This window comes from Solanum dulcamara, chromosome 3 (genome assembly GCF_947179165.1).
Source record: "Solanum dulcamara chromosome 3, daSolDulc1.2, whole genome shotgun sequence".
Classification (NCBI taxonomy): domain Eukaryota; kingdom Viridiplantae; phylum Streptophyta; class Magnoliopsida; order Solanales; family Solanaceae; genus Solanum; species Solanum dulcamara.
The window spans coordinates 52,958,343-53,030,431 of record NC_077239.1 but is presented as its reverse complement, the minus strand read 5'-3'; the positions used below and the strand labels follow the sequence as shown (position 1 = coordinate 53,030,431).

The following is a 72,089-nucleotide window of genomic DNA, read 5'->3' as shown; positions in this document are numbered from 1 at the left end:
GGGATAGTCCCGACTTAAGTTGGAAAACACCCCAGAAATGGTTTTTTTCTGCAAAAACAGTTTCTAGAGCTACAGGAGATGACCTATAGCGATTTTTATCGATTTCCCACAAATTTCCCTACTTAAGGTAAAAATTTTACTCCTTAAACTCATCATTTGATTCCTAGATCCTATAAACTTTGATTAGTAATCATTGGGGTAGCGTTTGAACTAAAACTAATTATGGGAAATAGCCCTAGGGTGGGGTTAGGATCATGGGTTTTAGCCTTGGGTAAGAATTTAGTTATAATTCTTGTGAATTAGGCTATTTTATTAATCCATGTATATATGTGACTTGTTTTAGACCAAGAACTACCAAAAAGAACCCAAAAAGGGAAAGCTCTTGCACTTTAAGGTTGTTGAAGCTCGAATTCAAGGTAGGTGATGGTTTAGTTTTTCGTATGTGTTTCATATACTTGTTAAATTACTTTATGATATGCATATGTGTATATGAGTAGGGAAACATGCTAGATTATATGTGAAATGATCACTTGTTGGCCTGTTGTGTGAAGAACCTATTCTTGGTGATAAAAATATTGAATATTGAATGTGATTGTGGTTGTTTGCATGAATGGGATCGGGTGTCACATTCTAACATATATTTGGATAGGGTGTCATATTCCGACACATATTTAGATCGAGTGTCACCTTCCGACATAGACCTTAGATCGGGTGTCACATTCTGATACAAAGTTGAGTGTTTGTAGGTCCCATGAAAGGACCTGTGTAAAGTTATAGCATGTTAAAGTTATAAAACTGTGATCTTGCTGAATATTGTTAGAGATAAGGTTGGTTAACTTATTTTTGTATGTGTGCTTGTCATGTTGAGTTTACTTGTCAATGATCCGCTTATTGGCTAACTACGTGATCCTACTACTTCATCGTTGATTTTGTGTACTGATAATACACTTGCGCTGTCTTTTGCTGAGTACAGGGCATATTCAATCGGTTATGAAGAAACCTCGCCTAGAGGAGTAGAGATCTTGTTCCAGTCCAAGGGTGAGATATTCAATCATGCTATCGTGGACTTTCTCATCTATTCTAGTCCTTCTTTTGGGACTTAGATGTTCAGACATTTTGTTAACTCTTAATGACATCTTTTGGGAATTGCATTTCCCTTTCTAGACTTGTTTATTGTTAGAGTTTTGGTACGATGACTTTCAGTTCATAGGATATTTTTACTTCCACAATGTTTGGGGTTTATAACTAGATGGTTTCTAAGTTTACGGGAACTCAGTTGTTGTTTCTTGATTTAAACCTGCTTCCACATCTTTAAACTTTTGCATACATTGAAATTTTTGTTAGTTAGGCTTAAATGATGGTTCTCCCACTAGAGGGTTCTAGTGAGTGCATGTCTCAGAGGGTCGGGGTCTTGACAGTTGGACATACCACTGAAATTGCATCAACTTAAAGCATAAAATTTAGGACTTAATTGATCAAAGAGTTTTCACTCTTTGAACTCACTCCTAATATCAATAGTAACCACTTGCCAAATCATGGAAGGGAGATCATTAACATGAACGAAGTCGAAGAAGATTGGTGTGAGAATAAAGCTATAATTCTAGCCAATACTAACAATCTTGTGAAAGTTGTAGCCTCGCTGAGCATAAGTGAAAAACCCAAATTTGTGGTTATGGAAGCTCATCAAGCTTTTGATTTAGTGCCAAAAGAGGATCAGAACAAAAAGTAAGTTGATTGTGCTCTAACGAAACCTTTGTCTCACTTATACCAGTCTTTTTCAGCATAAAAGCGTGACTATGATGATGGTTTAGGGAAAGGAATCGAGAATATTTTTGAAAAAAGTGATGTTGTGCTTAAAGTGTTGATCGAGACGTCAGACATACGAGATTTCAAGCTGGAGGGGCCTCTTTAATAGATAAAAATGAAATTTATGTTATTTAAAAAATTGGTAGTAGTCCGAATAAGGCCTAAGACCCACCCTTAATGTCATTTTTACCTTATAACACTTTAATTTCCTTCGTAATATTTTCAAAAAAAGCAAATTGGTCCATGGCCATGTCCAAAGTTTGTTAATTGCGAAAATTTATTTTAGTTGCATTAATTTTTCTATCTAACAGTCTTTATTTATGATTTCAGTAAAAATAATCTAAAATTTGTCAATATCATGTCATGTTAAAAGCTAAATGATCAAAATGAAGCAAAGGATGAGTTTGAAGAATATAATGAGATGGTACCAAAACACTTCTCCAAAGAATTGGAGCAGGTCGAGAGTGAGGAAAAGCCGAATCTAGAAGAGACTAAAATAGTGAATTTGGAAAATGAAGAATGTGTCAAAGAAATCAGAATCAGTGTCCATCTGATAGAAGGTCAGAAAAGAGAATTCATAAGTTTATTCAGACAATACATTGATACATTTGTCTGATAATATACCTCTCACAAGTTGTCAATCAACTCAGATGTTGTCAAGAGATGCTACGTTTGAAAATTCAATATTTTCTTTTATTTCATTCCATATAATTGCATCATTTGCTTGTAATCGTTTCTATGCTTATTTGTTTTTAATCATCCTCTTTGTAATGAACTACATCTGACCTGAATTCTCAAGAATGAGATACATAGGCAGCTTATGTCGGCTTCGATCACACCTTTATCTATTTTCAATACTTCTTTTTTGTAATGAACTATGTTTGACTTGAATTCTCAAGAATGAGATACGTAGGTGGCCTATGTCGGCTTCGGTCACCCATTTATTTGTTTTCAATACTTCTTTTTTGTATTTAACTACATTTGACCTAAATTCTAAAGAATGAGATACGAGGCTACCTATGTTGGCTTCGGTCACCCCTTTATCTATTTCCAATACTTCTTTTTTGTATTTGAACTACGTTTGAACTGAATTCTAAAGAATGAGATACGTAGACAGCCTATGTCAGCCTTAGTCATTTTCTTATCAAAATTTTCTATTTCTTATTTACCTCCCGAGAGGAGAACAATGTGTGACCTGATTTTTGCCTTAATAGGATATGTAGGCGCCACAACGGCTAGGTAATATCTCCCATAAGCTTTTTATTTAAAATGAAAATTGGATAAATTTTTGAGAGAGATTCAAAATTTTCAAAGATCTTTCTCCAGCAAGTCGAGATTCAAAGTACATCAAGAATCGCATCTGGGACAGAATTTTTTAGGAAGGTCTCAAAAAATCTTCAACTCTTCTTTCAATAAGTTTGAGATTCACCAAGACAACTGACTGGACAAAACTTTTTGAGGATGACCTCAAAAATTTCATCTAGCATCATCTGAAGATTCGAAGACAGTTTCAAATATAGGCATGATAAGAAGTTTGAACTTTAAATGATCCCCAGGATCGTTAGAAGTTCAAAAGTCAATGTCAAATTTTTGACACAATAGAATTTTGAATCGACAGCAAAGAGCTTCAGAAAGGTCATATTAGAATACCTCATTTTAAAGGAACCTGCAAATATTTCAATGAGCTACCGGATGTGCAAGAGCTTCGCACCAAGGACGTTCATCCAAGTTATGCGTGACATGACATTTGGTAGTGGCCTTTTTTTAATTTCTTTCTAAATGTCATTGTTTCTTAAAAGATTTTACCATATCAAAATATTCTGTGTAAAATATAATTGCCTTGTATCTATTAAGAAGCGGAGATCGAAGCAATCAACAAGAGATAGAAAGACAAAGAGCAAACAACCAAAGGAATCACCACAGATCAGTTTGTTTAAAACTAAAAAAAATTCTATAGATGCAGGTTTACAAGGATGCCATAAAATCATCCTATCTTTCTGTTCATCAAATACGGGGAAGTCAAAAGAGCAAAAACCTCTCCAAAACTGATTATTTTTCTATAAAAGGAGGAAAGTCGTTGAGGCTCATCAGATGATAAAGAAAAACTGCAATATAAGAGCAACAATGCCTCGTTCAAATCTCCAATAAATCATGAGCTGCAACAACACAAAGTGTTCGAAAATAAGGACGATATTTGTATATCGGTGTCAAAGTGATCAGGCACTTTGTACATATTCTCAAGAATTCTTCCTTAATATTTTTTGACTCAGTGGCTAGTTAGAGTGACATTGTGTCTACTAATTATTTTCTTTTAAGTATAGAAACAAGTAAAATAGCCACTTTCAATATAAACTAGCATAGACAATGATGTCGAAATGTATTTTCCAACGTCGAGGACGTTTGAAGGATAGTCATAAGTCACATCAATATTGAATGCAGTAATGTGCATTGCACGGAGGGAGATTCATGTCATAATGTCAAAGAAGATAATACCGCTACCCAGAGGGTCATTCATATTGTATTATCAAATGAGATCATATCATTGTCGAGGGGGACATCATTTTTATATCAATGTCGAGGGGAACATCATCTTCATTTCATTGTCGAGGTGGACATCATTTTCATATCAATGCCTAGGGGACATCATTTTCATATCAATGTCGAGGGGGACATCATCTTTATTTTATTGACGATGGGGACATCATTTTCATATCAATGTCGAGGGAGACATCATCTTTATTTCATTGTCGCAGAGGACATTGTTTTCATATCAGTGCCTAAGGAGACATCATCTTCATTTCATTGCCAAGGGGGACATTATCTTCATTGCCCAGAGGGACATCTTCTTAATCACCCAGAGGGACATCATCTTTGCTACTTAGTGGGACATCGTCTTTACCACCTAGAGGGATATCGTCTTTACTACCCATAGGGACATCGTCTTAACTACCCAAAGGGATATCAACTTTACTACCTAGAGAGATATCATCTTTATTACCCAGAGGAACATCATAATCACCCAAAGGGATATCGTATTTACTACCCAGAGGGACATCGTCTTTACCACCCAGAGAAAATCATCTTTATTACCTAGAGAGACAACATATTTACTACCTAGATGGACATCAGCTTTACTACCCAAAGGGACATCATTTTTACTACTCAGAAGCACATCATCTTCATCACCCAAAGGGACATAGTCTTCAAACTATTATAAGAAAGGCATAAGAAAAACATCATCACCAAGAGTGATATCATCTCCATACTATTGCAATAAAGGCATCAACACAACATCACCACCAAAAGTGATATCATCTCCATACTATTGCAAAAAAGTCATCAGCATAACATCATTACCAAGAGCAATATCATCTCCATATCACTGCAATCAGCATAACGTCATCGTCGAGGGGGCATCAACATAATGCACCACATTAACATATTGCACCATATCCATATAGCAATATAAGCTTTATTTTCTCTATGTCAAACTGAAGGAAGCTGTCGTCGAAGGTTCAAAGAGATGAATACGTGCCGACATAGTAACGATACTACCTCTCCATTTGAATTATATTTTATACTAATAAGTTTTGTCTCAATCCTTGTCGAGAGCATCCAATAGAATGAATTCTCAAACAAACCACATGTGCGGACGATATCAAAAAGGATGCAATACAACATGGAAATTTTTCTTAGTAGTGAACTGGGACATAGTCCGTAGAGGAATATAAAACTCTTTGGATACAAGTTGAGGAATGATTTCTACCACAATCAAACCACACCCCTATCATAAGGAATGTAGATATTTCTTCGGGTCTATTAATTTCAGTTTCGCATTCGAAAAACTTTAACTTTTATCGGAGGTAACTTTCCAATCCAAGTGACAATGCACCGAGAGCTGTGGAAATTATGTCCGTGTAAATTCTTAATTATGAGTGTAAAGTGCACCACATTCATGGCTAAGAGGATGCAAGCCTCTTTTTCATACTTGATTATTTGTCACTCCTCCCAACCGAAGGTTATCTTAGCATAAGAGATTTTATTTTCAACCAATTGAGCTGAACTATGGGTAGTCTAATTTCCATGTCTAAGGATATGTAGGCGTGCTCTATGTTGAAACTCAATTGTGCTCCAACAAACCTCTCCTTATTCTATTCCCAAGATTTCTAGTATCCCGTAATTTGACTCCGAGATGGCTTTTGAATTCTTTAAATTTGTGCGCCAAATCAAGCGTCTTGAACTACAAATGACTTAAATTCTCGTGTAACTTGAGATATGTAGGAAACTCGATACCAGGGTCCAACCATAATTCACAAAGTCCGTACCAACTCATATTTCAGAAAGATGAAAATGTGGTCGGTCAAAATAGGATCTGTCAATTTTTTTTGTCCATTATCTCTTTGATTGATCCTATACAAAGAAAGGGACAATTGTTGATACCATATTTTGACCCTCCGCAACGTAAATTAGTTATTGAGCTTTTCAATTTTAAACAATTTGAAGTAATTATTTTAAAAATTCAAAGAAAATACCATTCTCTTATCCCCTAATCAGTCCAACACCACATTTTCCTACCCAATTTCCTTAACTACCCAGCAACATATATACTAACCTACCCACTTTCCAATTGACAACACTAGAACCTACACACCACAAACAACTAACACCTATACACTCAACATATATATCAGTCCTAACCGACCCAAGTCCTTTAATTACCCAGCAACACACCAATACATAAATACAATACATACTCCTTCACCCAACCGATCCATTTTCTAATTTTCTACAACGAAGCCCATTCTATATTACGCACAACTGCATATCCCACTCCATTCCAAGTGTATTCACATCGCGTACTCAGACACATACACAAATATATATATATATATATATATATATATATATACGAATATACCTATGCATCTGCTTTCTCAAACGTTCCCCAATAATAGTACATCGAGGAAAATGGTGTTCGTCCTTGGCTCGCTCGATTTGAGTTGAGAAAGTTTCTTCGAATTTTGGCCATCAACCTCACCTTGAATCTGTCCATTTTTGTTGAGAATTTAGGGGGATTTTGATATCAATTCAGCATATTCCTCATCCTAGGAAGAATTTTCAAATTTCACATTAATCCTAATCCCAAACCCCCAAAATTGGATTCAATTTCCCCCTCTTTTTCCCCCATTTTCGACCCCAAAATCCCTTCTATAAAACCCTCCCATTTTAGTCTTTATTAAGGGTTGGAGATACAAAGGATAAAGAGAAAAAAAAGACAAAAAGTACCTAGAGGAAATACACATCTTAGAAAGGGAAAACTAAAGAAAAAACTATTGTTCTTAAGGCGTGAATTTGAGGTTCAGAGTCCGGCTTCTGATTTCATTTTTGTTCATCTTTATGGTTGAGCCGTGGCGTGAAAGCTTCACTATTTAGCTCATCGTTCTCAATTCGCGTCTTCGGAAGAGGTAACAATCTCATTTTTTCTTCTCGCCTTCTTTTCGGATGATGTACTCTTCAAGGCTATTTGTTGTTCTTTTGATCTCTTTGGAATGTAATGGTTACCTGGTATGATTTGTATGGTGTTTATTTGTTTGAACGAGGCAATAGAAACTCACTTTGTTGAGACGTAATTGTAATAGTTCAGTTATTTTGTTAGTTGCTAGGAACAAATTTGTTTGCTTTTTTTGTTTGATGACATTGTCCAACATATGCTCTTCTTTGATAATTCGTCAAACCCATCTAATGTTTGGTTTTCTTTAAGGGATAGTCTTCTTATCTTTCTATCCTATTTAACTCGAGGTTTACATTATATGTCACATAATTAGTGCTAAACATTTATCTCGATAATAACATAAATGTGGATTCGTATCAGCTGTGAATAGGACCTCTTTTATAGAAATCTGGTGGTTTATGTTTGATCCTTTTTTGTTAATTTTTGCCATCAAGCATGGGCCTTATTTGAGCAAAATCTTGGTTGTTTAGCATCTATAAATGAAATCTCCTCTTATCTTTTAAGTTTAATCAGATAGTGTTTATTTGGGGCTTGGTTTCATGTCAATTGTACCTTAGGTCAGGTTTTTTTTGTTAATTTATATGAGTGTCTTGGTTTATGTATCACTTGAATGCATTAGAGTATCATTTATTTCATAAATAATGCATCTTTTGCTCTTTAGAAATTAATCAACTAGTTTTCATGAATTAAAAAGTTTTATTTTTTCGATTTTGATTGTTTAAATGGTAGACCAGTGGTTCACCTGCAGAAGAGTTGCCAAAGGCTTAAAGAATTTTACTTTATATTCTAGTTCTTGATTATATACTTTTGACCTGATTCAATTTCTTAATCATAAACTAATCTAAGTTTTCTCCTCCTTCATTTCATTTCCATATGTTGATAATAATGAGTCTACATGTGTTGACTTAAATAGTCTGCTGGAAGTATATCCTTTGACCCCTTCAATTTCATTTTCTTTCTTATGATTAGTTATAGCCTTTGAGATTTTCTTGGTATCCATTAACTATTTTATGAATAAATGATTAACTTTTATGTTAGTTCCGAGTGGCATCTTGAAATGAAGGTTGAATTTAGTTATTGTAGTAGCTTAAGCTAGTTTTACTACTTTAGCATGATATCTGTTTTCAAAACATTAATATCAAGTCGTTTACTTGCTAGAGATCAATACTTGATAGTCATTGGCATGTAAAATATTCCATCTGTTTACTTGATTTCTCTATTTACTTAGAATAAATGTAGTGAGTGTTGCTTGCTTTTCTTTTCAAAATTACATGCTCACTATTTATCAATGATACTTTGCTATTTTATTAATTTTATTCTTTTCGTCTTCTCGCATGAACTATCCGAGTCCATGATGGACTTTTCTCCCTTGTTTGCGTCTTTTGTCCAATCTCTTCTATCGAGTCAACCTTTTCAAAGACAGAATTGGAGTTATACAGGTCTTGGGAGCTAAAATGGGAATTGAATATACTAGTATATAGTGATATACAAATATTACAGGTGGAGACAATTGATGTATACACTGATATACACAAGATACACAACAGGGGTATACATGGGAATTGGGACTAAGGCCCAAAACGCAGGTGGTCTAATAGCTTAGTCCAAGCGTATACAAAATTAGGTGGCCCAACAACTTGGTCTGGGCATATAGAAACTAAGTGTTGGGCCAAATTTTCATGTGTTATTTATATTAGATTCGGGTTATAATGATTTGTTTTTTTACGTTATTTATACTTGTTTAGATATTAATTGTAGTTTGGTTTAATTTGTTAAATTCTCCTAAAATCGAAAATATTTTTTGTGTGATTAATTTATCCTTTTAAAATAATTTTACTTAAATGATGTCCTTTATTTGGTCATTTTGACTAAAAGTCCTCCTTTCAAATTATTTCAAAGTGTTTTCAAATAATTAATTTTTCAAATGAACTTAAATGTCTTTCCTTTAAATTATTTTTAGCCAAATAATTTAAATCATTTTAGCCAAATGATAACCGCATGTTAGAGCCTATTTTAAGTGTTAAAACCTTCTTAAAATGGTAATAGGAACCACTTACTTAGTTTTATCTAAATTTTTATGACTTAATCGTCTTTAAAAATTAAAATTTTCTTAATTTCTTTAAAAAATTAAGTGGCAACCGATGTTAAATTATTTTTCTAAATCAATTTTTTAAACCGTCGTTTTCCAACATAACACCTACAAAAACTACAAACTAACTTGAGTGCTCGAAAAAAATGAGAACTCATCATTTGTTGGCCGGAAGATGCGATCCAACTGACTAGGATTCTGACAGTAATCACCTGAATCTACGTTATATGAAAAATGTAGGCAAAAGAATCATACAATTAGTACTTTGAATGAACTGAGTATGTAAAATATGCATAATAATCTGTAAAGGGGGACATGATTAATCTTGAGATACTATACTGAATAGGAAATTGAAATAGATGAACTAATGCAATGACCAAGATTAAATATGCAACTGGTAGATACTGAAACTGAAATTACTTTATGCAAGATCAAAGCAATAATATGAAAGATTGAACTGTGAGAGATACCATTAATCGACATAAACCACATGAGCTATAACATGAAGTTCAGTATACTGCTCCCACACCGAAAAGAGAGTGTCCTACTTGCCAAGTGAAGGACCATAATCTTAAGCTTAGGTGGATCCATTAGCTAATTTTGTCCGGTCGAGACATTCTACGGGGGCATGTAGTTCTTAGAATTGGGTAATAGCCACTAGTCCAACTTGGTGCTAAGTAGTAAACTCCCAATGGAAGGCATGCATAATCATATCATATTCATACTCATAGTTTTTAAAAAAATAAAAATATAGTAATACCAAATCGTTCCTGAAGACTCATAACTATAAGAATTTTGTTTTGAACTTGGTAACTTTGACTCGTAACTATAAGAATAGCTTCTTTAAAATATCATGATTTCATAACATAATAAATTCGAAGGGACGCTTAATTGAAAGCATTTAAATCATGATAATCATATAAACTAAATGATACTTTATCTAAAAGCATCCTTAATTCATGAAAATCTGAGTTCATAAAGCTTTCATGTGAAAATAGCATAATTGTGATCATGCAAATATTTTCATGTCATGCGTTCATAAAAATATCAGTGAAATCTTTGAATTAAAATCAATCCATACATGATAAGACCAAACATGAAGGTGAAACTACAATTCAATAAGAACCCATAAGAAATCATGAAACCCTAGAGTTGGAAAAGGTCATAGATTGAAAACTTGAGGTTGCCTTGGTACTCAATGGGTGAAGAAGATACCATTGATGAAGTTCCCACATACCTTGGGAAAAAAAACTTGATAGAATCGCTGAACTTGAAGCAAAATATAAGTTTTTGAACTCTTTCATAAAATAATGCACTTGAAATTAAAGATAATAATATTTTCTTGAAATACTTCTTGAAAATAATGCACTTGAAGTAAAATATATTTTCTAAAAACTCTTCTAAAATAATGGACTTAGAACTAAAGAAAATGATATTTTCTTGAAATACTTCTTCAAAGTAATGCAGTTGAAGTAAAATATACTTTCTAGAAACTCTTCTAAAATAATGCACTTGAAATTAAAGATAATAATACTTTCTTGAAAATAATGCACTTGAAGTAAAATATACTTTTTGTAACTTTTCTAAAATAATCCAATTAGAGAAAAATATACTTTCTTGAAACTCTTTTAATATAATGCATTTAAAGTAAAATATAATTTCTTGAAACTCTTCTAAAATAATGCAATTAAAATAAAATATACTTTCTTGAAATTCTTTTAAAATAATGCAATTAAAGTAGATTATACTTTCTTGAAACTCTTCTAAAATAATGCAATTAAAGTAAATTATACTTTCTTGAAATTCTTTTAAAATAATGCAATTAAAGCAAAATATACTTTCTTGAAGCTGTTCTATAATAATGCAAATAAAGAAAAATATACTTTCTTGAAATTCTTTTAAAATAATGCATTTAAAGCAAAATATACTTTCTTAAAACACTTTTAAAATAATGTAACCAAAGCAAAACATACTTTTTTGAAATACTTCTTGAAATTCTTGAGCTTACTTCATGAAAATAATGCATATGAAATAATAAGAATAAATTTTCAAATAAATTTGGCTAAAAAGGTATTCATGTGGTATAATAAGCATGAACCATGAATCAAAGAACATCAATGATGTGAAGTACCATAATTTCGATAATGAAATCAAGAATCAACAATAGAAAGTAAAGAGAATTCAAAAATTTTGAATCAAGGGTAAAACACTAACTTTGACATTAATAATAAAAATTGTAGACGTGGGCAGTGAGGAAGAACTAAGTTCCTCACATTGATAATCTTACATACCTTAAACGCTCCATGGATCTTGAAGAAGAACCCTAACTTGAAGAAAAACGATCAAAAAATTATTTCTTAAGATTCTTGAATTAGTTTCTTGAAAGCCGTATAACTAATGATTAAGATTTCTATTAATGATTCATGATTATAAGAAGGAATTTGAGTTGGAAAGATAGAAATCCTTGGAGAAGAACTTATCTTGAAGAAGAATCTTGAAAAAGATTTGAAAGAACCTTGCTTAGAAGTCTTATGCTTGATTTTCTATAGAATTTTGTCTTGGGTTTGAGAGAAGAAAAGGAGGAATTAAAAGTTGGAAATCTGATTGTTTAGAACTTTATAGGAGTTTAAAAAATCCATTTTAGGGTTTTCCTTGGAGTATAAGGAAAAAAACGACCTTTTTTAGTATTTTCCGTCGGCCAAAGTGTAATTGCACTGCATCATGTTACTAAAATGATCATAATTCTTTACTCTGAACTCCAAATGACGCAAACTTAGTGGCGTTGGAAAGAAGACTCACAAATCTTTAATTTGATATGTTATGGACCACATAACTCTTAATATTCTAAGAGATATGGTGTTTGAAGTTGATCTAAATACAATCTTATATCAAAACTCAATCGATAAGGAAACTTTCAACTCAACTTTGTGTCAGATTCTTATGACCTTAATTCATCTCCAAATACAATAAATAATTGTCCTTAACATCTATGCACAATTAAGAATCACTTTGTATGATCTTATACACATGAAGAATGATTCAGATCTTAGCTTAGAGATTTTCAAGGTGTCACATAGCATAAAAAATTATTAAGCAACAGACAACTGATTTGATGTACCCGAGGAAGTCAAGTAGCACACTGACTCATGAAAAGAGAAAGAGCACAAACTGAAAAAATAAAAGGCTATCTAAAGTTTTGCTTCTCTGTAATAATAATTTTGATAAAGTAATTTTACATCTTCACAATTAAATAGATGTACGTTTGAATTACAATGATAATTTCAAGAAGAATTTATACCATGTGCATTTATAAGGTTGCAAATATTATGTTTTAGGGCTGTCGTTGTTAACCAAAATAAACAACAAAATTTTGGTGCAATGAAATATTGAGAAGAAAATGGCTATATCAAAATCATAGCAGTAAAATATTAAATCAAACACCAAGGAAGAATTGTTAATTTTAGAGTTGAAACATTTTCATAATTTTCTTAAACATTTATTGTCACGATCCGATTTCTCAGGCCGCGATGACACCTGCTAACACTCACCAGCAGATAAGCCTAACTCTTAACCCGTAGCCAAGAACCAGAGGCAATGGGCTATCAAGCGGAAGATAAACAACTAAAGCGGAAAGTAAGGAATAGTGAGAAGAAATAGAACAACTGAAACAAATAGAAGAAACCACCCCAAGACCTGGTATCAGTCAGTAATCGAGCATCTAAATCAAGACAGAAGTACAAGGCTCTTACAAATACAATATGAGTACATACAGTCTTTGAAAGCAAGTAAAGACTAGTCCTAATCCGACATGGATGGTAATCGGCAACTCCGAACCCAGGAGCTCACCAAATCTCTGATTCAGAAGCTGCTCTGCACCAGTCCAAATCAACTGTGATAACCCATGCTATGATCTGCAGAGGGCAAAAGTTTAGTATAAGTACCAAATGAATAGTACTCAGTAGGCATAAGCCGACTGAGCTCCACAGATAAAACAAGTATAAATAACATATAATCAGGTAAATACTACACAAGTAACTAATCAGGAATTATCACAATAATGACAGGAAATAAGACAAGGAAACTGGAGACATAGATAAAAGAGCAAAGTCAAAGAACGCACCTGAAACGCAATCCAACAACCTATTAACAAGAAGAAGGCATCATAGGAGTCTACTAAACAAGGATACAATACCAACGGGCAATGCTAACCATGTAATCACCGAAGAACTAATCCGACTGAACCTAGCAAAAAGTACCAACCACAATCCAACCCAAATACCTCATGGAGCAACTACAAATACAACCAAATGTAAGTACAAGTAAGATCAAATAATAATCGAGTGGACGTTATACCCCCGAAAGCTACAAATAATGAAAAAATATACCTCCGTCCACCATAAACTGGGGGACCATACCATACAAGTATATTGGTGATAGGCGATACTAATGAATATAAGTCGATAGTAAAACCCATAGTATCGTCTATAACCAGAGCCTTTAACCCAAAATGTCGTTTGTAATCAGGGCCTTTAACCCAAAATTTATAGACCCACCCAGCCCTCCGCCTGCCAAGTGAGACCCATGCAGCTCCCTTATCTAGTACAAGTACTCACGGCCAAAGTGACCCATGGGGAGTGCAGAAGTACGTATACATTGCCTAGGCCCGAACCAGGTCTTATATAAGTCATCTTCGTCGATGGTACTAGAGGAATGTCTAGCCAGATCAGGTAGAAAGTTCGATGATGCACTAGTTATTAGTGAACCAGCAACCTCAAATCGTGAGCACCCTGAAAAGGGGCTGCCCAGCCAGCCAGTAAACTCCAGGGGCATCAACCCAGCTAGCAAGAGTAAACTCGGGGGCATCGATAAGTCAAGAAAGGGCATCGCCGCATCGAATATCCAAGTAAAACTGAGCACATCCCAGATGCTTCTAATACCTCAAGTAGAAAAAAGAGTACATCCTCAATGTCTCATAAGTTTCAAAACCAGTGACCAAGTAATTCAGGTGGTACGACTCCCGTTAAAAACCAGTTTAAAAGTAGTAAAAGCGTGAGAAAGCCTTCTAAAAATAGTAGTGAAAATCCATAAAGAATCTGGGCTCGTACCACAAAATGAGTGAATATGCTCAATCAATGCAAGCATGCCATCACCAGTATTCAAACAAGGTACACACAGTCTAAACAATACATTAAGTCATAACATACTAACAAGGCAAAAGAACTAACCTGAGGTCCAATCGCTCCTCGAATACGGCTTCGGGCCCAACAATGAATAATATATAAGCAAATATCATAAGCCTAACGCTAACCAAAAGTGAACCATCGAGATATGACTCAGAATCAGATAAGGGGAGAAACATCTCTAGGAACGACGCCTTACCCAAAACTATGCCATCTCATCTCCCAATGAGCACAACTAAGCCAAACCTACGACTGCAACGAGCCTCAACGGTCTCCAGTACTAGCACTAAGTTACACCAGCCATCACAAGCCCTATCGGAAGCTATACCTAACTATAAGGGCATTGTAATACAAACTAGAACATCTAAGGCTCAATCCCAGCCTAAGGCCATCAATATCGATCCTAAGAAGGATAATTTCATCCAACCATAATGCAATCGAAACCACAAGCCTAAAATAAGGATCTTAAGAGACTACGCTAGTCTAAGGTCCAATCAGAGTCATGAAAATGAGATAAAAGGAGGAAGGCCCTAAAACCGGCCAATACTAGCCTGAATCTTATGCAATAGATACTAGACAATATCTAAAAGAACTCAGTCAAAAAGAGAAGATTGTAGCCTACCTAGAAGCCGAACAAGCACGCTCTGAATCCATCAGAATGAAGCTCTCGACCTCTGAATCACCTCCAATCGTCGCCTCACTAACAAAATATTGATCATCTCATCAATACGGACCAACCATATTTTTTAAAGACGGACCCAAAATCGGGTCTAAAATGAATTGTACGACCCGCGATGGAAATGCCAAAATCAACTCCGTAAAAAGGTTATAAGCATAAAAAGAAACTTGTACCCCAAAATAGGGTACAATTCAAAACTCGAAATGGAAGAAATTGATGTATGCAAAAGAGTTCTTCAATAATGGAAAGAAAAAATCAAGAAAGAGGGACAACATAAAGAAAAAATCAAGAAAGAGGGACAACAACTAAAACTGAGAAATTGCCTCAAACGAAGGTCCTAGAGTTAAAACCAATCATACCACGATGATCCTAAAAAAAACCACAACTTGGAGCTTTGAATCACCCAATTCGTACCTATATTGACCAAGATATGATTTTCAAAAATTTCCTCAAATTCCAATCCAAAAATGGACAATGCAGCAACTAAAATTGAAAAACTCACCCCAACGAAGCTCCTCAGTCACTTTTCGATCCTACCAACATGTTCCTCATGAAAAAAATCCCACAATTTAGATCAAATAACCACTTAATTTGAACCTGAAATGCCCTAGAAATCAACTTCCCAAGTTTCCAAAAAGATCAGCTCAAAAACCATCCGAACCAGTAGAAAAAATGCAAAATTTACCTCAAATGGAGTACCCACAATCAATTTTGACACTATCACTGTGTTCTGCTCGAAAAGCCACGCAAGATAGTCTTTTGAATAACTCAATTTGGACTTGAAATCCTCAAAAAATCATATTTTGAAAATGAAGATTGAATGCTGATTTTTTATTTTAAATAAAAACGGTTCTCACAAAAAGTCAAAATATGGTCATTAAAACCTCAAAATCTGGTCCCTAAAAGGGTTGCAACAAATTTCAGCTTTTTCCATATTTTAAAGTCTTCGAACGGACTCTCGAGATTCATTCGGAATCCGATAAAAAATAAACAAGATATGCTAACCCACTAAATTCGACGTTCTGGACTCAACAGCGCACTTGAAATTTTTCATCCGAGCTCATCTTGACAAAAAGAGGGTTCGACACCCAAGCACCATTTTGAGCCAAAATCCATAAGAAGGCTCGAAATGAGACTAAAAGTCTCGGAAACCGCACGAAAGGTCGTTTTAGACCAAAACCGACATTTCAGAACTAATCGTGCTGACTGAATTTCGATCCAAGCGCATTTTTCCAGACCTTAGGCCAAATTTCAAAGGCTAAAGCGCCAAATGGCCTCAAACTCACACCAAATACCTCGATGCTCGCACCAACCATGCTACCAGCCTAATTTGGCCATTCCAGAGCTGTTTGGAATCATCAAAATTTTGTTCTGAGATCATATTCCTATAGTTTTCACCGAAGTCAACCGTTCAAACTCCAAGAACTCTAAAATAGGGAATCAGACATAAAACCCCGACGAACAACCAGATGACGAGCTGTTAGTGCCAACAAGTCATTTTGGATAGAACGCTACATGAAAGCTCTAAATGCTGACAAGATTGAAAGACAAAGAAAATGACCTGGAGAGTCATTACATTTATGGAGTATTTTGGATAGAAAAATAGAAACTAAATATTCTCAAAACATAAAATTATATAAAAAGTTGAACATATAAGGATAAAGAAAGCAGAGAACGTATCTTAGAAATGCAAAGTTTCACAAAGTGGCCTTCATTTTAGAGAAGAAGGAAACACTCTCTTGAATATAGAAAAGGTAAAGAACATCTAAATGTGGAACAATATTTTTTGAATTTTATAAAGTCATTGAGTATTCTAAAGATGTTAATATCATGACCTATGGGTAAAGGGTTTTCGATTTATTAATGCCATATCTTGCGGTCATATCATGCAAGGCAGCGGGGAGATTGACGATGATGTCACACATCGTATTGGGGTAGGGTGGATGAAATGGAGGCTCGCTTCCGGAGTGCTATGTGACAAGAATGTGCCACAAAAACTTAAGGGCAAGTTCTACAAAGTGGTGGTTAGACCGGCTATGCTGTATGGGGCGGAGTGTTGGCCAGTTAAGACTTCTCACATTCAAAAGATAAAAGTTGTTGAGATGAGAATGTTGAGATGGATGTGTGGGCACACCAGGAGCGACATGATTAGAAATGAGGCTATTCGGGACAAGATAGGAGTGGCCTCGGTGGAAGACAAGATGCGGGAAATGCGACTGAGATGGTATGGACATGTGAAGAGGAGAGACACAGATGCCCCAGTGCGGAGGTGTGAGAGGCTGGCCATGGATGGTTACAGAAGAGGTAGGGGTAGGCCGAAGAAGTATTGGGGAGAGGTGATTAGACAGGACATGGCGCAGTTACAGCTTACGGAGGACATGACCTTAGATAGGAGGGTGTGGAGGACCCACATTAGGGTAGAAGGCTAGTTCATAGTCTCGTTATTCTTCTCTATTCATAGGTGTAGTAGTGCATTACGATCTCTTGCGCTTTGACTTCTGATTTCTGTTATTTCTGTTATTATTTATTACTTTCTATGCTTTGATTACTCAATTTTACCTGTGACGCTTTCATTATTTATTTAATCGTTATTTGTAATTAGTATTTATTTATTTGTATTTATTTGTTATCTATTCGTTATTTGTTTGTTGTTTTTCTCATAAAGCTTTTAATTTTCTATTCTTATCTAACATTTTTTATGCATTTATGCTTTTACTGAGCCGAGGGTCTCCAGGAAACAACCGTCCTACCTTGGTAGGAGTAAGGTCTGCGTACATTCTACCCTCCCCAGACCCCATGTTGTGGGATTTCACTGGGTTGTTGTTGTTGTTGTATATCTTGCGGTCATAGTGATCAACAAACCCTTAAAGTAATTTTTCGCACCATCAAGATATCCTCCGAGTTGAAGGCATTCGAAAAAACAGAAGAAGCTTACAACAAATTTGGCGAAGTAAATAACATAATCATAATAAAAACTGAGGAGGTGAAGAAAATAGGAGCTAGCGTCATAGTAAATAGAGGAACCAAAAAGAAACATAGAAGAATTAACAGAGGAACCTAAGGAGAAAGTAAAAGACATAGAAAAGCAACAAAAGAAAATAAATCGCAATCAGATGAGGGATAGTTGATTTTCGAATGGAGGAAGAATACATATTGTGAGAGGAAATGCTTGCTATTGAAGCACTGATTTTTGGGAAACAACAAAAATTATAAAATTGCAATTTTAAAAAGTCGTGAAAAAAATTAAATGTACTTGCTGAATGGTGAGGGGCGCCATATAGGCAAATTTAAGATACTCTTCCATATAAATAGTATAAATTTTGAATTTCTTGAATTCAAAATTAAAAATTCGCTTAGTAATTTAAGGGTCGTTTGGTTTGGATACAAGTTATGATGAAATTAGTTATGATGAAATTAGTTATGATGAAATAAGTTATGCTAAAATTAGTTATGCTAGGAGTAGTTTTTATTACTTGTTTGGTTTGTCATATTCAAAATTATATTCATTGCAGAAATCTAAGAATAAATTGTTTGTTTACAAAAATACCCTTTGCCTTATTTAGTTTTTTTTTACATTTACTTAGCAAACTTTAGTTATTCATTTTAAAAATAAAATTTTTATTTTATTTAACTAAAATATTTTTGTGTATGCATTTCCATAATTATGTCGTGTATTTTTAAAATTAAACTTTTATCTTATTTAACTTAATAATAAAACTTCCATCTTATTTAACTTTAAATAAAATTTTTTTATTTTATTTAACTTAAAAATAAAACTTTCATCTCATTTAGCTTATAAACAAAACTTTCATTTTAAATTTATTAAAGTAAAATGAATTTTATTATTAAAATTATCTTCACTTCAAAGTTATTTACATTTTAATTGATATACAAAATATTATTTTTAAGTGAGTAATAAACTATTTAATTAAAATATGTAATTTACTAGTGAAGTGAACATTTTAAGAGAAATCAAAATATAAATAAACATAAGAATTAAACAAATAAATTCAACTTATAATATATTAATAAATAGAAATTGTATTTATACAATGTAATTTTTTAATAGAAAAATATATTATCATAAAAACAACGATTAATTAAGATTCTAAATGTTATTATAAATATTGTTAAAAATTATGTTAATATACATGAATGGAAAAAGTGATGTATAAAAGAGAGTTTGAAGAGGTTATTTTTGTTATTTAACATACTTTATATCAAGATAAGTTATCCTAAAATTACTATTTCATTCTCAAAAAGAAATAACTTATCGCAATACTAATTATTAATTCTGATATAAGTTATTCTATTCTTTATAACCAAATACAAAAATTAAAAAACACTAAAAATTATGCTGATATTAACTTATCTCATCTAACTTCTTTACGGATAATATCCTATTTGGATTGATTTACTTTTAAGCAATTTATAAGTTGAAAACTGTTTATAAGTTAAAAAAAATGTAGGTGCAGACCAATTTTTTTTTTTTGACTTATAAGCTGTTTTCAACTTATAAACTGTTTAAAATAAGTTCATTCAAATAAACCCAACTATTTATTGAAACTTATTTTAAACACAAAATAACTTTAAGTTAGCTAACCAAATACTAAAAAAAAAAAAATTAAAAATAATTTATAAGCCAATCGAGATGAATTTTAAGTTTTCTGCTTCCCCGTATCCCCGACACAGAGAGGATTTGGGAAAGAAAAAATCTCGTATCTCAAGAGTCAAGATCGTAGCTATCTAATCAAAGGGCCAATAACCAAAAAGCACATTCCAAACAATTACCAAATTACCCACGCGGAGTTACCCTATTCTCTTCCCGCCTTTTGGTCTCTTGTTGACACTTCCAGAACCGAATCGAAACGAAAAGCAAAAACACAAGTCGCCGATTAACTGATGTGCGGAAGAGCTCGGTGTTCTCTCAGGCCCGATGATTTTCTTCGGGCTTTTCACCTCAACGGTCGCCGCGTCCGTCACGTTGACATGAACCGGTAACCTCTTTCTTCTTCAGTTACTATTTTTTTTTCTTTCAAATTAAACCGTTTAATGTTCAGTAGCTATTAGGTTTTGAAGAGACGTTGATGCTTTTGAACAAAAAATTCGAAAATGAAATTGTGTGAGCTTGTTTTTAGGTATCGGCCGTCGTATAATGTGTCGCCGGGGTTCAGTGTACCAGTGGTAAGGAGAGAAGATGAGCCCAACGATGAAGGCGCTGTTCTTCATTGCATGAAATGGGGTCTAGTTCCCAGCTTCACTAAGAAAACTGAAAAGCCTGACCATTACAAGATGGTAAATGGAAATTTGCCCACTGATTGTGCACTTATTTCATTTCGAGAGTTGTTTTGATATTGTCGAGCATTTTACTATTATAAATTCAGACTTTATTGTTTATCAACTAAGTCCACAAGAAACGGACAGTGGCTTTGATAGATAGAACTGACTACAGATCTAATGAGTTATAGGGGTCAATTGGTACAAAGAGAAGATGATATTATGAGGAAAATTATTAATGTATATTGAGATTATGATTTGGTTCATTGTGATAAAATAGGATATATTATATAAAAATTTATCTTGTTTTTGGTTGGCTAAGTGGATTAAGTTGTGTTCTCATTATTGCCTTTGTAGAATACTTTGTCACACTATAAGATGTGATATCTAATCCTTATATTACTGCATTATCACTCTAAATTTATTCAGGAAGTAGAACATAAAGTTTAGTTACTTTAAAAATTCTTTCAAAATATTTGGAAACATACTAAAATAAAGGTCTATATATAATAAAGTAAATAAAATATAAATTTATGAAACTAAGAACTTAAGTTTTACTGAATGAAATACTGGTTAATGTATTTGTACCTTTAATTACTTTGAAAGTTAAATCTGCTTTGCCCGCATCACTGCATACAACTTTTTATTTTTTCACTGAAATACCTAAACCTGATGAGTTCAGAATAACAAACTTGTTAATTTTCAATCAGTTTTTTTTTTTTAAAAATTTGTTTGACCTGCTCCACCCTGTTTATGATTTGTCTTAGTTTAATGTTTTGGTGGGCTGCCTCATCATTAATGGAAGTAGAAGGTAGTAGAGGGAAAGACTATAGGTAGGACTGAGAGCCTACACTTTGGCGTAGGATGGAGTTGTAATTGCTAGGCTATAATTCTTAGCCCATAAGGTATTCAATTTCTAGTACCCCAATTGACAGTACCACCCTTTTTGAGATATTGAATAATGTTGGTATGGTGTTTAACAACATGAAACCTAAATCAAAGTACCAAACAGCGGATTATTTAATGTCATGTCTGATATGATATGGTATCTGCACCAAAGCCCCCTTAATCAGTTCTATATTTTAATTTTTGTTCGTTGAAGACTTTCCAGGGCATAAAGATACCACATCCTCCTAGCTTTTCAAACATGATTTCAAATAAACTCTTGAACTTATTTTAGCTGCAGGCACAGAACTCTCGCGTTTGCTTACAGTTCATACTACCTGTGTGTACTTCTATTGACAATATATTGATCTTATGTTTAAAAGAATGATTTTTATCTTTGATGACGTCTAAATTTTCCATCTAAACTTTTTTCAACACTTTCTGGTGATTTTTAGGCTGCTCATTTTGCTCTCCTAGGACTCCAGTCACCTGACTGAAGATTTGTGTTTATTGATATTTAGATTGTTTTTTTCCTAGTTATCTTTTGTTTAAAATTGTATTTTTACTATAAATATATGTTTGTTCAACAATCTATCAAGCGTAGAGTGATATAAAATTTTGGTGACAAATATCTTATAATTTCCTAATCTATAACTTCTATTTTAGCTGTGGAATCAGTCAATATTGCTTTGTTGAACTACTGTATGAGTGACAGTTTAAATACTCCATCAATATCTTCATTTGCTTCTAGTACCTGTGGGGTGGTGGGAGTGGGTTTGGGAAGAGAAATAGAAAAAGAATAGATATTACCTGGTGTAGTCTGTTTAATTTTATTAAGAATTGATATAATTCTTTTGGGGGAAGAGGATATAAGAGCTAGACAATAACCATTTACAATACAATGCCATTTTCTCACTTAGATTTGATCACATAATGCGTTACTCATATGGATTGAACATCTTTCTGCCTTGGCCACACAAAACAGTATATGACCATGGTTGTTTGCAGTTTAATGCTCGGTCTGAGTCAATAAAGGAGAAGGCTTCATTTCGCCGCCTTGTCCCAAAGAATAGGTGCCTGGTTGCAGTTGAGGGGTAGGTTTTTTCTTCAGCTGTACAAGTGTATGAGAGTATCCATTTCTATGTCCAATCTGCTTTTGTCTGTTTCGTTTCACAAAGCTGACATGTCAAACTGAGATTTTTCTTGATAATGGTCATGCCATCAATAACTTCCAGTGAATGGAGCTTACCTAATTGCGCTTCCTTCCTGAAAAAGAAAAGACAATACTGAGTAGAATTATTAAAAATCAGAGCACATTTTAAGTCACCAGTTTCAAAAAAATTACAGCACATTTTGAAGAAGCCAAAGCTTCTCTCATGTACATTTCTCATTTGTTGTCAGAATAGCAGAATTTGTCTCAATTGCAATATCAATGATTCTCAGTGATGCAATTTTCTTCAGATTTTATGAGTGGAAAAAGGATGGGTCAAAAAAGCAACCTTATTACATACATTTTAAGGATGCCCGGCCCCTGGTGTTTGCTGCCCTTTTTGACTCTTGGAAGAATCATGAAGGTGAATAACCATATTTTTTAGGGCGACGAATAGCAGTCACAATTATTAACATCATTCTCATTCATGATCTGTTTATTTTTAATTTTCTTACTGACCAAAATTGATTCTGGAACAACTTTGAATATCTTGGTTATGACTCGTCTTTAGTCCTTCTCTTATTTTAAATGTGAGCTAGATTACGATCGGCAGATTTTATATTAATTATGTACTTACCTTTTGGATTTGAAATACTGCACTTGTGAAGTATAGGATATTGCTACAACCTGATGTGTTATTTTGTACTTTAGTTAGAAAATTACTTCCATTGGACAACTTGTATACTGCCATTGAGATTTGTTCCGTCTCGTAATACAGGAGAGGTTCTATATACATTTACTATATTGACAACTTCGGCGTCCTCATCTTTAGAATGGCTCCATGGTTAGTTTTCTTTTATTGACTGTTGGTAGAATTCCTTTGTTCTTGGTGTACATTTACACTCTAATACTTGGCTTCATAGAATTATTGTTACAATACCAAGAGTGTGTCTTGATATTGCTCCAATTTCAATTATTTGATCTTATAATTCTTATTTCAAATTATAATTCTCTGGTTTGGTTGAGAGCCAGACAAAGTGTACAGCTGTTTGTGTAAAACTAATTCATATTTCCATACATACTTTCATTACATGTTCCTTAAGAGTAGATCATCTAGTCAGTTGGTCCGCCGGAATCTAGGGAAAATTTACCTTTGAAATGGATTAAGTATGTCTTTCTCTAAAGTTAATGAGAATACATGGTGCCTTGAATCTGTGAACTTCCCTTCCAAAAGTACTAGTAATCAGCAAGTCATTTCAAGGAAAAGAAAGTCGACGAGCTTTGCGCTTTTATGTCATGGAGGGAATCATCTTATTCATGTTGCAATGTAGCAGTTAGCGTTTTGAAGTTTTTGCACGGATTGCTCCTATATCGGGGTGGTCTTTAAATTTTGCCCTCAACTATGATGGTCTTAAATTTTGCCCTTACCACTCATTTTATGAAAATCTGAACTTTTGCCTCGGCTGGCATAAGTTTTGTCGGAATTAAGTTATCCGACATAAGTTGTGTAGTACCTGATTCACTCGGCATAAGTTGTGTAGTACCTAATTTGCTCGGCATAAGTTTAGAGAATTTTTGCCTCTATCGGCATAAGCTTTATAGGAACTAAGTTATGCCTTTTATGGTATAACTTGTGGATTCTGAAACTGAGGCATAGACATGAGGTTTGTAAAAATTAAGCGACACAACTTGTTATACCTTTGAATACATAACTTGTGAGTTCCGAACTGAACATATACCTTCGTAGGAATTAAGCAGCATAATCAAAGGCATAGCTTCTTTTATATAATGATACGAAAATATAAACTTATGCGGAACAATTTTTGTATTTTTCGGTGTTAGATGTATTTTCGACCACTGGCTTTGTTACTTAAAGTACTGAGGGGAAAAAGTTAAAGACCACAAATTTGAGGGGTAAACACCACCCTGAGACAAGGGCATTCGTGCAAATGACCCTAGCGTTTCCCCCTCTGAAATTTTTGGGCCTGACATCATTGACTTTACTGGGATGCTAGACACCTAAAAGCACCAACTTGAACTACCTGGGCATATTGACTCATTGTTGACAAAATGATTTTACACATTGGTAACATGTGAATAGACAAGAACAATCATGCATATATGTAGGGGATGGCATATTGATAAGCATCAGGTTACTTGAAACAAAAACAAGAATATAATGTGGAAGCGAGAAGTACTAAGATTAAAGAATACAAAAATAAAGATGGGTGAAATTCGAGAAATAAATGCCCAAATCTGAAAAATAATTGCTAAAAATCCTAATTGATTGTAATAGACCTAGTTAACGGATTAGGGTTAATCATGTTTACTAATAGATTCAATTCAAGAAACATAGATCAAAGTGATTCACACCCCTAATTGAATAATTAAAGACAAACTAATTACCTTCTTCAGTTAACTGTATAAGATCTATGGATATCAATAAAAGAATTAATCTTAATATTTAAAAGAAATCATTATTGTAAGGTTGTAAGATAAATACCTAGTAGTCAATACACAAATGTGTAAAGAAAAGAACTCCCAATAAGATCCATAGATATCAAGCAAAGAATTAATCTTAATTTTTTTAAAAAATCATTATTGCAAGGTTGTAGGATAAATACCTAGTAGTCAACACACAAATGGGTAAAGAAAAGAACTCCCACTAATATTTATAATAATGTTGTGTCAAAAGAACAAAATTCACCTCTATATATATAGGAGAGATTTCGATCATCTTAGCATGTGATTCAAATTTTACTTTTATGATAGTACTTAAATAGTAAAACTTAACTAGAAAAAAAGTAAATAATAATGTCACACTTCCCAAACTACCTAACAAAAAATAAGGAAAAAGTGACAATTTTGGCATCAAAAGAGACTGCTTCCCGATGTTTCTATGGTTGTACCATAATAAATATTTTAAAATGCTCTCTGACAAAATCTCGAGGTAAGTTTCAAATCTCCCTCCTTTGCCACTCCTTTCTCCTCCTTGGTCGCCGGAATACTGTTTCTGGCATGACCATCGATTTTCTCTTTCTTCTCGACCATCTCTGACCCCTCCAGCCTTCTTATTTTTCTCTCTTTGAAACCATCCCAGAGATACTAGCCGGCCACCGAAAACTCAGTTTCCGACCAGACCCATATATTTTTCTCACTATAAAACATTTCCTGACCACTAGTTGCCCTTCTCTTCTTTATTCTCTCAAGATTATCACCTTTCGTGAAAATCTTTTCTTCAACATGGGGGAAAACATAATTTACTTTAACTCAGGCTTTAAGTCCTTTGACATTACCAGATGGTTCTCTGGTAACAGAGTGTGGTATGAGTGGGTTGAGAGAAATAGGAAGATGATGACAAGAACAATGATGAGCAACTGATGTCTAGAATGGTTCAGTTTCATTCTCTACGAGGCCTTAAGTAATAAGGATAGCAGACCTAGAAGCTTATCCTACAACTATTGCAACATCGAAGAAACTGGTTGGAGTCTATACATAGAGGTTCAAGGGAGTACTCATCTGCACACACAGAAAATTTCAAAACCTCTCAAGTCTAGATGGGTCTAGTCAACATGTGGGGGAGCCAGAGAGAATAGTTGGAAGAGGGCCTAGTGTAGGCACACGTGAGAAGCACATGAGTATTTTTAATGAAGATCTGAATTTTGCCCAACAGATTGGGCCTATTTTGGAGGGCTCTGTGAATAAAGACTTTGGGCCTGATGCAGCGGCCCAAGTAATTCTAAATAACTTCAAAGGAAAAAAGGCCTACTCTGAGACATTCGATCATTTTGTTGAAGCCATGTTCTTTGATACTAAGATAGAACGTACACATGAAGAGACAGAGATGGTTAATTCCTCATCTTGGTATCAAGCCATTGCAAATATAGTCGAAGTAGTTCATGGGGGTTCTTCTTTGCTACGCTTTTCTCCACAGAGAACATGCAAGAGGATAAATTTGAAGAGAATTTAAACGAAGGGGGGAATTTAGTGGTGATCAAAAAGCAGAACACGGTTAGTATTTCAGATAACTTGGAGGTGGAAGAGATGGTACCTCTACTTGTACAACAGGATCAAGACATGGGTGAGGGAAAGAGAGAAAACTCTGTTTGGGTTCAACAAAATTTAGTCAAACCGAGCAAACTATTGGGGGTTGATTTCCAAGGGCATGAGGAAAAAACTTTAGAGATTCTCTTACGGGTTGATAACAACAAGCATGCAAGAAAGTTGGAGACAGATAGTGTGTGTAAGAAAGGAAGGTTCAATGGTGCGCAAGAACTCAAAAGCTTAGTTTCTTTTGATGTTAAATATAAAAGTAGTGGGTTTTATTGCTACAATGAAATGACGGATTTGTCAGTTTTATTGCTATTCAAGGGAAAAACAAATCTGTAATTATTACCCCGGAAACTTCATACAAAGAGGGGCGGAGTAATATTGCACACAAAATAGCCAAGTTCATCTACGAGCATACAATCCAGCTAATCGAGCACTTCCTATAGGGAGGCAGTCCACAGTGGTAGGTGGATGACGGAGTCCACGAAGAAAGCGAAAGTACATGTGAAGGATGCTCACATAGAAGTTACAAACGGAGCACCGCTGCTAGAGAAAGATCTTCTCAATAGATGCATTGTTTGGAGACCCCATCTTTAAATGATGTAAGAAGATGGGCTTGCAACACTTGGAAATCAGCCGAAGGAACCAGTGTTTTTGCTATGAACGACGACCTATTTCTATTTGAACTTCCATCAAGAGTAGCGGCAGTACATGTCATGTTGGGGAAATGGGTATGGTAAAAGATGAACCTAACCCTTGACTAGTGGAAGTCGACCATCGGATGCTGGCCAGACGAAGTAAAGAGAGATTGAGTATGGATAAGAGTCATTGGACTACCCTTGAGACTATGGTCCCAGAAAATCTTCAAACAAATCGGCGACCAATGTGGCGGCTTTATCGAAACAGAGGAAGAAACAAATCTCAAGAAATATATTCACTGGGCTCCTATAAAAGTGAAGTGTGACGGGGAAAAGGTTCCGCAGAAGGTGAAGATTTCCAGCAACGGCTACGTCTTCAAAGCACTGAGTTGGTGCGAGGCACCGATGACCGTAAAAAAATTGGTAAAGAGGAGAGAGGAGAGAGGATGGAGACTTTGGACCGCTGGGTAATGAAGTCTTAATACCCAGTACAGTGGAGAAACTAGCAATTTATACATCACAACACGTGGGCACATTGGCAACTGGAGAAATTTTGACCTGGGAGTCACGTGACCAGACACGTGTATGAAACTGGAAACGGAAAGGGCCACTTTATGCAGTAGCGGACCACATAAGTGAGTAGACAAGTCAAGGCCCAAAAAAAGCTTTAGGCCCAACAAAGCCTAAACACAAAGAAAACAGTCAAGAAGCCCAAAGACTGGACGTAGTAATTATTGAGATAATGGCAAACCTCACTCATACCAACACTCAAAACAAATTCAAAAACCTGGACAATCTGGAGGTGGAGAGAGATTCTATGCCTCGCGAGCATGAGGATGCAAAACAGGAGGAGGGAGAGAACACAGCCACTGTAGCTGAAGCTACAAACATGGAGAAAACAGTTAATGGACGTAACACAATTGACTGGTCAGAACGATAGCAACACAGATGTACCGATGATGATTCAACTGCCAATTGAAGACAGTGTTAAATCAATAAGCCATCTACTCTGGATCAAGCAACACATACTCAAATTGAGTACAGAATTCGGGATAGATTTTAGAGGATGTGAGGAGAAAACAGAGGAGCTTTTCATGAAAATCGATAACAACAAGCAAGGAAACAAGGGGGAAGGGTGAATCCACAACAAGTAAAAATAAAGGAGCAAATGAACTAACAGGCCTACAATTGGATACAAAGTTCATGAGCTTTGGTACTAGAAGTAGAGGGGGATACTTGGCCATAGAACAATGATGAAGCTAAACATAGTGTCATGGAACATAAGGGGAATGAAATGTGCTAGAAAGAGGAAAGTGATTAAGAATATTATGAAGAACTGGAAGGCAAATGTGGTTTGCTTTCAGGAAACAAAAGTGGAAGGGGAAATCGCAAGTATCGTTAAGGAAGTATGGGGAGTAAATGGGTGAATTATGCTCAGTTAGAAGCCAGTGGAACCAGGGGAGGTATTGTTATTATGTGGGACAAAAGGGAGTGGGAAGGAGAAATCAGTAGTTTGGGGAAGTACTTTGTCACTTATAGTTTCACAAGGATATGTCAAGATTTTAGCTGGCACCTCACAGGCGTCTTTGCTCCAAATGATAGAGAAGAAAGAGAAGAGACTTGGTGGGAAATTGGTGCTTCCAGGGGGTTGATTTCAGGTAATTGGGTCCTTTGTGGGGATTTCAACATTGTGAGGTACCCATCAGAGAAGAAAAATTGCAACAAAATCAACAAAGGAATGACATACTTCTCAGACTTCATAAAAGACATGGAGTTAGTTGATCTTGAATTATCTGGGGAAATACACCTGGAAGAAAGGAGACAGACATAAAACAACAGCTAGATTGGTCAGAATCTTGTTCTCTGAAGAGTAGGAAACAAATTTCAGAGATACAAGGCAGAATATACTTCACAGAGTGACCTTTGATCATTCTCCCATAATGCTACAATGTGGTGATTGGAAAAACACAATCATACTTTAAATTTGAGAACTGGTTGTTGGACATAGAGGGTTTCAATGACAAAGTAAAAGAGTGGTGAAATTCTTTCAACTTCAGAGAGAAACCTGATTATTTGTTGGTTGCAAAGCTAAAAGCACTAAAAGAGAAGCTAAAAGAATGGAGTAAAACTGCACAAGGGAACTTTGGAGCACAAAAGCAAAATGGTTTTAAACAACTAGCTTAATTAGAGGAGATACAGGAGCACAGAGCCCTGGGGACATAAGAGATAACCTCTAGAATAACATTAAACATGGAGTTTGAAAACAGAGCTAACAGGGAGCAAATAGCTTGGAGGCAAAGATCCAGGGCAATGTGGTTAGAGCAAGGGGATAGAAGCACTACTTTCATCCACAGAACTGCAAATGCACACAGGAGAATGAATACAATTTCAAACCTGAAGGTGAGAGGAGAAAATCTTAATAGACCAGATGAGATACAAAAGGAGATAGTAACTTATTATGAGGAACTATACTCTGAGTCAGAAGACTGGAGACCCAATCTGGAGATGAGAAACTGCCCTTTGATTCATGAAGAAGAGAACAATTTACTTCTGGCACCTTTTGAGCAACATGAAATACTAGAGGGCATAAGAGCATGTGCAGGGGACAAAGAACCAGGGCCAGATGGTTACTACATGGCTTTCTTTAGCCAGTGTTGGGACACCATTAAACCTGATCTGGTGGCTACAGTGCAGAATTTTCATAAGGCATAAATGTTTGAGAAGAGCATTGATGCCACCTTTGTGTCTTTAATTCCTAAGAAAGTGGGAGCTGTGGAATTGATAGACTTTAGACCTATTAGTCTAATAGGTGGGGTTTATAAGATCATAGCTAAACATTTGGCAGAAAGGCTGAAGAAGGTGTTACACAAACTTGTAGATAGACAACAAATGTCATTCATAAAAGGTAGACAAATAATGGATGCAGTGCTGATAGCAAATGAATGTGTAGAATCCAGACAGAGAAGCTAGTGCCCTGGAATTCTATGCAAGCTTGATATACAGGAGGCCTATGACCACTTACACTGGAACTTCTTACTACTTATGATGCAAAGGATGGGTTTTGGAGCCAAGTGGATCAGATGGGTGAAATTCTGCATAATCACAATCAAATTCTCTGTTTTAGTCGATAGAACTCCCAGTGGCTTTTTTCTATCCCAGAGGGGACTGAGACAGGGTGATCCCCTGCCACCCTACTTATTCATATTAGCCATGGAAGGCTTGAGTAATCTGATTCAGACAACAAAGGTGAAGGGTTTGGAAAGGGGCTTTCAGGTGGACAACAATGCACTAAATGGCTTGGAGATCACTCATCTGCAATATGCAGATGATACTCTTATTTTTTGTGAAGCAGTGAGAGAGCAAATGTTGATTCTAAGAGTAATATTCATCGTCTTTGAAGAAGTATCTTGATTGCACATCAATGGGGGAAAGAGTTTCATTTATCCCATTAATGAAGTGGCTGAGGTGGATAGTTTGGCAGAAGTCTTGGGCGGTAGAGTAGGGGAGCTACGAACTATATACCTAGGTATGCCATTGGGGGCTTAGAGCAAATGAAAAAGGATTTGGAATGGTGTGATAGAAAAGTGTGAGAAGAAGTTAACCAACTGGAAGAGCCAATACTTGTCTAGGGGAGGTAGACTAACTATGGTTAACAGTGTACTTGATGCAATACCTGCTTATATGATGTCTGTGTTCCCAGCACTAGACAATGTCATAAAGAGGATAGATGCTTTGAGAAGAAACTTCTTGTGGCAGGGAAATGAAGACAAAAAGAATTTCTATTTAGTCAAGTGCTATCAAGAACTTGAAAAGGACAAACAAAAACCTTATGTTAAAATGGTGGTGGAAGTTTATGACAGAAGAGAATATGCTATGTAAAGAGGTGGGCAGGGCAAAATAAGAAAGGGAGAATAGGTGGATGACAAAGATGGTGACTACACCATATGGATGTGGTATCTGGAGATCAGTAAGAAATCTTTGGCCTCTGCTTCTCTCCAGAATTAGATTACATGTGGGTTATGGCATGAAGGTGTTATTCTGGGAGGAAAAATGGATAGCCCAAATACCCCTGAAACAGTTATTTCCAGACTTGTATGCACTAAGCCTCAACAGTGTCTAGAATGTGGACAGGACAAGGGTGGAACTTGCATCTTAGGAGGAACTTAAATGATTGGGAGATGGGAAATACAAAGGCTTTTCATGACACAATGGCGCAATTTAGTAATCTAATTGTTTTGGAAGACAAGGTTGTTTGGAAGATTGGCAGCAAAGGGGTCTTCAATGTCAATTCAGCTTACAAAGACCTTAATCATTCAAATGACAAGATGGAGCATTGGCCATGGCAAATGATCTAAAGAACTAAAATCGCGTTCAAGGTAAATTGCTTCACATGGTTACTAGCAAAGGAAGCAGTGTTGACACAAGAAAATATGAGGAAGAGGAAGTTCCAACTATGCTCAAGGTGCTACTTATGTGAGGAACAGGCTGAGACAGTCAACCCCTTCTTTTTGCATTGCAAATGGGCAGATCAATTATGGAGAATATTCAGCAGTCTTAGGAAGATCACTTGGATGAAACCAAGAAACATAGCACAACTTCTAAATTGCTGGATTAATGTGGGCAATACTACAGTAAAGGAAGAGAGATGGAAGATTGTCCCAGCTTGCATATGGTGGACAGTGGAAAAAAAGGAATCAAAGGTGCTTTGAGGGCAAGAAGAACAATTTACAGATTTTTAAGATGAATTGTCTAGCTCTTTTTTATTTTTGGTGTAAACAGGAAGTATTAGTACAAACAGAAGATCTTTTTGATGTTTAAGACTATTTGACAAAAAGCATCAATAGAGTATGTTAGATTGTAATGCATTTTGGAAGGGGGACTACATTGATGTAGTATACTTGTGGCTATACAGATGAAAAAGTTATCATTTCAAAAAAAATAATATAAAAGTAGTGGGAATAGAAATAAGGGGAGGAAGATGCTATCTTTGGACCTATGCAGTTCAAACTAGTTTCCTGGAATGCAAGGGAGTTGAACGCTAGATATAAAAGGAGGATTGTACAGAGTATGGTGGTGGACTGGACTGCTGGCATCATTTGCCTCCAGGAAACTAAATTGGAGGGGGACATTTCTGATATTGTTAAACAAATTTTGGGTGGTAGATGGATAAAATTTGCCCAATTAGAGGCTAGTGGCACTCGAGGGGGTATCCTAATGCTTTGCGATAGTAGAGTATGGAAGGGGTAGATTCTAGAGATAGGATCCTACACTTTTAACTTGCAAATTTGAAGCTCTGTTTCAGTCTTTTGCCTGCCACTTGACCGGAGTATATGCTCCTAATTGGTATGTTGAAAGGAGGGTGTGGGAAGAATTGGCTGATGTTAGAGGTCTAGTGGAAGGTCCATGGGCTGTTTGTGGAGATTTTAACACCACTGGATTCATATCAGAGAAAAGGAATGCCATGAGGAGAAATAGGGGGATGGTGGAGTTTTCAGACATTAGAGATGATCTTAAGTTGATAGATCTACCATTACAAGATGGGAGTTACACTTGGTTCGAAGGGGATACTCCAGATGCAGCCTCTAGAATTGATACAATTATGATTTCAGAAGAGTGGGATACTAGCTTCAGTGATATAGAACAAAGTACTCTACAAAGATTGGCATCTGATCATGTTCCTGTTTAATTACACAGGGGTAGTTGGATCAAGAAAAGAGATACTTCAAATTCGAAAGTTGGTGGTTGAGCACCACAGGTTTCAAAGATAGAGTTCAAGATTGGTGGAGCTCCTCCTCCTTTTCTGGGAAGCCTGTCTATATCCTTGCCTGCAAGTTGATAGCTCTTAAAGGTAAATTGAAAGAGTGGAGCAGGTCTGTTGAAGGGAATTTGAGAATGCGTAGACAAAGTTTACTTGAGAAAATGGCATGATTAGATGACAATCTGGAAGATAGACCATTATCATAAGCAGAATATGGGGAAAGGGCTGCTATGAATCTACGGTTGGAGGAGCTGATCAACAGGGAAGAAATATCATGGAGACAGAAGTGTAGAGCTCTGTAGCTGAAAGAAGGTGACAGAAATACCAAGTTCTTCCACAAAATTGCCAATGCCCATAAAAGATTCAATAATATTGATCAATTGATGATACAAGAGGAAGTTTTAGAAGATCTAGTCAGAATAGAAGAAGCCATCATTGAGTTCTATCAGAATCTATACATTGAAAGTTCTCAATGGTGGCCTTTGTCCAATTTTGAGCAATGATGAGAAAGAGAACTTCCAAAGGAGGTTTGATGAAGAGGAAGTACTCAGGTTCCTGAAACTATGTGCTACTGATAAGGCTCCTGGCCCAGATGGTTACACAATGGGCTTCTTTAGCAGTTATTGGGAAGTAGTGAAACAGGACATTATGGAGGCATTCCACAATTTTCACTAGCATAGTTTCTTTGGAAAAAGTTTTAATGCTACTTTCATTGCTCTCATTCCCAAGAAGAAAGGAGCCAAAGAGCTTACAGACTTCAAGCCCATCAACTTAATTTGTAGTGTATAAATTGTTCTCCAAAGTTCTCACAGAAAGGTTGAAAGGGGTGATTTCAAAACTAGTCAATGAACAACAAGTGACATTTATCAAGGGTAGACAATTCATGGATGTTGTGCTTGTGGCTAATGAAGTAGTGGACTCTTGGCAAAAAGAGAAGAAACCTGGGATCCTTTGCAAATTGGACATATAAAAAGCGTATGACCACGTAAATTGAGCTTCCTACTCAACCTTCTGGAAAAGATGGGTTTTGGACACAAATGGTTTAAATAGATAAAGTTCTGCATATCTACAGTTAGTTTCTCTGTCCTTATAGATGGTGCTCCAGCAGGTTTTTTCAAAGCTCAAAGAGGTCTTAGGTAAGGGGATCCTTTGTCCCCCTTCCTGTTTGTGATTGCTATGGAAGGACTTAACAGTATGATTAAAACAACCAAGACAAATGGATGGATAAGGGGATTTGATGTAGCTAGGTCTAATTCTGAGAGCCTAGAGGTGTCCCACTTGCAATATGCTGATGACACTAATCTTTTGTGATGCAAATAAGGACCAGTTAAGACATCTTAGAGTTATTCTGGTACTCTTTGACAGTCTCAGGACTACATATCAATTGGAGGAAAAGTATGTTATATCCTATAAATGAAGTGACTAGTATGGAGACACTTCCTGCTATATTGGGAGGAGAGGTGGGGGGTCTTCCTACTGTGTACCTGGGAATGCCTCTGGGGGCCAAATCAAAATCAACAGATATATGGAACAATGTTTTATAAAGGTGTGAGAAGAAATTGGCTAGATCGAAGTCACAGTATCCGTCAGTGTTGTGAAAAAGCGCTGAAGCGCTCGCTTTAAGCGTGAAGCGAAGCGATTTCGGAAAAGCGAGCGCTTCATCTAAAAGTGAGAAAAAAGCGGCGCTAGGTTTTTTTTTTTAAAAAAAAACTGTATAACTTCTGTGACTTCTCCAAGCTGCTCTTTCAGTGTGACTTCTTCAATTCGACAGTCCAACTTCGACATTTCAACGTCAACCAAGTTAGTTTTTCTTCTTCTCTTCTTCTCTTCTTCTCTTTCTATTTCTATTTTTATTTTCATTCAGCGCAACACTGCTCTCAACTGTTGCGATCTTCTTCTCTTCTTTTCTTCTTCTCTTTTTCTCTTCTTCTCTTCTTCTTTTTCTATTTCTACGCAACTGCTGTCTGCGAAGAATTATTTTTTTCAACTTTTATTCAGCAGTTTGGCCTTTTTTTTAAGATAAAGCATATGCTCTGTTTTTTTCCAAAGTGGCTGCTTTATTATTTTTTTAAAATTTTGCTGCAGCTGCTCTTTTAATTTTACTGCAACTGCTCTGTTATTGTTTTGACAATTTGACTTGTGTGACTGAATTATTATTCTATTTTTTCTTTGTAGTAAGTTGTATTTTTTTAATGGCACAAAAAATGGATCCAACTTGGGCATATGGAATTGCCATGGGAAGTAAAACAAAAATCAAATGTGTTTTTTGTGATATAACATATAATGGCGGAATATTTCGTCACAAGAAGCATCTTATTGGTGGTTATAAAGATGTTAAAGTGTGTTCAAAGGTCCCGAATAGTGTGAAGGAAGAAATAAAAGAGTATTTTACGGAAAAAAATGAATTTAAAACTCAAATGAATCCTGAAGCATCCATGGTGAATCTTGTTGATGATGATGAAATGGATGATGAAGTTGAAGTGAATATGCCAATGGGGCCTCCCTCAAAAACAAAAAAAAAACCTTCAACTAGTGAAAGTGGGTCATCCACTGCTAGCAATGTCAAAGGTCCTCTTAATTTCTATTTCTCGCAAAAACCAAATGAAAAGAGAAAAGGTGGACCTATTGATCTAGAGGCTTCTAGCAAGATTTTACAGGATCGTGCTGTATCTGCTTTTGCTAGGTGGATGTATGATGCAGGTTTGCCTTTCAATTGTGTTTACACCGAAAATTTTGGTGAATTCATTGAGGCAGTAGGCCAATATGGCCCTGGAATGAAGCCCCCCACCTATCATGAGGTAAGAGTTCCTTGTTTAAAAAAAGAGGTGGAAAAGACAAACAAAATTGTAGAAGATCATAAGGTTCAATGGAAAACGTATGGTTGTTCCATTATGATGGATAAATGGACAACAAGGAATGGGAAAATGATCATCAATGTTTTGGTGAATTCTCCAAAAGGAAGTGTGATCCTTGAATCTCATGATGCTAGTGACTCTTCTACTGACTCTAATAAGATGTTTAACTTGTTTGAGAAGACTATCTTGAAAATAGGCAAGGAAAATGTGGTACAAGTTGTGACTGATAATGCAAGTGAGAACAAAAAGCGGGTGACATGTGGAAGGGAGTGTTCCCGCATATTTTCTGGACTCCTTGTGCTGCTCACTGTATCAACTTGATGTTTGGTGACATTTTCAAAGAGGCCCCATATTCTACAGGTGAACTTGAGTCTTGATATTTAATATTCTTTTTTAATCTTCATGTTAGTTTTCTTACTTATTAACTATTAAATTTTTTTGAATAGTTTTTGGTAAGGCTGTTAAGATACATTCTTATATCAGTCAAAGGGCACTGTTGTTGAATATGATGAGGAGATACACAAAGCAAAGAAACTTGGTAAAACCTGCTAAGACAAGATTCGCAACAACTTTTTTGACATTGCATAGTTTTTATATGCAAAAGAAAAATCTAAGAACCTTGTTTATGTCCATTGAATGGAATGAAAGTATCTATGCAAAGGAAACTCTTGGGAAAGAAGTTGCGAGACATATCATTAGTCCATATTTTTGGAATGTCACTGTTCAAGCACTTAAAGTTGGTGGTCCTTTAGTTAATGTACTTCGTATGGTGGATGGGGAGAAAAAACTACCAATGGGCTACATTTATGAAGCCATGGATAGGGCAAAAGAAAGTATTGAAAAGCCATTCAATTATGATCAAAGGAAATATATGAATGTTTTCAAAATCATTGATGCAAGGTGGACGGATCAACTTCATCAACCTTTACATGCATCAGGACATATTTTGAACCCGGGGCTCTATTATAAAAGTAATGAGATGAAGACTTTAACTGAAAAAGTGTGGTTGGGATATCATGCATGTGTTGAGAGGATGATCCTAGATAAAAAACTTTGCAAGACAAAATAGGGGATGAGCTTGGTGTGTACATGAAAGCTGATGGGCTACTTGGAATTGAGTCGACCATTAGAGCTAGAACCTTAAGGTCACCAGGTGAGCATTTCAACATTTAACTGTTTGAGCTTTAACTTTTAAGTTATTACATATTAACTTTTAAAATAATTCTTCTACAGTTGAATGGTGGATGCAATATGGTCATAATGTCCCAAACTTGCAACAATTTGCTATTAGAGTGCAAAGTTTAACTTGTAGCTCATCCGGTTGCGAGAGAAATTGGAGCGTGTATGAACATGTGAGAACCTATATTATGTTATTACTAAATTAAATGATATCTTAATTGTCCAAAGTCCTCCCATTAATTACTTTCTACGAATTCTATGCAGATTCATACTAAAAAGAGAAACAGGCTTGAGTTAAAACGCCTGAATGATCTAGTGTTCATCAAATATAATAGAACATTGGTGCGTCGCTACAATGCTCGCAATACCATTGATCCAATTTTGTTGGATAATATTGATGATGCAAATGAATGGTTAACTGGAGCACCCCAAAATCATGAAGATGAAGAAGTATATGAAGGAGAAGGTCTCACTTATGGTGATGTTGCTACGGCTAGTGGTGTGGAGGAGAATATTTATGGTTTTAGGGCGAGTACTTTAAGGGGCAAGGAAAAAAGAGTAGCTACAGGTTCAAGTTCATGTTCAAATAGAAGTAGAACTCTTGTTGATGAGTCCTCCGATGAGGAAGAAGATGAGGACCAAGTAGAAGTAGAACCCTTGTTGATGGCACTTCAAGAGTTTGAGGATCTTGTTGAAGAATAGGATTTTTCTCTCTTTGTGATTTGGTTATGCATTTGCTTTATATGTTGTTACTTATGAGGATTATTGACTATCTAGTTACTTTTTAATCTAATTCTTTTGAGTTCTTGATTATTTATCTATGCATATTTTATATTTTATATTTTTATACTAAATAACGTTTTTTCTGAAAAAAGCATGCGCTTCGCTTCACGCTTTTCGCTTCTGTGAAGCGAGCCCCCGTCGTTTTTTTCCGCTTCTCGCTTCTCAAAACACTGGTATCCGTCTTTGGGGGGCAGACTTACTCTCATAAACTCTACTCTTGATGCTCTTCCAACATACATGATGTCCTTGTTCCCTATTCCTGCAGGTGTTATCAGTAGGTTGGCTAGCATCAGGAGAGATTTCTTGTGGGATGGCAACTTTGAAAGAAAGAAGTACCATTTGGTCAAGTGGAAAGCAGTTGTGTGTAAAAAGACGGGAGGTGTGGGGATTAAGAATTTGAAAGTTCACAGTAAAGTCCTTCTGATGAAATGGTTATGGAAGTATGCCACAGAACAAAACCAGTTGTGGGGAAGAGTTATCCAGGTGGACAACTGGATGACCAGGGAGGTCACCACTCCGTATGGGGTAAGCCTATGGAAATCTGTCAAGAGTATTGTGGATTGAAATGTAAGCACACTCCAAGATAAAAGTGTCTTAACGGGAATAAGACTAGCTTCTGGAATGATAAATGGCATGAAGTTGGCATTTTGTAAGTGGTCTTGATAGCTACAACCTAACTAATCATCATCTCAAAACAGTGGCAGAGATGTGGTCAGCCCAAGGATGGAATATCAGTTTTAGAAGACAGATGAATGACTGGGAAATCAACAGAGTTGCTGACACTTTGAACCAGTTCTCAGGTCTCCAAACAGAAGAGGATACTCTATAGTGGCAAGGTAATAGTAAAGGGGTATACAAGGTTATTGTTGCTTCTCATCAATTGAATAAGTCCAACTACCAGATTCTTAACTGGCCATGGAAACTGATATGGAAAGTCAAAATTCCACATAAAGTCTCATGTTTTGTATGGCTATTAGCAAGAGGAGGTGTGCTTACACTTGATAATCTAAGAGGGGAATTCCCATGTGTTCAAGATATTTTTTCTTTTAAGGAGACTGCTGAAATGCGTGTAGTACTTAGCTCACTCCTCACCATAATTCTTGGGCTCATCTTCCACGATAAGCATAGTCTTGATCTCCCATTGAAGCTCAACAGCATTGTCTTGCATCTTCTTAGCTTCCAAAACTTTATCCAAGTACTTTTAATGGATGTATGCAACCATGGATGCTATTACATACACGACTCCTGTGCAAGGAGTTTGTCTCGATCCGATTCAAGACAAGTTCTATCTCGTCTATTCTATTGTCTGACAAAGTAAAAACGAAATCTATATCTCAAAGTCATATAAGGGATATATGGAAAGATAATTTTTCGCTACCGGGATGTTTGTTCTTTCTTGCTGACTTACATAGTATTTTTGGGTTAGAAATTGGAGAATTATTTAAATTGAAAATAATTCTTCAATTTGATTTCGAATATGACTTGTTGCAACTTCCTTTGATCAACTTGTGAAGAAACATAATTGTCACATGCCAATAATTTTTCTCATTTGTCTTATCTGATTGTCTGACTTTTGAGACCTAGCAGATTGATTCGAAACCAGATTCTATTTGCTATATTTCTACTTTGAATTACACCAAAATTTTCTTTTAGACAGGATGCCTGTCATTCTTGGAAACATGGATGCTGCTGATATGTGGTTGAGTGGTTCTCCATCATCCAACATTGACACACTATTGAAACCATATGAAGAGTCAGATTTGGTGATATTTCTAAACAATCAATCTTTAGGAAAAGAAAAGAGTGTTGTGGACTTGACATGTAGTTTGCCTTAAACGTTATCTTCGTTGCAGGCTTGGTACCCTGTGACACCTGCAATGGGTAAGGCTTCTTTTGATGGACCAGAGTGCATCAAAAAGGTACTGATTGCTTTATTTTATTTTTTTTCATAAATTTCATCTTGTGAGCCAACCCTATATCAGCTAAAGGCTAATGCTAAATATATTTGTCAAACCCTGTATGTATGCAAGAGAACATAGTGCTTGGATAGCCCCCAGGCCTTTTGATTCGATGGCAAAAGTAGTACAATCTGAGATCTGTGGTAGGTGGTACGTCATGAGTCCAAATCCTATCTTGTGAGACATTATCCACTAAGTTTCGTAATTGGGAAATATGAGATTTCTGCTTGGACAAATCTATAATGCTTGTCACAGATTTGACTTCCCACAATTTCAACTCACCAGCATCTTCAAACTCATCTGTGCATGAGTTTTCCTTGTATAATACCCAGTTGCTAGCTCTCAGTTAACTTTTCTTTTAAAGCTTTTTATCTTTGATGCATTCTGCTTTTTATCTTCAAACTCATTTACAAGTTTTCTTCTGATTATTGTTCCAGATGGCTTATCTATTACATGATGCATTCTCTTTTCTTCCTATGTATTTGTCTGCTGATGATAGTCTAAAGAGAGACCACCTCCAATGCATATTAATGCACTCAAATGTTCTAAAGCACAGATTAAAGGTGATAGATGTATAATGGGTATGTGTCTTTCCAGATCTAATTCATTTGTGTAAAGAACAGATGAAAGTAGGTCATAAGGATCTATGATGAGCATGTGTCTTGTTCAGATGGTTGATCACTATACATCCATTCCGTTTTGGCTTGAGACACTTAATTATGCCCTCTCACCCCTCTTTTTGCCCTACTTGATGCAAAGCTTGGATAATATTCCAGGCTATTTCCTTGTTTATAGTTCATTAACTTTAGGAGATATGGAGTTGATGATCAATTATTAAGCGTCTATTGTTTACACTTAAAACTGTAGTTGCAGCTCAAGACTAATGAGACTAGATCAATATCACAATTTTTCTCAAAGAAAGGAGACAAAGACCAGCAAGGGCAGAAGTCTCATATCAAAGTTGCAGAGGAAGAGATTTTGCATACTGATCAGACGGAGAGCTTGAAACAGGAACCTGAATCAGACCACGTGGGTCATCTGTGTTCCCCGGTCCGACCGGAGAGTTTTACTTCTACTATGGCCGCAGACATAAAAGTTGAGCAAGACTATGACTTGTTAGGTAGTAATCAGTCATTGACTGGTCCAACCAGAAATCCACCTGAAAAAGTAGGTACTCTTGCTAGTGATAATGTTAACAGCTTGAAGGAGGAGGATTCTGAGGATATTAAACCAAATGTTTTTGCTCTGCCTCAGGAGGAAAGTGTGGATTCTATAACCAAGCGATATTATGAGGAGCTCTCAGGAAATGTAATGCTGCTTCCCAAGGGGGTCAACACGCACGTAAGACCATCAAAAAAGAAAGCTATAGGTGGTGGTGACAAACAGCCGACTCTATTTTCTTACTTTGGAAAAGGCTAGTCACGTGAAGAACAATGGTTAGACAAGTTCTGTATAATAGTGAAGTTGGTATTTTTGTTGCTTAAAAAACAAAATGTTGGAAGCATAGGGTTTTGTTTGAGGATCAGCTCTCATCCTTGGCTTGTAGGCATGTTTTGCAGATTTGTACTGATAAAATTTTCTTTGAACGAAGGAAAAAGCCGGGATTTCACTTCAGGATGTTTTGATGGTAATGAAGTGCTTGTTTAGTATATTTAGGTCAATGCTATTGTCTCAGTGGGACTTGATTTTTAGAATTTTGTTGGCTGCCTCCTTTATGTATTACCCTCTAGAATGCTGGGATCAATTTATCTTTCCTGAAGCTTGCTGATCTTTGTGGTATACATCCTGCTGTATACGTTGATTTCTCCCATGTTTTGTATATCCACATTTTTTTTACTATGTGGTAGTACGGTGCAGAATCTATCGACCAAAGGGATTACATACACAGTTATTGACTGCTCTTAGTTGTATCAGTCTTAGGCTCTCAGCTATTGCAATCTGGTAGCCAAGAACCATTTGAAGCAATAGAAAAGTAAACCTAGTAAGTTTAACAATTACTAATAGTATAGCACAAAGGTTACGTTTTTGGTCACAATATCCAAAATTGAACAGATCCTATTAAGAAACCAAAATCATTGAGAAGTGCTGTCAGCAACCTCACCATAGAGAACTTTGCCAAGTCAAGGACTCACCAATTAGTAGTCATTAGAGCATCTGAAATCTTTAAGGCTTATTGGAACATTGTGTAGATTAAGAAAGTACACTGAAGTTTAAAATTGATCACCAAACACATGCAAAGATGAATAGTAGAGAATTCTAGAATATTCATTTCATATTCATATAGAAAACTTGCAGAGAAGTGCAAGGAAATTTTACAATGAATTTCTCTTACTAACCGACCTAAACAAAAAATATCTTTCAACACACTTCCTTGCTAACCGTTTGGATTACGACCAATCATATCATAGCTTAACTAACAGTGACAGCTAGCCAATCTCCTTGTTATATTCTCTCCCCTTCAAGCTAGGTGATATGAATACGTTCTTCATCCCTAGCTTGGATGTTGAAGCCTACCTAGACTTTTAGTAAGAACATCAGTAGGTTCCTCAGAAGAACTGTATGATCACAAGATTAGGACCTTCTTTTTGATAAAATGGCAATCAATGTTAATGTGCTTTGTTCTCTCAGGAAACACAATATTAACAACAATTTAAATAGTTGCTTTGCTTTCACAATGGAAAAGAACATGTAAGGTCAAATGTATGTCCAATGTTTTGAACAAGCCAATCATCTAAGTAATTTCTGCCACAGTGGAGGCAAGACTTCTATACTCTGCCGCAACTGAACGGTGAAATATGTGGAGGATTCCTATATCTACCAGTGGATATGGCCAATTGTTTTCCTTAAAGAAGAAATGGCTAGAGCTAATTTCTTAGTTCTTCGCTTGTGTCCTTGCTTAACCTTCCATGGGTCATTGGCTCATTGCCATAATAAAATTACATATCCTCATTTTGCACCTCAACGAAAAAAAGATATCGACCATCTAAAAAGACCGGGACAAATGAGAATCCTTACGGTTTAATACCAGTTGAAATCAAACCTTGCTTTTATACCTGCAACTTCCCACATTCACTTAGCCATAAAAGTTTATATGGAATGGAATGCTTGGTCGTTGGGATTATCAAGAATTCTACCAAAGTTGTTCTTGCTACATTCGCAAAACTCTCATTCGATCAAGACACAAACATTTCCCTTGATGATACACTTGGAATGTAATAGGTTTTTCCAGTGACTTGGGGTTATCCATAGCTTGGCTAATTGTGACCCTTCTTGCAACATAATTTGACATGGTAATCTTTCCTTATTATGCCAAAACCTACTGCTCATATTCTTCATCCTCCCTAAAATCATCTTCTTGGTCATCCTCATGATCATCCTCATACGCTTCTTCATCACTGGAACAATGCTCTTCTTCTCTTACAACACATGCCCTCTGATTTGGACACTCGCTAATTTTTTGACCCCATCCTTCGCACTTGTAACATTGCAAAGTAGAACAATTGTTGATTTTAGTCATGTTACCTCCTTCCTTTGGCGCACTCTTCGGAAGATCCTTTCATCATGATGATTCTTCTCAAGTGGTTTCTTGAAATCTTTATTGTATACTTATGCTCGTTCCAATTTGAAGAAGAATTGCCAACTTCTTTGTTCCTGATCTTTCATCTGCTACAGGATGGGTAGGCTGTACCTAAGAGGTAGCAAATATGCATTTCACCATGGAGTCTTAGATCTATATTAATTCATGGCACAGGTACATTCAGATAGTTTAGATCAGATTATCATTGGAATCCAGGTAAGGGGGCTAATATGGGTATTTAGCGACTGTTTGTACTCGTTAGGACTTATAGTGATTGTGTGTTGTTTGCACCTGCTTGTCTTATGGGGGTTAGGTCAGGTTATTGTTTGTTATGTGTTTATATTGCCTTTTTATAGGGAGATAAGGTATTGTACTTGTTTTTCACCCCTGCCCTTTTCATTCAGTACTTATACTTCAGTTTTCAGTTGCCTTACATACTCGATACATTACTTTGTACTAATTTTCCATTGCTTGGGGGCACTGCATTCATGCCTGCAGGTTCTGAGCGACTACCAGACAGACCTGCCGAGCAGCATAGCCGTCTATCCAGCTGATTGGTTGACTCCCTTCTTTCGGGGGTTGCTAAAGTCTCGGAGGTTTTTTTTTTATTTTTGTTTGTAGTTTTTGGGTAGGTTGGGGAACTTTCTCACCAAGTATTATATCCATAGAGGCTTACAGACTAGTCAGTTGGGTTGTATAGCAATGATGGTGGCCATCTTGGCCTTGTATGTTTGTTACCTATATCTTGTTAGCCATTTAGGCCTTGTTGTTGTGTTGTTAGATCTTAGCAGCTTATTGACCTAATTTATATTGTGTATACCTATTTTAGTTATTATATAGAGATCTTGGTGGCATTGATAGCCCACATAGTGTTTATGTTTTTTCTAGATATCATGGCGGCCTCAATGGCCCAAACAGGACTTATGTGCTACCTGCTTATTGCTTTATTTAAATTATTGGGAGTAGTTTTTTTTAGAGCGGTTAACCGGGGCCTTGCCGGCTAAGGACTTATCTTTTTATTGAGATATACTTGTTTGTTTTCTTGATTATGTGTGTGGATTCCATACACTTTTAGCAAGTGGTTCAGCAGGGTCGGCTCAGGCCAAAGTTTTGGCATGAGGTGCCAGTTGCACCCCTTGAGTTTATAATGTGATAAACTTGGTATCAGAACAATGTCGTATCATAGGGAGTATGCAAGCCGTGTCTAGTAGAGTCTTGTTTATAAATGTGTTGTGCACCACATTATATAAGCAAGAAGCTATAGGCATTACTCAGGAATGTTACTTTCTTTCTACTTAAATTGTGCTATAAAGCTTAGTCATAAGGTTTGAGTTTTTCAACTTACGATTGTTATTATCCTTGTATAGAGGAAGAAATGCTAGTGACTCATCAGAAAGCAATGGGTCGGAGGTCATATGCACCCGTAGGGGAGGGTACGAGCAGAGTACCACCTACTAGGACAGTTCAGTCAGAGGGAGTGGGAGAGACATCTTTACATCCCTCCCTGACACCATCTTCACATCAAGAGGCCCCAGGATCTACAAGACTTCTAATTGAAACTCCATATCCTTCTATTCTTATAGATTAGGAATTCAGAAGTACAGTTTATATGTTGGCTTAATTAACAGCCACGCAGCGCCAACCAGTGGCGACAGATGTAGCCGGACTTTCTGAAGGGCCCCGTAGTTTGAGGGTTCGAGAGTTCCTTGCTTTGAGTCCTCCCAAATATACAAGAACTAACTGCAGAGAGGACCCTCAACACTTTATTGACCAGCTGCATAGGATTTTTAAGGTTATGCATGCTTCAGCTACAAAGTCTGTTGAGTTAGCAACATTCAGGCTTAAAGACAGAGTAGCTTTATGGTACGAGGGTTGGGAGAGGTCTAGAGGGCCAATGTACCCCCAGCCACTTAGGATCGCTTCACTGAGGCCTTTTTAGATCAATATCTACCTAGAGAAATCTGAGATGCTCAAGTTAACAGTTCTTAAACCTTCGCCATGGCAGTATGAGTGTTAGAGATTATGGGCTGCAATGGAAGCTAGAATACGCAGATTTATAGGAGGGTTGGCCCCAGAGTATGTTGAGTCATGTACCACAGTAGCACTAAATAAAGATATTCATATCTCTTGTATACAGGCGGTTGCTCAGAATCTAGAGGATCTCAAACATTGGTAGTTTGGAGCAGAGCGAGATGAGAGGGGGAAACAGAGGCAGTCTAGACCTGCCGACCTTTAGAGAGATTTTCATGGGGGCCCTAGACTCAAGTATTCTATTAGGGTACCTAGGCCTCCACTACTGCAATACCATAGCAGTATATATGATCGTCGGGGACAATCACCGCTCAGAGTAGTCTAGAACAGTTATGCCACATTGTGATACCTGTGGTAGATAACATTTTGGGAGATGTCTCCAGTACTCTACATTATGTTATTCTTGTGGCCAGGAGGGTCATATATAGAGATATTATCTATTTAGAGACAAGAAGGGTCTAGGACTGCGGGCCGGATCAATAGTAGGGCCATCTACTTCAATGCGTTCTACAGAGAGAGGGACATAATCTTCATCAGGTAGAGGTCGAGGTAGAAGGAGAGCATCTACTTCTGGCAGGGTCTAGAATCGTACTTATGCATTGATGGGTCGGCAGGACTCAAAGTCTTCCCTAGATGTAGTGACAGGTATGTGAACCGTTTGTTTTCACTCTATTTATGACTTGATAGATCTAGGCTCCACTTCATCGTATGTTACTCCATTTATTGCTGGGAAGTTTTCCATAGTACCAGAATCATTGCAAAGGCCTTTTGTTGTATCTACCCCAGTCAGCAACTCTATTATTGCCAAGAAGGTTTATTAAGGTTGTATAATAGAGATTGTTGGTCGTCAAACCTTTGTATACCTGATAGAGCTAGAGATGCTAGTCTTTGATATTATTATGGGCATGGATTGGATAGCATCTTGTTACTCCAATGTCGACTGTCGAGCAAAGATTGTTAGATTCCACTTTCCAGGAGAGGTAGTTTGAGAATGGAAAGGTAACATAGCGACGTCAAAGGGTACATTTATTTCATATATTCGAGCGAGGAAATTGATTGCTAAAGGCTGCATTTATCATATTGTTAGGGTTTAGGATGTTGACATAGAACCACCAACCTTACAATCAATTCTAGTGGTAAATAAATCCGCAAATGTCTTTCCAGTAAGCTACTTGGTATTCCCCCAGAATGGGATTTTCTATTGATACATTTCTAGATCTCCAACCATTATCAATTCCTCCGTATAGAATGGCACCAGCAGAATTAAAGAAATTGAAGGAGAAACTAAATGATTTGTTAGATAAGGGTTTTATCAGGTCGAGTGCATCACCGGTGGGTGTACCAGTATTATTTGTACGTAAGAAAGATGGTTCATTGCGCATGTGTATAGACTATCAACAACTCAATAAGGTTACCATAAATAACAAATACCCGCTTTCAGAGATTGATGACTTGTTTGACCAGATACAAGGTGCTCGATGTTTTTCAAAGATTGATTTACATTCAGGGTATACCATCAGGTGCGGGTTCGAGAAAGTGATATTCCAAAGATAGCCTTCAGGACTAGATATGGTTATTTTGAGTCTCTTGTGATGTCTTTTGGATTAACAAATGCCCCAACAATATTTATGGACCTAATGAACAACATATTTAGGCCATTCTTAGACTTGTTTGTGATTGTGTTTATTGATGATATTCTCATATATTCACAATCAGAGTTAGAGCATAGAGACCATCTTCTAGTAGTGCTTCAGGTACTTCGAGCTCAGAAATTGCATGCTAAGCTCTCAAAATATGAGTTCTGGTTGCATTCTTTGGCCTTTTGGGGCAATATTGTATCAGATGCTGGAATATAAGTTGACATGCAAAAGATTGAGGCGGTAAAGACTTGGACTAGACCTACAACCTCAACAGAAGTTCGTAGCTTTCTAAGGTTAGCAGGCTGTTATAGGAGGTTTGTAGAGGGGTTCTATTCACTCTCAGCACCTTTGACTAAGCTAACTTAGAAAGAAACTAAGTTTCAGTAGACCGCAACATGTGAGAAGAACTTTCAAGAGCTGAAAGAAATATTGACTTCCGCCCTAGTTTTGACCTTACCAGAGAGTCTAAAAGGCTATACGGTGTATTGTGATACTTCAGGCATCGGATTGGTTTGTGTTATGATGCAATATGGTATGGTAATCTCTTATGATTCTAGGAAGCTCAAGAAGAATGAGAAAAACTACCCGAACCATGATTTAGAGTTGGCCACAGTTATTCATGCCTTGAAGATCTGGAGGCATTACTTGTATGGCATGCATGTTGATGTCTATACAGCTCATAAAAGCCTCCAATAAATTTTTAGGCAAAATGAGATGAATCTACGACAATGTTGATGGCTCAAGTTGTTAAAACACTGTGACATAGACATCCTGTACCATCCAAGGAAGGCGAACGTAGTAGTAGATACCTTAAATCGTAAATCTATGGGCAGTTTAGCATATTTGATAGTGGAGAAATGCGAGATAGCCTGTGAACTTCATCACCTAGCTAACTTAGGGGTTAGATTATTGGATTCTGATGATGAGGCCACAATTCAAGACACAGCCATATCATCTCTGGTTGTGGAGGTGAAGGCACGACAATATGAAGATCCCATCTTTGAGTAGCTTAGTGGCAAGGCTCAGTATCAGGAATCTTTAGCCTTCAATATAGAAGAAGATGGAATCCTCAGATATGGACATCGATTGTGTTTTCCAAATGTTGCAGGTCTTCGATAGCAGATTATGGAGGAAGCACACTATTCTCGATATTCTGTTCACCCAGATTCTACAAAGATGTATCACGATATTAAAGAAATTTATTGGTGATCTGGGATGAATAAAGATATTGCTGATTTCATAGCAAAATTTCCTAATTGTCAGCAGGTGAAGGACGAGCACCAAAACCCCAATGGACTGACTCAAGAGATACCTATTCCACTATGGAAGTGGGAGGTAGTAAATATGGACTTTGTTACAGGTTTTCCTCGCTTGCAATGAAAATTTGATTCTATTTGGGTGATTATTGACAGACTTACGAAATTAGCTCATTTCTTGCCAGTCAAGACCACATTTTCAGCTGAAGATTATACAGGGCTATATATTAGCGAGGTTGTTAGGTTGCATGCTATCCCTATATCGATTATTTCAGACAGAGGAGCACAATTTACAATAGACTTTTGGAAATCTTTCTAGAAAGGTATGGAGACGTAGGTAAACCTTAGTACAACATTTCATCCCCAGATAGATGGCCAAGCTGAGCACACCATTCAGACGCTTGAGGATATGTTATGGGAGTGTGTGCTAGATTTCAAAGGAAATTAGGATAATCACTTGCCACTTATTGAGTTTTCTTATAATAACAACTAGCATTCCAGCATTAGTATGACACCATATGAAGCTTTATATGGAAGAAAATTTAGATCCCCTCTTAGTTAGTTCGAGGTTGGAGAATCAGGATTGTTTGGAACAAACTTAGTGCATCAAGCCATAGGAAAAGTTAAGTTAATTAGAGAATGGTTGTTGACAGCTCAGAGCCATCAAAAATCACAAGAAGATATTAGGAAGAGAGACTTGGAGTTTGATGTTGATGATTGGGTCTTTCTGAAAGTTTCTCCAATGAAGGGCGTTATGAGATTTGGCAAAAAAGGGAAAATTAAGCCCTAGGTACATTGGTCCTTATCGCATATTGCGATGGATAGGTAAAGTTTCCTATGAACTAGAGTTACCTCCAGAGTTAGAGATAGTACACCCAGTATTTCATGTTTTTATGTTACGAAAATGTATTAGAGATCAACACATATAGTGCCTACAAAAGATGTTCAGATTTTAGAGGATCTATCTTATGAAGAAGTCCCTATTACCATAGTTGATTGCCAAATAAGAAGATTATGGAATGAGGACATAGTTTCTGTAAAAGTGTTGTGACGGAGTCGTAATGTTGAAGAAATGACATGGAAAACTGAGGAGGAAATGAATTCTAAATATCCCAAACTATTTGTTCCTTTAGAGTAGTAACCCCACATTTGAGTTCAGGAGGTATGTTACTGTATAATTCCTTTTTCTATTACTGATGTTGCTTCAAATATCCTTATCATTCGAGGACAAATGCCCCTAAGGGGGAAGGATGTAACACCCCGTTCGTTGAATGTTGGAATTAACTTCTACTTTTGAAATAATAGTAAGACTTCTTAACATATTTGGGAGGATGTTTTATAGGTTACTTTAATTATACAAAGTTCATATATTAAGTGTGAAAGTGAAGAAAGTTACCAAATAAAGGTCGGAAAATGTTATTGTAAATGTTGTTAAGGAATTCTCTGACATTTTGGGTCAAATGTATCAGCACTTTTCTCCTAATATATAAAGGATTATAATCACCATTACCTATCAAATTGAAGGTCTACGAGTCTAGTTCCCAATGAACTAAATTGCTCATGCATACGACTTCAAAATAGTGAGATATACGCGTTTTTGTGAGACTGCACCAGAAGATACCTCTAGGTAGTTCCCCCTATATCTAAGTCGGTTGTTCTTATACAAGACCCTCATCTTCGTTATTTCTTCATTAAAAATAGAAAAAAACTCAAATAAATATCTAATCCACCTTCCAAATACTCCTTGGAATCTTAGATTCTCAACCAGAATGTTTAACGGAAGTTGCTCTATGTTGTGAGCTCATCATTTTGGTATAGTTTTCTTGTTGATTTAAGCTTTGTTTGTTGTTGATAATAGGATAAATATTTTCAAGCTTATTATTTAAAATTTTTTGGTTGAGTTAATCTTATTTTTACAATCCTCCTTCGTAATTCCATATCCTAGTATCATTTCTATTAATTTTGAGCTCTGTGGTGGTGTTTTTGATAGTGTGTCCGGGGATAGCCCCTTTGTCTTAACTGTTTGGGAATTAATGTTGTGTATTGATGGTTTTAAGGTGCTGGAGGTAATAGGGGGAATGGTGTGATTCTTATTCAGGTCGTATTGGATGGTAGTTAGGTTGAACGGCGTGAAGAACGCCTAGTTAAGTTGCCTTAAGAGCTTGTTGCTCCTTCGAGATGTTGTTGGAATGTCTTCAATGGATTAATCTGCTGATTATTGTTGTTATTAGACTCATTTTATGCTTTGAACTTTGTTGGTCATGAGTTTGGCATTAGCGCCTTATCAGTTAGTTATGGCTTTTTTGTTGCCGTGTTGATTTTTGCATTGTTGCATTTCCTTTGGTTGGCAAAGCTTCATAAAGACACCTTTTGGGAGTTGGTTGAAAGGTATGTTAAGGAAATTATTTCTCTTCTGGAATGATCATAATGGCCTCAGCTTTTCATGGCCTATTTATAGTCCTTATATGATTTGTAGCCTTACCTACTGAGTTGGCCACCACCATATGAATAATGTCTATCATCGACACTCTTCTCCTTGCCTATCTCCTAGAAAGGCATGTCATGATTATGCTTTCATCAATTATGATTATTTGTTATTGCTTTGATGTTTTATCATCTAACTGTCGCCTATGAGCTTGTTTTGGCCTCAGTGGATACTGAGATTGCAGGGTTATTGAGCATACCATTTGTTTTACCGAGTTTATGGGCGGGTAGATCGGGCCTACGGGCCGGGTAGACTGTAGCTACAGGATGGGTAGGCTATACCTAAGAGCTAGCAAATATGCATTTCACCATGTAGTCTTAGATCTATATTAATTGCACAAAGTTCATATGTTAAGTGTGGAAGTCAAGGAATTTGCGAAATAAAATTCGGCAAAAGGTATTGTAAATACTGTTAAGGAATTCTCTGAAATTTTGGGTCAAATGTATCAGCACTTTTCTCCTAATATATGAGGATTTAGAATTTCCATGAACTATCAAATAATAGATCTATGAGTCTAGTTTCCAATGAATTAAACCATTTGTCAATACAACTTTAGAATTGAGAGATATTCACGTTTTTGTAAGACCGTGCAAACAGGCACCTTAAGTGGGTCCCCTAAGCCCTAAGTCAGTTTTGCTTTATATATATCCATCTACTTCATTTCTTTTTCTGCAAAACTGATCTAAATACACTAAAAATCAAAAATCAAGCCACTAAAGACTCCATGGGTGTTGATCACTTCAACTTGGAAGTTTAACGGAATTTTCTTGTTGATTTAATCTCCATTTGTTGTTACTGTAAGGAGATTGATTTTCAAGCTTCATATTTCCAACATTTTGGTTGAGTAAGGAGATTGATTTTCAAGCTTCATATTTCCAACATTTTGGTTGAGGTAATTGTTATCTTACAACCCTCCTTTGTAATTCCATGTCCTAGTATCATTTTTATAGATTTTCAAGCCGTGTGGTATTGTCTTTGATATTATAGATGTGGGTAGTCCCTTTTTCTTAGTTAGTTGGTTGTTATTATTGTTTATTGATGGTGTTAAGATGCTGGAGGGAATGGGAGGTTTGTGTGATTCTCATTGGAGTCACTTTTGATGGTTCTTGGATTGAACAACATGAAGAATGCCTAGTTAATTTGCCCCGGGAGCTTGTTGCTCCTTTGAGATGTTGCTAGAATTTCATCATTGGATATTAACTGTTGTTTATTATTGTTATTGGCCTAATTTTATGTATTGGACTTGGTTGGTCACGAGTTTGACACAAGCACTTTATCAATTAGTTATGGCTGATTCTTGCAGCCTTGTTGACTTCACATTGTAGCACTATTTTTTGTTGGCCAAGCTTTATAGCGACATCTTTTGGGATTTGGTTGGAAGGTATGTTAGGGGTATTTTTTTCTCTTCTGGCATGATCCTGATGACCTAAGCTTGTCATGTCCTATTTATAGTCATTATATGACTTGTAGCCTTATCATATTGAGTTGGCTATCACCGTATCATTAATGTCTATAGACGACACCCTACTCCTCACCTAGTAACCTAGAAAAGCATGTTATGATTGTATTTTGATTAATTATGATTATTGTTATCGTTGTGATGTTTTATTATCTAGTTATTTCCTATGAGCTTGTTTTGGCCCCAACATACACTAATACTGCAAGGTTCTTAAGCATACAGATTAATTATTATACCAAGCAAATGGGCTGAGTAGATCAAGCTTATGGGCTGAGTAGAACGAGCCTACAGGCTGATTAGATCGTACCTATGGGATGGGCAGGTTGTACTACCGGGCAACATATAGGTATTGTACCACGGAGCTTAAAAGTTGCATTGATTCATGACATATGTACATTCAGATAGTTCAAATCAGATTATCATTGGGATCCAGGAAAGGGGGCTAATATGGGTATTTAGCAATTGTTTGCGCTCGATAGGACTTATAGTGATTATGTGCTATTTGTACCTACTAGGTTTGTGGGGGCCAGGTCAGGTTATTACTTGTTTTGTGTTATATTATCTTGTTATAGGGATATAAGGTATTGTACTTGTGTTTCACCCCTAACTTTTCGTTCATTACTTATACTTCAGTTTCAGCTTTCTATTTGTCTTACATACTCGGTACATTATTCATTACTGATGCCCCTTGCCTGGCGGCACTGTATTCATGCCTGCAGGTTTTGAGTAATGATCAGATAGACCTGTCGAGTAAGCATAGCCGAGCTTCAGCGGGTTGGCCAGCTCCTTTCCTTTCAGGGGTCACTAGAGTCTTAGAGGTTGTCCTTTTTCTATTTATAGTCTTTGGGTAGGTTTGGGCCCTATCCCACTAGGTATTGTATTCATAGAGGCTTACATACGAGTCAGTTGGGTTGTATAGCTGCGATGGTTGCCATTTTGGCCTTATATATTTATGAGTTACATCTTGTTAGCCAATTGGGCCTTGTTGTTGTGTTGGAAGAAGTTAGCAACTTATTGGCCTAGTTACATTGTGTATACATGTTTTCCAGTCATTATATAGAGATAATGATAGCCTTGACGGCCCGTATAACATTTATGATTTTTTAGATATCATGGCGGCCTCGACGTCCCAAATAAAACTTTTGTGCTACTTGTTTATTATTTTATATGAACTATTGGTAGTAGTTATTTTTTTTCTAGAGCTGTTGATAGGGGCCTTGCCAGCCGAGGGCTTATTTTTAAGTTGAGATATACTTATTTTATTTCTTGACTATGTGTGTCTGCCACGCGCCTTTAGCAAGTGGTTCAGCAAGGTCGGCTTTGGTCTAAGTTTTGGTAATAGGTGCTAGTTGGGCCCCGTGAGTTTGGGGTGTGATAGGGTAGACCGTACCTACGGGACGAGAAGGTTGTACCTAAGAGGTAACATATATGCATTGCACTACGGAGTCTCAGATCTACATTGATTCATGGCACAGGTACATTCAGACAGTTTAGATCAGATTATCATTGGAATCTAGGTAAAGGGATAATATGGGTATTTAGCAACTGTTTGCACTCGTTAGGACTTATAGTGATTGTTTGCTGTTTGCACTTGTTGGACTTATAGAGTCCAGGTCAGGTTATTGCTTGTGATGTGTTTATATTGCCTTGTTATAGGAAGATAAGGTATTGTACTTGTGTTTCACTCCTGCCATTTTCATTCAGTACTTATACTTTAGTTTCAGTTTTCAGTTGCCTTACATACTCGGTATATTACTTTTTACTTATTCCCCATTGCTTGAGGGCACTGTATTCATGCCTGCAGGTTCTGAGCGACTACAAGACAAACCTGCCGAGCAGCATAGTAGTCTATCCAGCTGATTGGTTGACTCCCTTCTTCCTGGGGTTTCCAAAGTCTCAGAGGTTTGTTTTTTTCCCTTTTGTGTATAGTTTTTGGCTAGTTTGGGGCCTTTTTCCACCAAGTATTATATCCATAGAGGCCTGCAGACTAGTCAGTTGGGTTGTATAGCAATGATGGCCATCTTTGCCTTGTATGTTTGTTAGCTACATCTTGTTTTCCATTTAGGCCTTGTAACAATGTTGTTAGCTGTTAACAACTTATTGGCCTAGTTTACATTATGTATACCTGTTTCAGTTGTTACATAGAGATTATGGTGGCCTTGATGTCCCGCATAGTATTTATGTTTTTTCTAGATATCATGGCTCCCTTGATTGCCCAAACATGACTTATGTGCTACCTGCTTATTTCTTTATATGAATTATTTGGAGTAGTTTTTTTTCTAGAGCGGTTAACAGGGGCCTTGCTGGCTGAGGACTTATTCTTCAATCGAGATATACTTGTTTGTTTTCTTGACTGTATGTGTGGATGCCATGCGCCTTTACAAGTAGTTCAGCAAGGTTGGCTCAAGCCAAAGTTTTGGCATTAGGTGCCAGTTGCGCCCCTTGAGTTTGGGGTGTGACATTCACAAACCATGAAGATGACCCATTCAACTTTTAATGAGGGCGATTTGGTCTTTTTCCTACTAGTTCATTAATGTCTTTGAAGGGTTTTTGGGTACAAATCCTATTCTATTAACTACCCTAAACCCTTCTAAATCCCTCATTCAATCCCAATCACCCTAAACACAAATCATCTCCCTAAAGTCTTCTCCCTAAGTTCATCTTCCTCCTCAAGCAAGGCTTTAAGGAAGTTCAAGTCCAAGTCTCCAAGTCCAAGTGCATTTAGGAATCTAATTGTTTAAGGTATGTGAGAATTTATCCATGGATCCTTCCATCCATGGGGTCCCAAGGTTTTCTGTAAGTTCTCGTTTATGAATTATCTTCTAGCCCTCATTTTCATGAAATTGCATCAGTCATCTTAATTATGGTTTATTTCATTATTATTGATCTAATTATGCATAATTCAAATTACATTGCATGATTTCAAATTGATTTTCATGGGCTCATGCACTATGCTATTTTCAAATATGAATTTAAGGAATTTTGATCATGAATTGATAAAGTATTGTTATGAATGATTATCAAGGACCTATGAATGACTCATGAAAGCAATGAATAATGATGAACTATGATTTCAATGATGTTCAATAAGTATCTATGTTTGTGAAAGGTAATTCTCACAAACTCATATTAAAGATGGTGAATGATTTTCTCACCAACTCATGAATTTATAAAGATGAAAGGTTTTCTTATATGAATTAATCATGTTAATGAGCTATTCTTATGACTCTTTTATGTTGTTGGATTGGTATCTCTTATTGTCTTCCCTAATGACGTTAATGACTATGTTTTCATGAATTCCATTGGAATAATTACTAAGTACCGAGAGGACTTTTAGGTGGGGTTTAGTCCGGAAGATCAAGTAGCGACCCAAGGAAACTCTAGTAGCAACCTTTAGTCCCTTACTACATTACCCGCGTAGGTTTTCCGTTATGGCCTAGCTAGTGGATCCACAAATAGCTCAAGTTAAGATATTTTCACGAGTCTACCTTGGTAATAGCCTCTTTCTTCTCTATGTGAGAGTTACATCTGATTCTATGTTATAGCTCGCATGGTCTTAAATATTGGTTAAAGGTCCTATCCCATAAAGGTATATGAATTGGTATAAGTTCTCATGATGTTTATAATGCATTGACCACATGATTATGATGTTCAAATATTTTTTAAGTTTTACTCATATTTTTTTAATATTGGTCATGCATCCCATGTTCATATTAATTAGTCCCTTTTCTCATTAATCATACATGCTTCTTACATACATAGTACATTTAATGTACTAATGCATATTTTTTCCCTACATTATATCATAGCATAGGGTCTGACTAGCATCATGCATCTCCCACTCGTGGTTAGAGTTTGAGCACTATTCTTCTATTGTTGGTAAGTCCTCGTAATTCAAGGATGAGACATTTATCTTTTCAAGGTTCCTTATGACTTTTTCCTTTATATTGGGTGAGCTAGGAGTGTTACACCCCGCACTCTTGAGCTCGGAATGTATTCTTAAGTTCCTTAGACACTATCATGTGAGCCGGATAAGCTACGACACTATCAAACAACTCTAAGGAAAGAAGATTGTGATACCTCGCGAGAAGGGAGGTTGGAGATAGAGTCATAAGAATCCGGAAAGAGTTGGAGGCTAAGAAATGAGTCGTAGGACTCGATTTACCAACGTAAGCCACTAAGTTAAGAGTCTTACACACTTAAATTGCTTAAGGATATATCAAGCTTACGTAGTGCGGATTACATAGGCTCTTAAAGTGAGACGAAATTACGAACCCGCGAGGAAGGGAAAAAGATGACGCGAGGCATCCAATGGAGGAGCGACACGTGGCAGCACCTCAAGCAAGCAGGTGATGCACCTACTTAGGCTCAAGTAGGTGATGCAGCTGCTTGGGGAGGTGAACCCCGCTGCCACGTGGCAGCCCCTAATTGGCAGCATGACACGGTGGCCAATCATGGCTTGACACGTGTCACCCTAAGGGGATGACACATGTCACCTCCTAAGGACACCTACACATATGTATATTTTGACTAACGGGCTGCTGCTTATCCCAAAATTTCATCCAAAACTGCAGCAACAAATAAGAGAAAACAAACCCTAGAGCTAAGGAGAAAATTGCGACGGCTTGGGAGAAAAATAAGGTAAGTCCCGATTTTGTCCCGTAAATTAATTATATGGCATATACCACGATGATATGGAAGTATTCGTAGTATAAAATTAGAGTTTGGTGCAGCAAAAAATGGACAGCAAGCTGCCACGACGTTACAGCACGCTGAAAAAAAGTTCCGAGGCGCGATTTTGGCGAGTTCTAGCCAATTTCGGGAAAGGTAAGTTCTTCCCCTCTAATTTGAAGTTTATGATGTTAAATTAGGGTGTATTAAACACCTTATGGGCTGATGGAAGTTGGGTAAAAGGTTTGAAAAGTTCGGCGTTCGAAATAAACGAATTTGGAATCGCTATAGTTAAGTTGTTGTCGAAATAAGGTGTTGTGCGCGTGGGGGATGCTGCTGGTTGTGTTGTGGCGTATTGCAGGGTCTAAAAGTTTTCTAAATGAGGTGTGGGATCTGCTGGTTGCAGCCACATGACCCTCTGCTTTGCAATTAAAGAATTCGCGAAAGAAAGATTAAAGACTCTAGTTTTGGGTATCTTAGTTTCGAGTGAATTGTTGGGGGTTTATATGGTGTAATTTTGGTCGTAATATGTATATGTATGGTCTGCTGGTTCTATTGTTGGTTGGATTCAGGTTCTAAGGACATGGTTGGGATTTCGGATAGGGCACATTATAGGGGAGGTGCTGTCCGATTTTCGTTAACGCCTTAACTAGTTAAGGAACTAGTCGAGAAGGCGAGCGAAGGGATGAATGTTATGAATACTCATGGGTAGTCTAAGTTGCTGAAAAGTCCAAGGTTGTTAATACTTGCATTACTTCCATGTTAAATAGGTTTCGAGGACAACGACGTGGACGTGATTAAGAGAAGTCCATACAAGGTATGTAAAGCTATTCCTTCTTTTGGCATGTTTTGGTATAAATATGTAGAGCCTATCTGTTCTTTCTTTTGGTCATGTGTTAGATCTAAGTGACAAGTGATATTTGTATGAATCTTGCGGTAACTCTATTCATGAGCTCTGAACATGATTCATGATTCATAATTCGTGTCCATTGTTGAATGTTAACACTCTTAAAGTAGTTAAGCTTCCATTCCTCAAGTCTTCTATATGCTAAGAAGTAGTGTATGTAAAGTTATTCTTCCTCTCTTTTGGCATGACTAAGATGTAAGTATTGTGTATATGAATTTGAATTTATTATACTCTTAAAACTCTGAGTGTGAGTTAAGGCTTTTGTTCACTTACTACTGATTAGAATTCTTGTAACAAGTTAAGTCATTACTTTTCAAGTCTCCCATGTGATAGGAAGTGGTGCATGTAAAGCTTGACTTTTCCTGCTTCTAGAAAGACTAGACTAAAGGTGCTATAGGACATGGATTTGGATATAGCCCCATTTATAGATTCTGGATGTAACTCATGACTTGTACCCACTTTTGAATGATAAGGGACTTGAAGTAGTTGAACTACGACCCTTGAGCCTCTTATAGGTTGAATAGTGTTGGGATATGTAAGTTCCTATACCTAGGGGCTCTTGAACATGCTTGATGATGATATCTAAGGAATGTTTGATATGTTACAGAGTTTTACATGCACGTATATGCATTATGATATATACCTGGATCGGGCCGAACGTACCTTGGCACATTTTGCTATGTAAGGATCAGGTCGTACGTTCCATGACAGATTATGCATTATTATGCATTATACGTATCGGGCCGTCGTACCTCGGTATTATTATGCATTATACGGATCGGGCCGTCATACCTCGGCATTATTATGCATTATACGGATCGGGCCGTCGTACCTCGGCATTATTATGCATTATACGGATCGGGCTATCATACCTCGGCATTGTTATACAATATACGGATCGGGCCATCGTTCCTCGGCATTATTATATGATACATGGATCGGGTCGTCGTTCCTTGGTATGTACTTTCTATATACAGGGATCGGGCTGTACGTCCCACAACGTTAATGGTGTATATACACCTATTATGATAAATGATGTGTTTGTAACACCGAGTCCCCGAGCGGGCCGGATACGGTATGTGATAGTGGTATACATGACTTTATTTTGTAAGGTGCAGGTACAGTACCCTATTAAATATTATACTTGGTTTCCTGCATCCTTGGTTCAGTTATTGTCTCAGTATTGTTATGCTTTACATACTCAGTACATATATCATACTGACCCCCTTTTTTCGTGGGGGATGCGTTTCATGCCCGCATGTACAGATGTTCTTGTTGGAGATCCGCTAGCTTAGGGCTTCCACTCAGCTATGTTGGACGTGCTCTGCTGTTCCAGAGCCTTACTATTAATGCTGGTCATTGATGTATATGTTTATTTATTCAGGGGTACAACGAGGGCCCTGTCCCGCCATATGATACAGTTATTACTCTTAGAGGTCTGTAGACATGTGTATGTGGGTTATTTGTAAGTTTGTTTCAGTTGCGCTCAAACGACGTATTGCAAATATTTTTGTGGTGTGGAAGCCTCGTCGGCTCGCATGTCCTGTCCTGCTATGATACAGGTGAATGAGGCTACAGGTTTATGAAAAAAAAGTTTTTGACCCGTTGGGGTTCGTGTATGGTATCACATCACACACGTTCAACTTAAGGGTAGCGGATAGATACGCATAAGAGGGTCCAGGTCGGACCCCAGTCATGGCCTACAGGGTTGGGTCGTGACAAGGAGCTTGTCTTATGCCCCTTTCTAGACTCGTAGAGGCATGTTAGATATTTATGGAGTCTATGTTGTCATTTCCTTCGACTTTGAGGTTGATTTCCCTTTTATTGAGATATTCATGTTGAGACTATTATTCTGCACTTATGGTGTTCCTTGTTATGCTTCAGTGACCTTATCTATGCTCATATATGATATGCTAAGAGGACTGGTTAGGGTTCTTTAGGATTCTAATTATCGTTTCATGCCTAGGGCCTAGCTTGGATCATGATACGACCCCAAGTCATTTTTGAGTTGCAGGGACTGGTAGTTCGATCACCTAGTTGTTTATTTGGTTTTTAGGCTAATCTTTGTGCTTTGGAGCTTTTGAAGTTTAGACAGTTGACTTCGTTCAAAACTTCAGGTAAATGACCTTAAAATGCAATTCTTATGGTTCTGTTAGCTCTAGAACATCAAGTTTGATCTAGAAGGATCTTTAGTTTTTATCTCAAGGCTTATGGACTCATTTTGAGCAACCTTGTAGCTATGGCGAAAATGAAACTTTGGGTCTGGGACCCACTTTTTATCAAAATGACCTTTAATGGAAGTTTTGATATCTTTATTAAGTCTGAAATATCAAATTTAATGGTGATGACATAGTTTGTTTGTACGCATGAATTTTTGAACCAATCCAAAGTACCTGATCGGAGTCCGTTGGGATTTAGTAAATTTGGTTTGTACTTGTGCAGATATAGGCGCTTAAGAGGCCTTGGACCCTTTAGTGGATGGCACTTTAGCGGTCTTGGCCGTCTTTTGCAGCGGTTGCTTAAGTTTTCAAAGAAATGCTTTAGCGGCATTAGACAGCTTGGGCCTAGCCGCTTTAGTGGCCTTGCACCTCTTAAGTGGTGGCCACTTAGGCGGACAAGAGGCAACTTTTGTGGTTATCACTGGCAGTTTTAATACATTTTTAGATCTTATTTCATTATGTATTCCTCTATTGTGAGACGTTGAGAGTTGTTTGGAAGGAAAAATGGTTGTTAAGTGTTGGGATTAGATGAGGAGATGTGTTGGGACATTGGTAGGCTCGTAGCTCACACATTAAACCTGTAGGTTCCCTTTGATTCGCTTTGTTTTAATTTTTTAATGGTGAATTATCAAGTATGGTGCAGGAACTGTTTGAGTTGATTTATGTATCAGATTATGACCGTTTTTAGGTCACAAGTTTGGTGAGCCGTTGGGATCCATTAACAAAACCAATTTCGTGATTCCTTGCATGGGTCCCACAACTATTTTTGGCTCATTTTTTGCCTCATTTTAAGTTGTTATGATTTGGGTATCAAATGACTGTATTGACTCCGTGATCATTAATTTGATAGAGTAGCATTGATTGGAGGCATATCTAAAGGGAAATACTCCAGTTTAGTAGACTTTGGAGCGCATATGATTGACATTAAGGCAGGCTACGACTTGCGGATCTTAGACTTTGCTTTTGATGGTATTTATATGATGTTTATCTATTTTTTGGAGGTTTTTTAGTATGATTCTTATTTAAATGATAACATTCTTGTCCTAGACTATTTTTGGGTATTCCGAGAAAATAAACATGTTTTTACCTTGTCTATGATGCCTATCTTGTGGTGTTGTTGTATGCCTGTTGTATTGTTAATTACCATTTATTCTTGACCATATCCTAGGCTTAGTCTAGTGATTTTCATAGAAGTGCTATTTGGAGACATTATGCTTAGAAAATCCTCTGACGTCGGTATTGACGATTCTAGTTCCCTGTAGATTGATGTTGCGGACTTGACTTTGACAGTGTGAAACCTTAGCTCGATGACAACTCTACCCTTATTATATTTCCATCCATAATCTCCCTATGTTATGGCGCCGGTGTTACACGATTCTAAATTTGGGCATTTTGGACTATTTGAGATTAGGCTTGGGTTTAGAGCTAGAAGTGAGCCGTTTGTGATTCTGGGCTGGGTTGAATGGTATCTCTTATGCCAATAAACTGATAGATATGTGATTTGTCAAAGTGTTTCATCCATATACGAGTTTTGACTTCCATTCTCGATTAGTCCTGACCATTCTATTAGCCATGGTTTGAGTCTTGGCATATCATTCGTCGAGTTTGAGTCCTGACCGTTCTATTAGCTATAGTTCGAGTCCTGGCATGTCATTTAGTCGGGTTATAGTCCGGACTTTTCTAGTAGCCATGGTTTGATTCTTGACATGTCAGTCGAGTTTAAGTTCTGATCATTCTATTAGCCATAGTTCGAGTCCTGACATGCCACTTAGTCGGGTTCGAGTTATGCTCGTTCAATTCTTTGGTCGAAAGCTTGGCTAAGTCATTAGGGTTGCGGCCATTTTAGTAAGCTAAGGAATAAGGGTTTTGACCACTTTTCAAACCCAATCTAACAACAACAACAACAACAACAACAAAAGAAAGTGAAATTTTAAGTGGGTTCTGGGGAGATATAGTGTACGCAGATTTTATCACTACTTCATGGAGATAGAGAGACTATTTCTAAAAAACTTTTGGTTCAAGTGCATCAAATTCAATTAAAATAAGAAGAAAACAAGAAAAGCAATATAGTCATTATTAAGAAAAAAAGTGCAAAATCTACATGAAAAAAACACTAAGAATAGTAAAATATTGATAATCAAAAACACAATTACAACATATGGCAAGAACTACAAAGGTACAATTAATACTACGACACCCTCCACCCTTTCTATCCCTCTACCCTAATCTGCGACCTCCACTCCTTCTTATCTAGAGTCATGTCCTCGGTAATATAAAGTTGTGCCATATCCAGTTTAATCAACACTCCCTAATACTTCTTTAGCCTATCCCTACACCTCCACAAATCCCCTACAACCAACCTCTCGCACCTCCTCACTGGGGCGTTAGTGCACCTACTCTGTACATGTCCAAATCATCTCAGTCTCTTTTCCCGCATCTTATAAGCCACGAATTCCACTCTTACCTTCTCTTAAATAATCTCATTCCTAATCTTATCGCTTATAGTATGCCCACACATCCATCTCAAAATCCACATCTCCGTAGCATGCATCTTTTAAATATGTGAGTGCTTCATTGGCCAACACACCCCACACAGCAAGGACGGTCTACCTAAAGTCCCAAAGTCCTTCATAGTGTGTCAATTCATCCAACAAAATGTCTCTATCCCCTCCTTCATTTAAGAGTTTATGGAAGTATGTTTGCCATCTTTGTTTAATAGTAGAATCTTCCACCAACACCTTGCCTTCATCATCCTTGATGTATTTCACTTGATCCAAGTTGTGATATTCTCTCTCTCTCTCTTTCGCGAGCCTATACAATTTCTTATCCCTGCCTTTTCTCCCTAGCTTAACATACAAATATTCAAAAATTGTCATCTTAGCTACCGTAACCACTAACTTAGCTTCTGTCTTCGTCTTCTTATAGACTTCCTTACGCAACCTCATCTCTTCCTCATCCACGCACTCCACCAACTTTTTGTAATCAACCTTCTTTGGTTCCACTTTGATTTGGACCTCTCCATTCCACCACCAATCTCTTTGATGACCACCTAGGTTACCCTTTGATACCCCTAGCACCTCTATAGTTGCTTCCCTAATGCACCTAGATGTCATATCCCACATAGTGCTCACATCCATGCTAGTACTCATGGATGCCAAACCAGTCAACATCTCCCCCATCTCCCGAGAAAGGGTAGGTGTCAAGCCACCCTACTTAATCCTCAATCGTTCCTAAAAGGTTTTCGTCTTCCTTTCCCTTTTAATTCTCAAGTCCATCACCACAAGCTTGTGTTGGGTAGTTAGATTCTCACTCGACATAACCTTGCAATCTTTACAAAGGCCTTTAGTATCCTTTCTAAGGAGTAAGTAATCTATCTGAGTCTTAGCTATTGTGCTATGAAAGGTAACCAAGTGGTACTCCCTCTTAGGAAAACACAAGTTAGCAATTACCAATTGAAAAGCTTTTGCAAAATCTAGAATTGACGCTCCAACTCTATTCCTCACCCACTAGAAGTTTTCTCGATATGGCCATTAAAATCTCCACCAATAAAAATCTTCTTAGTGACAGATATACCTCTCACTACCTCATCAAAATTCTCCTAAAAGAGCTTTTTGACCTCCTCATCTTGGCCCACATTAGGTGCATACGCACTAATAATGTTCAAATTAATCCTACCAATGACTAGCTTAATCATTATCATCCTATCATTGATCATCCTAACCTCCACAACTCGTTTTCTAGGGTCTCCGTCTACTAAAATACCTACTCCATTTCTATCCCTCGAACCTCCCGAGTAACACAACTTAAACTTGTCCACATCTTGTGCCTTTGTACCTACCCGGTCTTTTGGAAACAAGCTATATTAATCCTCTTTTTCTTGAGAATCTTCACTAGCTCTATGGACTTTCCCGATAGTAGCTTTATGTTCCATGAAGCTTCTACAAGCTTAGTAGAACATACCGCTTTCCACTACTACCCTCGCACCCAGCCTCAAACGAAGACATGACCCTATTCCACCATCATGTCCTAAAGACACTAGGGAGATGTACAACATACAAGGTATAAATGGAACAAGAATCTACAAAAAACTATGGATACTAAAACTGATGGAAAGCAAGAAATAATGTAATGGATATATAGAAACAACCAACTCTACAAATCGATGAAGAATACAAATCAACTAACAATAGGTACGCAAAACAACAATAAGACAAACTACATTATATGGCATATACAATCTACCATGAGTCTACTAGTATAAGTCAATAAACAATGATTAAATCAACAATATCACCAAATGTAACAATTAAATAAAAGTTAAGAGAGATTACCGGATTACGATAATTTTCTTAGACAATTCATTGGGTTTCGACAAGATTTGGTGTGGAATCAATCTCCGGAAATTGTCTGACTTGCACTAGTACCTGGAAAAAATATAAAAGGAAAAAAAAGAAAGTGGTGGTCGCCGGAGGTCGTCGATGTGAGCAATGGTGGTCGGCGCTGAGCAGATCTGGAAACACTTACCAGTGGAAGAAAGTCTTAGTAATGAGCAACTTTTTAGTTCATCAAAATTCTCAAAACTCATGATTTCTAGAAAAGATAGTGTGCAGAAAAATCATGATGGAGAAATTAATTGAAAATAGTGACTGACGAGAAAGACAGAGAAAGGGAAGAGTCTTGATCTGTGAGGCCCAAAAGTTGAAAAGTTAAAATTTGGAGTTAAAAAGGGAAAATAGTGAAAATTTAGGGGCTGGAGCTCACCAAATAGCACTTGGAGACTCGCCCTTGCGAGCTCGCCAAGTTGATAAGGATCTTAGGTTCTGTGGTAAGGGAATTTTAGCGAGCATAGGGACAAGGTAGCGATTCGCCAACCATGTTATTCTAGCTAATCTTTCTCGCCAAGATATTCAAAGAAGTTAGCAGGAGTGGAAGGGATTGGGCGATGATATGGTCAAAACGGCAACTCACCGAGTTGGAAAGGCAGGCAGGTCATCCTCGCATAAAACTTCAGAGAAGTTAACAAATAAAGAAAGAGCTGGGTGAGGGAATGGAAAGGTTGGCGATATGCCGATCTATTAGGCGAGCAAGGTCGAGCTCACTAAGTTTCTCTAGGGTTTTTCTCAGAACTTAGATGGAGTTGGCAAGGAATGAGGAAGTGTTGGCGACTTGCCGACTGGATTGGCGAGCATGGCCTATCTCGCCCATTTCACCCCGCTAATTTTAAATTAAGAGTATTTTTGTCCATTCTAACTCATTTAATTCATAAATTATGTTGTTTTAAGCCTATTACTAAAGACTATAACTACCTAAATATCACGACTTAGCTAGGACCTAGGTGTGACACGGCGATTGGAATCTCAGAGGACTCCAACCAAGCCTCTTAGAATAGTATTTCTGAGCATACATAAGGTAAATAAAACAAAAAGACTTAAACATAGAAGCCGAAATAAAGTCTTAACACGAATAGTCTCAATAAAGGAAAACAACACCAAGGAAACGACAACATAGTCTCCATGACATCCAACATGCCTCTACTAATCTAGATGGGGAAATAAGACAAGCTCCTAGCTCACCTACGAGAAGATATAAAATTCATTGGAATGATGAAAAGATAAAAGTCTTTTCCTCGAAGCAGGAGGATCCACCAACTATAACAAAGTAAAGCTCAAATCTAGTCATGAGTGGGAGGTGCGCGATGATCGTCCAACCTTACATTATGATATAATATAGGCAAAAATATGCGTTAGTGCATAGAATGCACTAAGTATGTTGAAAAGTATGCATGAACAATAAAAATAAGACATAATCAATATGAACATGGGATGCATGACCAATATCTTAAAGCATGAGTAAAACCTTAAAAATAATTAAACGTCATAATAATGTGGTCAATGCATCAAAAAATCATCATGATAACATATACCTTTACATATACCTTTTGTGTGGGATGGGACTTGTATCCGACATATAAGACCATGCGAGCTATAACATGGAATCTGATGTACTCCCACACTGAGAAGAAAAAGGCTACTTGTCAAGGTAGACTACATGATGGGACCTTTCTTTAACATTGAGCTATTTTTGGATCCACTAGCTAGGCCATATTGGCACTTTAAACCTATGCGGGCAATGTAGTTAGGGACTAAAGGTTGCTACTAGGATTCTCTTGGATAGCTACTTGGCTATCGAACCGAACCCCACCTTAAATTCCTCTCGGTGCTTGATCTTTATCCCAACGGGATTTATAAATCATAGTCATTAACATTATTAGGAAAAACAATAAAAGATATCAATCCTCACTATAAAATAATCATAAAAGTAGCTCATTAACATGATTGATTCGTAAGAATCCATAAGTTCGTGAGAATGTCTTTCCACCTCTTTAACATGAGGGTGTGAGAATTTTCTTTCACAATATAGATAATTTCTTGAAAAACATCATTAATAACCTTTCATGAGTCATTCCTTGATCATCATTCATAAAACATTCATTGAAATTCCTTAAAATTCATAATCATAATTAATTGAAAACATACTTGAAAATATCATATGACATGGGTCATTTAAATTCAACTTAAAATCATGCAATGTAATGTGAATTATGCATAATTTGATCAATAATCATAAGATAAATCATAATTAATAAGACCCATGCAATTCCATAAAAAACTAGGGCTTAGAAGAAGAATTCATTAAAGAGATTTGGAAAAAACCTTGGGACTCCATGGATGAATTCCCACATTTCTTAGACTTTAGAAGCCCTAAATTGCAATGAAGAGACTTTACCTTGATTTCTCTTGGAATTTGCTTGAGGAAGAAAATGAACATTGAGAGAGAAGATTTTGATATTTGGGTGTTAGGGTGAGAATGAGAGAGTTAGGAGGGTTAGAAATTAGTTACAGTCTAGGAACTAATACCTAAAAAGGTCCAAATACATTAATGAAATAATAGAGAAAAGACCAAAATACCCCTTGAACTTAACTGAATCGGGCACCTTCACGGAAGGATACCACTACCTCTAATGCTCACCACGGGTCGTGGTGATGAAGGTGATTTAGACTAGGGGAGGTGTACACCACAGTTCGTAAGGGCTCTATGGAGTGGTCCCTGTCGTGGTCCTTACTACTCTTCAGGGACCTTGGGGAGTCAACTCCACGAAAGGAACTATGGTCTGTAGTGCTCACCACGAGTTGTGGTCCCTCTCGTGAACTTGTCCCCTAATCCTGGCACTTATATGACCCCTCTCCACTGGCCGTGAAGATGAGTACGGCCCATGATGGGTCTCGTGATCCCTATCTGGTGTGAATTTTTTTGTTATTTCTATCTTAAACCCTATTTTTTTACTTTTCAACTTCCGGTGTCTTACAATATCCCCCCTCCTCCCGGGAATATTTGTCCATGAATGGGGCTCAAACTAGCATCAATAGATTTAGAAAGAGACATAGAAGCCCAATATGAATGCAAAATATATCGAAAATGCATAAAAACATAGAATGCTCGATCCCAATCTAAAACATGACTTTTAAAACTCATTTCATGAACATGAATGCATATGAGAACATGAGAATGACTGAAACACATGGTTTCGATGGGGTGGATCATGAAGGAACTTAGTACCTCAACAAGGAACAGAAGAAAAAAGATGAGGATATCGCAATATCATAACTGCTTTGGCTTCTCATGTAGTACCTTTAACCTCTTGATTCCTCCATGACACTTAATTGAAGTTATTTCCTTGTTCTTCAACCCTCTGACTTACCGATCTAGAATCTCAATCGGAACCTCCTCATATGATAGAATATCTTTCACAGCAATGCTTTCCAAAGGTACAATGGAACTAGGATCACCACAAAAACTTTCTTAACAAAGACACATGGAACATCGGATTCACCTATGCCAACTCAGCAAGCAATTATAACTAATATGTCACCTTGTCAATCCGCCTCAAAATCTGATATGGGCCTACATATCGGGGACTAAGCTTCTTTTTTTGTCAAAGAGCATCACATCCCTCATAGGTGAAATTTTCAAGTAAACCCAATCATTTACCTCAAATTCAAGTACACTTCTCCTCACATCTGAATAGGACTTTTATCGACTCTAGGTAGTCTTCAATCTTTCTCTAATCAATCTAACCTTCTCCATAGCCTCATGCATCAACTCGGGTCCTTTCAAGGAAACTTCACCAACTTCAAACCAACCGATAGGAGATCTACACCTCCTACCATATAAGGCCTCAAATGGAGCCATTTAAATACTGGAATAGTAACTATTATTGTAACCAAACTCTATCAATGACAATTGATCATCCAATTACCCTTGAAATCAATTACACAGGACCTCAATATGTCCTTTAAGGTATGAATAGTATGCTCGGCTTTACCATCGATATGAGTGTGAAAATTTGTGCTAAGCTTAACTTGAGTACCAAGACTCTTTTAGAAGAATCTCCAAAATTGAGATGTAAACTGAGTACCTCGGTCTGAAATAATAGATAGTGGAACACTATGAAGCTTAACCAACTCTTAGATATACAATCTAGCATAGTCCTCAGCGAAATAAGAAGTCTTAATAGGAAGAATGAGCCGACTTAATCATTTGGTCAACAACCACCCAAAAAGAATCTTATTGCCTAAGGGTATGAGGCAAACCTATAATGAAGTCTATATTCAATTCTTATCACTTCCAAGTATGAATTTCAATGTCTTGAGCTAAACCTTCCAGTTTTTTATGCTTAACCTTCACTTGTTGACAATTAGGGCACTTTTCCACAAACTCCACAAAATCTCTCTTCATGTCATTCCAACAATACACTTCCCTCAAATCTCTATACATCTTTGTGGAATCCGAATGAATAGAATTTCGTTAACTGTGAGCCTCGTTCAATATCATTTCCCTCAAGCCATCAACATCGAAAACAAACAATCAACCTTGATATCTCAATAAACCATCTCCCCCTTGGGACAAAGCCTCAATAGCTTTTTCAGCAACCGATTTCTTCAATCAACCAAAGTAGGATCATTTTCTTGCTTGGCCTTAACATCCGCCACAAGAGATGATTCAGAACTATTTTGGACAACACCACCACCATCTTTGGAATCAACCAAGTGAATATGCAAACTAAATAATTTATGAACATCATGAACTAACTCCTTCTTTTCATCCTCAACATGAGTAACACTATTCATGGAAAATCTTCTAAGAGCATCGGCAACCAGATTTGCTTTACCCAGATGGTACAATACACTCATATCATAGTCCTACAACACTCATATCAGAGCACCCCATTGAGAGATATTTGGTCTAATGAAACCCTTATCCAACAAAAATCTTTCATTCGATCCCTTTAACTCCTTTAATTCTATAGGGGCCATTCAATAAAGAGGAATAGAGGTAGGTTGAGTATTAGGAAGAAGATTGATACTAAAGTCTATTTCCCTTTCGAGTGGGATAACTGGGAGATCATCAGGAAAAACCCTCGAAAATCATTAACAGCCAAAACTAACTCAAGAGTAAGAGCTTCAAAATTTGTATCTCTAACCCAGACTAGATGATAAATACAACCCTTGGAAATAATTTTCAGATATTTAAGGCATGAGATAAATTGACATCTAAACACGAAATTTCTACCTTTCCATTCTAGGACTGACTCATTAGGAAACTGAAACTTAACCACACATGTGCTACAATATATAGAAGCATAACATGCATGAAGCCAATCCAAATCGAGAATAACATCAAAATCGGTCATATCAAGCTCCACAAGATCAACTGAGGTGATTTTATGGAAAATTGAAATTGGGCAGTTTCTATAGACTCTCTTAGCCACAACTGAATAACCAACAGGGGTATAGGAAGAAAAAGGCTCTAACAAGATATCAAGACTAACAATAAACTTCATGGAAAAATAAGGAGTAACAAATGATAGAGTAGCACCCAAATTTAATAATGCATAAACATCAAAATCAAAGACTTTTAATGTACTAGTCACAATATCCATCAGGTGAATCCTCTACATATAATCTATTTTGGCATTGACCGCCACCCGAACCATGCTAATCTGGATGGCCTATAATGAGTTTGATCCTGGGCTCTAGCACCACTCGTACAATCCTTCGCTTGGTGATCCGACTTTCCACACCTATAGCATACATTTGATCCAGCTAAGCATTTTCCTTTGTGGCCGGGCACTTCCGCACTCCTGCATGGAGGAATGGTTTGACTACTCGGAGCTCCTTTTTGAACCTTAGGATTTTGCACCCTATCTTCATCAAACTTTGGAGCTGGAGTGTTTGATGAATTTTGGCCGGAACACTTTTGAAGAAACTGTAGATAACCACATTCCTGGACTTAGGAAAGAACTTGAATTGCGGCCCGAAACTTCACATGAGAGACTTGCTCATTCAAAGGGTCATTCTTAGCTTGTTGCTCCTCCTTAACATTTCTTCGAATGGGGATTATTCATGGAGGCATATTTTTGTAATTGCAAAGAGAAAGCACTAGAGGAAGAAATCTTAGAGTTCAACTCTATCTCACGATGAAATCATGAAAGAAGTTATTTTTTTCTAAGACGCCTCATAGCCTCCTATTTATGTATGTAGCGCACTTCACACCGATAAACAAGACTCTACTTGACGAGGCATGCTAAACTCCCTAAGACACTTTAAATCTGTGCTTTGATACCAAGTTTGTCATGACCTAAGCTAGGCCCTATATGTGTCACGACGATCGGAATTCCGGAGGAGTCCAACCAAGCCTCTTAGCATAACATTCTTGAGCATACATAAGGTAAATAAAGCAATAAGACTTAAACATAGAAGCGAAAATAAAGTCTTAACAAGAATAGTCACAATAAAGGAGAACAACACCAAGGAAATGACAACATAGACTCGATGACATCCAACATGCCTCTAATCTAGATGTGGGCATAAGACAAGCTCCTAGCTCACCCATGAAAAGATATAAAAGTCATAAGAACGATGAAAAGATAAAAGTCTTGTCCTCGAAGCATGAGGACTCACTAACTATAAGAAAATAAAGCTCAACTCTAGCCACGAAAGGGAGGTGCACGATGATCGTCCGGCCCTACATTATGATACAATGTGAGCAAAAGTATGTGTTAGTACATGGAATGCACTATGTATGTGAGAAGTATGCATGAACAATGAAAATATGACATAATCAAAATGAATATGCGACGCATGACCAATATCTTAAAACATGAGTCAAACTTTGAAAACATTTAAGCATCATAATCATGTGTTCAATGCATCAATACATCATCATGAGAGCATATACCTTTACATTCTGTTTCTTTCCAAATTCTACTTGTAGGTAATTCCATTCTCCTCACTAGAAATAACATGACAGATTTATCATCTACGGATGACATCTTGTATAATAATATTTCACTAGAGCAGTCATATATAATGTAGAATCGAGATTATGTTTTATTATATGTTTTTAGTTACCCGTTTTTCTATAACAAGCAAAAAACTATGAGTACAAACGATATTGTCATAGATAGATAAAGGGGAGGGGGGGGGGGGGAGGGGATAGTACTAACATTACGAATCCTACTTATTTTTGCGACAGTGGTATAGGACCTGAAGTATGCAAGTACAAAAACAGAAGAAAAGGAAAACACACATGCACACATAATGCAACCAAATGTTTCAAATATATGTATTATATGAATCTACTCCACTGTGCGTCAAAACAGTATAAAACTAACTTTCCCCACGCCATCAATCAGTGAATGTTGACTATGCTTCTAGATTCCCTCCAAGAATAAGCTCTAAGTCTGAAAAATGACAGGAGAGATTAATTTACTTGAGTTGACCGGATAGATTGAAGCTTTGTGTACGTATGACTTGATGTTTATATGTGCGACATTAGTTATTTAAAAGTTCAAGTTATTAGAAAGTATATATTTTTATTTATTTAATTTTATTTTCAATACGCTTTTTACGTGTCTGAATTTGATTTTTTGTCATGGATAAATACCTGAAAATGAGTTGTTGTAAGACTCGATCCCATGATCTT

General features: G+C 36.9%; 3 protein-coding genes and 1 long non-coding RNA gene across 6 annotated transcripts; all 4 read left to right on the top strand.

Moving 5' to 3' along the window:
- The first annotated feature begins 6,462 nt into the window (after positions 1–6,462).
- On the top strand, positions 6,463–8,853 carry LOC129882603 (uncharacterized). Its single transcript, XR_008765807.1, has 2 exons — positions 6,463–7,271; positions 8,819–8,853. It is a non-coding gene; the product is annotated as an uncharacterized LOC129882603 (long non-coding RNA).
- Positions 8,854–19,890: 11,037 nt separating this feature from the next.
- On the top strand, positions 19,891–41,594 carry LOC129882600 (uncharacterized). Of its 3 annotated transcripts, XM_055956981.1 has the most exons (9): positions 19,896–20,263; positions 20,405–20,561; positions 22,437–22,522; positions 22,890–23,002; positions 23,357–23,422; positions 39,495–39,604; positions 39,695–39,760; positions 40,667–40,966; positions 41,054–41,594. In XM_055956981.1, the coding sequence occupies exons 1-9, from the start codon at positions 20,169–20,171 to the stop codon at positions 41,216–41,218; spliced, it is 1,158 nt and encodes a 385-aa protein (XP_055812956.1). In that variant the 5' UTR covers positions 19,896–20,168; the 3' UTR covers positions 41,219–41,594. The 3 variants fall into 3 exon arrangements, with proteins under 3 accessions (XP_055812955.1, XP_055812954.1, XP_055812956.1); XM_055956980.1 differs by having other exon boundaries at positions 19,891–20,263; positions 40,673–41,594; XM_055956979.1 differs by having other exon boundaries at positions 19,892–20,263; positions 40,667–41,594.
- Positions 34,922–36,715, top strand: LOC129882601 (uncharacterized). The gene is made up of 2 exons (XM_055956982.1): positions 34,922–36,239; positions 36,326–36,715. Exon 1 carries the CDS (start codon positions 35,217–35,219, stop codon positions 36,198–36,200), a length of 984 nt encoding a protein of 327 aa, XP_055812957.1. The 5' UTR covers positions 34,922–35,216; the 3' UTR covers positions 36,201–36,239; positions 36,326–36,715.
- LOC129882602 (uncharacterized) lies at positions 36,747–38,065 on the top strand. The gene is made up of 3 exons (XM_055956983.1): positions 36,747–37,032; positions 37,113–37,231; positions 37,323–38,065. Exons 1-3 carry the CDS (start codon positions 36,969–36,971, stop codon positions 37,758–37,760), a joined length of 621 nt encoding a protein of 206 aa, XP_055812958.1. The 5' UTR covers positions 36,747–36,968; the 3' UTR covers positions 37,761–38,065.
- Positions 41,595–72,089: the final 30,495 nt, after the last annotated feature.

Coding starts and splice junctions, on each gene's coding strand:
- LOC129882601 (XM_055956982.1), top strand. CDS start 35,217: ATGGCACAAAAAATGGATCCAACTTGGGCATATGGAATTGCCATGGGA.
- LOC129882600 (XM_055956979.1), top strand. CDS start 20,169: ATGTGCGGAAGAGCTCGGTGTTCTCTCAGGCCCGATGATTTTCTTCGG. Junction 23,003..23,356: donor CTCTTGGAAGAATCATGAAG/GTGAATAACCAT, acceptor CTCGTAATACAG/GAGAGGTTCTATATACATTT. Junction 39,605..39,694: donor CATATGAAGAGTCAGATTTG/GTGATATTTCTA, acceptor TCTTCGTTGCAG/GCTTGGTACCCTGTGACACC.
- LOC129882602 (XM_055956983.1), top strand. CDS start 36,969: ATGAAAGCTGATGGGCTACTTGGAATTGAGTCGACCATTAGAGCTAGA. Junction 37,033..37,112: donor TAGAACCTTAAGGTCACCAG/GTGAGCATTTCA, acceptor ATTCTTCTACAG/TTGAATGGTGGATGCAATAT. Junction 37,232..37,322: donor ATTGGAGCGTGTATGAACAT/GTGAGAACCTAT, acceptor AATTCTATGCAG/ATTCATACTAAAAAGAGAAA.